Genomic DNA, 72,089 nt, shown 5'->3' on the forward strand with positions numbered 1-72,089 from the left:
CCCTTCTCTGCACTTTCTTTAGTTCTCCGATATCCTTTTTGAGAACTGGTGCCCAAAACTGAACTGCATATTCCAGATGAGGTCTTACTAATGATTTGTACAGGGGCAAAATTATATCTCTGTCTCTGGAGTCCATAGCTCTCTTAATACAAGAAAGGACTTTGCTCACTTTGGAAACCGCAGCTTGGCATTGCATGTTATTATTGAGCTTATGATCTACCAAAACCCCCAGATCCTTCTACACTACGGATCCCTCCAGTTGTACTCCTCCTAGTATGTATGATGCATGCATATTCTTAGCCCCCAAGTGCATAACTTTACATTTATCAACATTAAACCTCATCTGCCACATAGTCGCCCAATTAGACAGAGCATTGAGGTCGGCTTGTAAATTGGAGACATCCTGTAAGAACGTTATTCCACTGCATAGCTTGGTGTCATCTGCAAAGACAGAAATTTTACTTTTGATCTCAGATTCAATATCATTTATAAATATATTAAAAAGTAAGGGTCCCAACACTGAACCTTGGGGTACACCACTGATAACCTTAGACCAATCAGAGTATGAATCATTAACCACGACTCTCTGAATTCTGTCTTTTAGCCAGTTTTCTATCCATTTACAAACTGATCTATCCAATCCTGTAGACCTTACCTTACACATGTCCCATGTGTGCGGAACTGTATCGAACGCTTTTGCAAAATCCAAGTACAGTATACCACGTCCACAGCCACGCCTCTGTCCAAGGTTTTACTTACCTCTTCATAAAAATAAATCAGGTTTGTCTGACAACTTCTGTCTTTCATGAATCCATGCGGTCTGTTGCTTAAATAGTTTTTTTCCAGCAAGAACTCATCCATGTGGTCTTTTATTATACGTTCCAGTATCTTCCCAACTATAGAAGTTAAACTAACAGGTCTATAGTTACTTGGTAAAGACTTTGTTCCCTTTTTAAATATGGGCACCACATTGGCCCTGCGCCAATCCAGTGGTACTATTCCTGTCATTAATGAGTCCCTAAATATTAGATACAGTGGCTTTGAAATTACAGAGCTCAATTCTTTTAGGATCCGTGGGTGGATGCCATCTGGTCCAGGTGCTTTATCCACCTTTATTCTGTCAAAATATTTCTGGACCATATCACTTTTGAGCCATTGTGTATCATTTGGGGCTTTGTCACTCCCACCCCCATTATGGAGTAATGAAGCATAGAGACTGTATTAGGCATCAGGCATATGTAACTCACAGAGTGCAGTAGTCAGGAGTATGTACAGTAATGTAAAGTCTACAATGGTCAGAAACATGTGCCATACAGAGTGCAGAAGTCAGGAGTACATAATCTTGCAAATCAGTTGCAGTTGACAGGTGCAGGAGTTGCAAATAAACAATAAACCGGTTGCAGAGGTTTTGCTAACTCATAGGGTGACATTTATAAATTGTGTTGCTCAGCAAGGCAATTCTAAAAAGGAGCAAATTACAGCATCATTTTCACCCCCGCTGAAACCTGACTTTCAGCTCTTCTTAATTATGTGTCTGAATATCTCATTCCTAGCCATAAAAATGTTATAGACCTTTTTGCAGGCAGTTTAAGTCTAATGGCTGTCAGAAGTAAACACGCACATTGTATATGTAGTAGAGCAATGTAAGAATGCATATAGCAGTACAAATAAAGACAGCTGCCACTTCTAAAACCATAGCTCTCTTGGGCCAAACACTGTCTGTTCTCTACAGATCATTGCACCAATGGAAGGATTTATCAACTAGTAGAGGATTTTGTTTGCTAAGTGTTTATTAGCTAGAGGATTTAGGGCTTGTTATGGCATATGTTATCATGGAATTTTTGTCTTACATATTGCTTTGGGGGAAGAAAAGTTTAGCTCCTCCCTGAAGTAAAAAATCTCTAAATAGTAGCAGACAGTAGTAGTCCCCCTGATTAAAAATGACTAAACATTTTTGACCATTAGGCCTATTGTTACAACAGTCTATGGCGAACTGACACAAACAGATTACAAAGTATCTTGGCAGTGAAAACTTCTAAGGGCCCTTTCACATAGGATGGATCCGTGATGATCCGCCCATTCAGCAGGGATCGAGCCGCTGATCCCAGCTGAGCCGGCAGATGACAGGGGTGTCCCGCACACTGTGCAGAGACCGCCCTGTCAGATCTCCGCTCTCCCCTATGGGGGGATCAGATGAACACGGACCGTCTGTCTGTGTTCACCCGATCCGATCTGCAGACGGATGGAAAAATAGGATTTTCCTCCATCTGCAGAATCGGAGCATTGCGGACCCGGATGAGATCGGGTGTCCGCTGACACCCGCTATCTCATAGGGATCAATGTATGTCCCTTTTTCATCCATAAACGGACGGATGAAAAAGCGGACATACATTCCGCAGGTGTGAAAGGGGCCTAACACAGAAGAACGTTGTATGATAATATGAAAAAATAAATGCTTCACAGGATATCAGAAATGTGTATTAAACAGCAGGTATATTTCCCCAATATTTGAGTTTTGGTCCCTTAAAGGAGGACAGTTTGAAGGATTGATTGAAGGGGGTTCTCACCCATGCAGGGTGAGGGGTTCCGGGGTAATCCAGTTGCAAAGAGAGGACAGATTGTTGGTGCTCTTTTAATTGATAAGCTCTTATTAGGGGCCGGGAATTTTGGAGGTTCAAAGAGTTTTGGGAGGGAAGAACCTCAGAACCCTAACTACAAGAACTCTGCTCCTGAAGGGGTTAAGCTACAGCAAAGGATGTATTGAGAGGTAGCAGGAAGGGATAAGCACATGTGTTAATGAGTCAATGAGTGAACCCCTAGGCTACTGGGACGCAGGTTGCTGAACCCCCAGTGGCGTGATATGAGAAGGAACCATAAACCCAGTGTGGGACAAAGAATTTGGTGGTGAGCCAAAGGGCAATTCCTTTTATACCTGAACTACTAACTGTTCTTGCTTAACTTTTGGCTGAAGAAAGCTCTTTGCGTTTACTTGTTTTGAAGACATCAATAAAGGTACTGTTTGCTTTCTCTTAATCTTTGCTGGCTGTTGCTCCTAGGCTACCTCGTATCGCAGTGCTTATAATTTTTCCAGTTATTTCTTTCCCCCCTGAAGGGTACCCAGCCACTAGCTTTTTTTATTGCTAAAACAAAGTAAAGTGAACACAGTAACTTGATTTTTATGCAGAAACAGTACCAAGACACTTGTTAAATGACCCTATTAAAGCTTATGTCACAAAGATATAATTATTTGTAAACTGTGGGAGGTTTATCGTGAAGGGCACTCATTACCTCCTGTTGATACTTCTCTACATTTTATAAAATTCATTCAATTATTAATTTAAATTAGCTAGAAGGATTTGTCAGTGTTTCATGTAATTGAACTTATTTGTATAGACGGAAATTTGTTAACTTCTAGGCCCTAAGGTTAATGCTGGCATATGCTGGGAATAGATGGAGCCAAGGCCACCTAACAGTTTTCTTTGACCAACTTATTTGGAAGAATATATTTAGCTAAAAATCTTTTGACATTATACTACAGCGGACCATGCACAGATGGTGCATTTTTAATGCAAAGAAACTCATTTCACAGAAAAGAAAGCTTGCATTATATATATTAAACCTGTACTGCAGATATGTACCAGTAGGGGTTACTGAGGTTGCAAACATGGCATGTTTCTTTAGTATCCCATGGCTATCTATAATTCTTTCTAGTTACTGCTCTTAAAGGAAACCAGCGGGAATAGAAATATAAGCGCTGACATTCATGAAAACCGTATTCTTGATCACGGTCTGTTACTGAATAAATAGTATCTGGGTGACAGCAAAGTTCCCTTTAAATATAATGATACTGATATTTACCATCTCTGTGCTTCAATATACTGATAGGATTGCAAGCCAAACAATGACATCATTGCATTAGTACTAAGGGCCAGTTCACATTAGAATGTGGTACAGGAAACCAGTGTTCCCTGTGCGTTTCTTGCACTGTGTCTAAAATGCACTGCCCTTTTGCGATCTGCAGCAGATGACAGTGCAATGCTAACAACACCCCAAAAGTAAGTCACAAATGCAGTGCATTTGCCTGCATGAAATTATATAATAAAAAAGTACCATGCAATCCACGATTTTAGCCGATTTGAAAGAATGGACTTAAAAATTGCATCGCACAGGAACGCAACCCACTGTGCAATTCAAGGTGTGAACAGGCCCTAACTCAAGACACACAAACGACAACTTGTATAGCAGGCTCCGCAAACCATAAACATAAAAGTATTCATATAAATAAAGAAGGTCACAAAGAAGCTACTTCTCACTCCCCACAAAATAGTCTATTGTATGAAGGCACACAAGTTTAAAAACTGCTGGTCATTGGAGAGAGAGGGATAGGGGATTTTTATGAGAATGTTTCATTGTTTCATGTATGTTTGATTGTAAAAAAAAAAAAAAAAAACTGTACGCAGTCTGCTTAAAGCTACAGGAATTCAGCCTCTTTCTAAAATGTGTTGACTTACTATTTATTGGTTGAGTCAATGAGGTGCATCCCACCTCATGGACTTATCGGTCGTATTCAGATACATTGGTGTTTCTTTTGGCGGGCGTAACGTATCTCGGATACGTTACGCCGCCGTAACTTAGGGCGCAAGTTCCGTATTCAGAAAGAACTTGCGCCCTAAGTTACGGTGGCGTAACGTCTGTGGTCTGGCGTAAGCCCGCCTAATTCAAATGGGGATGATGTGGGCGTGTTTTATTTAAATGAATGGTGACCCCGCGTATATTAAGTTTTTTACGAACGGCGCATGCGCCGTTCGTTTAAGAATCCCAGTGCACATGCTCGAAATTACGCCGCAAATCGTCATTGCTTTAGACTTGAACGTAACTTACGTACAGCCCTATTCGCGAACGACTTACGCAAACGACGTAAAATTTTCAAAACTCGACGTGGGAACAACGTCCATACTTAACATAGGATACCCCTCATATAGCAGGGGTAACTTTATGCCGGAAAAAGCCGAGCGTAAACGACGTAAAAAAATGCGCCGGGCGGACGTACGTTTCTGAATCGGCGTATCTACCTAATTAGCATATTCATTGTGTAAATATACGGAAGCGCCACCTAGCGGCCAGCGTAAATATGCAGCCTAAGATACGACGGTGTAAGACACTTAGGGAAATCTATGCGTAACTGATTCTATGAATCAGTCGCATAGATACGACAACACAACTCAGAGTTACGACGGCGTACCTGGAGATACGCCGACGTATGTCCTTTCTGAATCCCGGCCATCTTCTTTATTTACAACTGACAGTTTTACTGAGCCCTGCTAATATAGATATAATTTCACCATAGTTGCCAACATTTCCCAAAAAGTTTTTAGGAACACCTTTTTTTTCTGTGTGTCCACAAAGCCATTGTAGGCAGAGCATTACTTTAAATTGGGCGGGCATTCATTTATATGGGCATGGTTCTACAAAAAGCATATCATTAACATATTATTTATTTGTTGCAAATATACAGTATATATACATATACTGTATATGTCAGCCACTATATAAGCCTTGGAGGCAGTATACTGTATAAACCCATGGCGCTTGAAGCTCATAAACTATAAACCTGGTTGGTGTATCAAGGGTTAAAGTAATTGTAAAGTTTTTTTTGTAAAAATAACAAACATGTTATACTTACCTGCCCTGTGCAGTGGATTTACACAGAGCAGCCCAGATCCTCCTCCTCTAGGCTCCAATTTGGTGCTTCTGGCCCCTCCCTCCTGATGAGTGGCCCCACAGGAAGCAGCTTGCTATGGGGGAAACCCAAGTTGAACCACTACTCCCTGTGTACATTCAGACATGGAGCCATGGCCTGGCCCCGCCCGTTTCTCCCCTCATTGGCTGACTGTCTTTGATTGACAGCAGTGGGAGCCAAGGACCTCGCGCTGCTGTCTCAGCCAATAAGGAGGGGAGTCCCAGGCAGACGAGATACTCTTGCAACATCGCTGGATCTAGATGGGCTCAGGTAAGCATTAGGGGGGCTGATGGAATGTTGATGCACACAGAATTTTTTTATATCTTAAACCCTTCTGCCGTTACAATTACTTTAACTGGATCTATGTGCTGGGAGCAAACAGTTGCTGGCCTTAGATAAGAGTAGCAGAGTGGTGATTATGTGCATACACTAGTGTAAACACTAGGGGCTAGATTCAGGTAGCCCTGCGTAACATTGTGCGGGCGTAACGTATCTCCGATACGTTACGCCGCCGTAAATTAGGGCGCAAGTTCCGTATTCATAAAGAACTTGCGCCCTAAGTTACGGCGGCATAACGTATGTGGGCCGGCGTAAGCCCGCCTAATTCAAATGGGGATGATGTGGGCGTGTTTTATTTAAATTATTGTTGACCCCGTGTATTTTATGTTTTTTACGAACGACGCATGCGCCGTTCGGATTGAGAGGGGGAGTATGGTCTCCCCCTCTCCAAGACTGACCTAGATAATAGCCTTACAGCCATCTACAATAAGTTGGTGGAAAAAATAGAAAAGGAAGTGCATAACTCCACTGCGGCCCTGTCACATGAAATTGCCAGTATAGGCAGCCGTACAGATCTCCTTGAGGCCAAACATGATGAACTCTCCCTGGCTCATGGTGATCTTAGGCGTGACTATGAAAACTTGGCAGACAATTTTGCCTTTATGCAGGCCCAGGTCGAGGACCTGGACAACAGAAATCGCCGCCAAAATATCAGGTTACGTGGTGTCCCGGAATCAGTCACTGACTTAATCCCGGCAGTTACTAAAATCTTTCAAGACCTGTTGCCTGACAAACCACCATTTGCATTTACCTGTGACAGGATTCATAGAGCTCTTCGCCCAACCCCCCCCCCCTGATAACCCCCCAAGGGACATAATTATGTGTATGAAAGATTTCTTAGTAAAAGAAGATATAATGCGTGCTTCCAGAAACACACCAAATATATCTTTGGATGGCAAGAGACTGCAGATCTTTCCAGATATTTCTCCCGCCACCCTAGATAGAAGGCGCAGGATGAAGGAGGTGACAAATATATTGCAGGCTGCTAGAATTAAATATCGATGGGGATTTCCCTTTAAGCTTACTATTCCTTACAACGGTTCCACCTACACAGTTTACAATATAATTGAAGGTAAAGAGCTCCTGGTAAGACTGGGCCTCCTAGCTCAAGACCCACAAGCTTGTCCTCCACCTACGCCCAGACCTTCACAGATTTGGTCCACCCCATCCACTCGACGAAGCCAAAGAGACCAAAGAAGATTGATTCAATCCTTCCAAAATCCTGCTATGTGATTGGTCCTCTGCTCCACCAAATATTGGACAATCTTTTTCTTGTTTTTTCCCTTTTCCTTTTTTTTTTTGTACTTTCTAGGTTTGGTATTGTTCCTCACCGATCTTTCTCCATCTCTAAGATGCCCCTCCTGGTTTTGGACCCACGTAGAAGCCTGCAATCAAGATTGTGACAGAATTTGTCTTGCTGAGTAATATCCATTGCTCATCCTATGTACTCTGGATATGGTATGTCCACACACACTTCGCTGCTTTTCAATCTCAGGGATTGAACACCTTTTGTCTACAATGACTGTTGCTCACAACACCCTGAAACTGCTTCTGATCCCACCCCCCCCCCACTTCCCAATTATGCCCTACATAGGGCACACCATACCTCCCCTGATATCTTTAGCTTCAGAACCTGGCAGGTCTAGAAATGACACTATTGCTTAACAGGCTCATACCTAGACTCATTGCTATGCTTCTCTCCCAATGTATAACTCCTTTTGGGATTTACATTCCCTCCCCATGCACATATTACCCATTTGTTTTCTTTTTTGTCAAACTGCCTGGAGCATCCGCCGCCGCTAGATTGACCCCACTCTTGCGTATGTGTTCGGCTGCCGCATCACTGTCCGGTGGTGCGTCACTTGACCGTATTGCAAGATTAGGACTTTTTGTCCTATTTTTTTTTGTTTTTGACTGTTTGAATGACAGGAGGCTTCCTGTCCCTGATTTTTCTATCCACACAAATATGTTAAACTTAATAGTTCTGTTGGCCCTTTTGGCCTATTTTTTGACATGCTCGTTATTTAAGAGTCACGGTTTATATGATTTTGTAACGTACATATGTTATCGCAGGTCTCTTTGTTTATATGGTTTATGTTTTAAATGCACTGAATATGTGGTTTATGCCCCTTTATGCTGTGAACCCCAGACTATGTTCTCTATCACCAGGATCTTGATCGCGGGTCAAGGATATAGTCTATATCCATATGCTTCCAAAAATGGTAATCATTATTTGATGTCTGATGTTGTTAAGCTGTTCTCCTCCAATTTCCTTCTTTAATGGGTCTTAAAATTATATCCCATAATACCCAAGGTTTTAACTCCCCCCACAAACGTAGGAAGGCATTCCAACTAGAGTTGAGCGAACCCGAACTGTAAAGTTCGGGTTCGGTACGGACTTTGGGGTTTTCCCGAACCCGGACCCGAACCCGAATAATTGGAAAAAGTTTGGGTCCGGGATCGGAGTTCGGGGGAAAAAAAATGAGTGGAGGTCCCCGCAAATTCAATATCCAGACCCTTTAGGTCTGGTATGGATATTAAGGGGAACCCCGCCGTCAATTTAAAAAAAAATGACGTGTGGTTCCCCCTAAATATCCATAACCAGACCCTTCAGGTCTGGTATGGATATTAAGGGGAACCCCGCCGGCAATTTAAAAAAAAATGACGTGCGGTTCCCCCTAAATATTCATGACCAGACCCATTATCCAAACACATTGACCTGGCCGGCCGCAGAAAAGAGGGGGGGACAGAGTGCGGCCCCCCCCTCTCCTGAACCGCACCAGGCCACATGCCCTCAACATGGGGAGGATGTCCCCATGTTGATGGGGACAAGGGTCTCATCCCCACAACCCTTGCCCGGTGGTTGTGGGGGTCTGCGGGCGGGGGGCTTATCAGAATCTGGAAGACCCCTTTAACAAAGGGGACCCCCAGATCCTGCCCCCCCTATGTGAATTGGTAATGGGGTACACTGTACCTCTACCATTTCACGAAGGAAGTGTAAATTCTTGTAAAAAAAAAAACACACACACCGTAGAATAAAGTCCTTTATTAATAAAAAAAAAAAAAAAAAAAAAAACTCCAGCGGTGATAATCCACTCGTTCCCGGCTTCCTGCTCCAACGATGTCCTGATCCAGCGACGAGTGCGGGTGATCTCCAGCGATGAGAAGATCCAGCGACGGGTGATCTCCGCTCCAGCGATGAAAAGATCCATCCATCCGGAGCGCAGCATCGCCGACCTCCTCTCATCGCTGGACACAGCCCAGCGAATGATGCGCTGAAGCTGTGACATTACTTATATAGAGGAGGCAGGGCCACCTGTCACGTGACCCCGCACCCTCTGACGTACCCTCTGCTACGTCACTGGGGAAGCTCAGGAAGAGGGAAGACTCTGGGCTTCCCCAGTGACGTAGCAGAGGGTACGTCAGAGGGTGTGGGGTCACGTGACGGGTGGCCCTGCCTCCTCTATATAAGTAATGTCACAGCTCCAGCGCGTCATTCGCTGGGCTGTGTCCAGCGATGAGAGGAGGTCGGCGATGCTGCGCTCCGGATGGATCTTCTCATCGCTGGAGCGGAGATCACCCGTCGCTGGATCTTCTCATCGCTGGAGATCACCCGCACTCGTCGCTGGATCGGGACAACGTTGGAGCAGGAAGCCGGGAACGAGTGGATTATAACCGCTGGAGTTTTTTTATTTTAATTTTTTTATTAATAAAGGAATTTATTCTACGGTGTGTGTGTGTTTTTTTTTTTTACAAGAATTTACACTTCCTTCGTGAAATGGTAGGGGTACAGTGTACCCCATTACCATTTCACACAGGGGGGGGGTCAGGATCTGGGGGTCCCCTTTGTTAAAGGGGTCTTCCAGATTCTGATAAGCCTATCCCCATGTTGAGGGCATGTGGCCTGGTGCGGTTCAGGAGAGGGGGGGCGCACTCTGTCCCCCCCTCTTTTCTGTGGCCGGCCAGGTCAACGTGCTTGGATAACGGGTCTGGTTATGGATATTTAAGGGGAACCGCACGTAATTTTTTTTTTAATTGATGGCGGGGTTCCCCTTAAAATCCATACCATACCCTGAAGGGTCTGGTTATTGAATTTGGGGGTGACCTACGCACATTTTTTTTCTAAAAGTCCGTGTCCCATTGACTACAATGGGGTTCGGAGTTCGGGTTCGGGTTCCCGAACCCAAACTTTTTTTTTAAAGTTCGTGTTCGGACCCTAACCCGAACATCCAGGTGTCCGCTCAACTCTAATTCCAACACTACAAAAGACTTGGGGCTGACATTATTCACATTTTGCTACCTCCAACCATCCAAACTACTTTAACAGATCATATAACTAATATCACTATACAACCTTCTCAAACAAAACTAGAGGAGTTGCAATTTTTATCCGCAACTCCATAATTTTTGATATCCAAAATGTATACAAAGACCCCGACAGCAGATTCATTATTCTCAAGGGCACAATTAATAACCGCGCAATCACTATCGCTTCTATTTATGCCCCAAATGATTCTCAATCTGCTTTTTTTTCAAATTTTTTTGATTCCTTGGACCGATACCATTCCCCTCACATGGTGCTCGGTGGAGACTTTAATCTGACAGCCCATCCTGCTTTAGAATCTCCACCTCATCCAAGGCCTTCTCTAAATCCATCAATCGATGTATTAATAAACTTTAACTGATCGATTCATGGAGAGCCCATAACACGGGAATCAAGGCTTATACTCACTATTCCCACCCCCATGATTGTTATGCTAGACTTGACTACATATTCTGTACTCCGATACTCTTAGCTAATTCCTCCCATGCACACATACACCCATGTCCCTGGTCTGACCATGACATCACTGCATTCGACACTTCTTACATAGGCCTCTCCCCCTCACCATACAACTGGCGTTTTAATGACTCCCTTCTGAAAGACCCATTGAACAAAAGCACTATCTCCACCCACATTGAAAATTATTTTTTGGAGAATAGCAATGATGAAACCCCCCCCCCCCCCACGTCTCTCTGGGTTGCTCACAAAGCGGTTCTTCATGGTCACATCATTAATCTAGTGGCCACTAAGAATCGAGAGAGACTGGTTGAAATCAAAAGTCTTACCAACGACTTAAATAGACTTTATCACAATCTACAACAGTCCCCCTCACAGGATATCACTAACCAGATACAAACTAAGCGTCAGGCCCTAGACCTCATTTTATCTGCTAACACTGAGAAATCCCTTAGGTTCTCTAAAGCCAAATTTCTTTTGCACAGCAACTCCCCCTCAACTATGTTTTCCAGGAAGCTGAATCAGGATAGCAAACCTACCCATATCTACAAACTTAGAGACAATAATGGAAACCTAATCACACACCCACAGGAAGTCTTGAAGACTTTCACTTCCTTTTACAAAGAACTTTTGTCCCCCCCCCCCAAAACCAACTAAGCGCTTCCTCTAGGTCATGGTTAGACGCTCTACAACTCCCCTCCCTGAACAAGATCAGATTGACTCCCTAAACACGCCCTGCACAGAAGAAGAAATCTCCCTAATCATCACATCCTTGAAAACCTCCACAGCCCCCGGCCCAGATGGCTTTACATCCTCCTATTATAAAAAAATTGCCCCTCTTTTGATCCCCAGCCTTAAGACACTATTTAATCATATTCTAGAGGGCAACTATTTTCCCGATGAAATGCTACTAGCTAACCTTTCCCTACTCCCCAAACCCAACAAAGACCATACACTTCCCCAAAATTATCGCCCTATTTCGGTTCTAAATAACGTCCTGAAAATCTTTGGTAAAGTTCTCGCGGATAGACTAGCGAAAGTTATTTCTCCCCTGATACAGGCGGACCAAACTGGTTTTATACCAGGTAGGCAAATAGGTGATAACATCAGGCTAGTTACCAACATCATCCAAGACACCAACTTTCACTCTAGACAGACATGCCTTCTCAGCCTAGACATACACAAGGTGTTTGACAGCGTCAGTTGGTCATATATGAACCACCTGCTCCCCAGGTTTGGGATCTCAGGCAACTTCCTTCAGGGTTTTAACGCCCTATATCATTCACCTCAAACCCCGGTAGCAACTCAGAATTCTTCCCACTGAGCCGTGGAACGAGGCAGGGTTGCCCTCTATCCCCGCTCTTGTTCGCCTTGGCTATCGAACCCCTAGCTCAAGCCATAAGGTCAAACCCGGACATTAAGAGTTACTCCAAAGACCAATGCGAATTTAAGATTAGCTTGTACGCTGATGACGCCCTTGTCTTCCTCACGGAGCCTCTTCTGTCCATTCCCGTCCTCCTGAATGAACTCAACACTTTCTATGATATCGCGGGCCTTAAAATGAATACCAATAAATGTTCAGCCCTTCCCCTAAATCTCCACCAAAACTTACAACTCCTTTTACAAGCTAATTTCCCTTTTGTGTGGTGTCCTCTCTCTTTTAAATACCTAGGTGTTAACATTACCTCCTCACATAAATTCTTATTCAAGGCTAACTACCCCCCTCTCATAGCACACATCAGCTCTCTCTTGAATACTTGGTCCTCCTACCACATTTCCTTTCTAGGTAGAATATGTGCCATAAAAATGAATATCATTCCTAAGCTGCTTTATTATTTCCGCACCCTTCCCATCAATATATCAAAATCCAAATTAGATTTTCTTCAGAGGATAATCAATAAATTCATTTGGGCAGATAAAAAAAACAGATATAGTTATGCTCTGTTGCATAGACCGCAGTCTAAAGGTGGACTGGGTCTCCCCAACTTATGGCATTACTTTCTTGCTGCGAGGCTCTCACAACTATCCCAATGGTTTTCCTCCTTCCAAGATATACCCTGGAAAAAATTTGAATCCATTTCAGTTCAACCATTCCACCTTCAAAGTATTCTATGGTCTAACTATACTCTTTACCGCCACCTTCTAAAACATAACTCCATTGTGGCCCACCTATTTCAACTATGGCTCAAAATCAAGGATACCTACTGAATACGAATACTACCAACTAATCAAATCTTTCTACGATACAGATTTCTCATTATCCATTTCCTCAACTAACACACTATTCGAAAGAATTTGCCTTACATCATTTAGAGACAGAGGAATGATATCCAAACTTTACCACTATCTCAATGACCTAGCCCTACAGGAGAAATCTAACCCAATGCTACACTGGGAAAAAGAACTGGGATGCACTATCCCAACGGAAACATGGTACTCCATGGCAGAGAACCTCCGTAAATGTAACAGAGCTATTTCGTTCAGAGAAACCCCATTGAAGATCTTTTCCAGATGGTACCTTACTCCTTCCAAGATTAACCTTTTCTATCCCTCGGTATCCCCCAATTGTTTCAGAGGTTGCCAGGCTGAGGGAACATTACTGCATAAATTCTGGAGCTGCCCTATGCTAAATCAGATTTGGAATGCAGCCATATCCAGATTTGAGAGATCTTCGGGGCAGAAGATCACCATCTCCCCCCAGATATGCATCCTTTATGCCAAAATCCCAGGTATCCCTATCCCATGCTCCAGACTATTTCATTCCCTCTGTAGTTCCATTCAATGGATGATAGCCCTTAATTGGAGGACTAACACTTTGCCCTGGTCTCAAGTCCTAGACAGAATGGAGTAGCTCAAACTGTCTGAGAGAGTATACCATACACTAAATGACTCTGTCCATCTATTCGACCTCAAATTGTCTTACTGGAATATCGTCCAACAACCATGACCTCACTACCCTCCCTCTCCCCACCCCCCTCCCCACTATCATATATGTGAATCCGTTCTTGCAGACTATATATTCATGATGTGCTACCTATCTCCCATATGTCATTACCGTCCATCTTCCCATGTTATGATGTTTGACCTGTTACTTCCGTGCTGCATTGACATTTGTACAAATAACAATGTTATATCTGTATGCAATGACTCTATGTTTTTATATGCCTTCAATAAACTTTTGTAAACAATAAAAATGCACTGCATTAAACTCTATGGTTTTACTGAAAAATAGAGGACCTTCCGCTATGAAATGGCTAAATGAACTAGTGCTAAATAGTTGTCATTATATAAAAGCTGCTCCCCTCAAAGTGCAATAGTGCTAACCTTATCTAGTTTGGGGTGTGTAGTAATAGGGGGCGCTATAACATTATGCTACATTTAGGGCAGATTCGGACAAAGTGCATGGTGCTCAATTAAATGATAATTAATAATAAATTAATAATCCAATCTTGAAATCACTTTTCTTTAATTGTTTCATCAAAAACAAATACGTCATCAAAAACCAAAACACAAAAAATAAAAAATATATAAAACGTCCATAGATCTTTTGTGATGTAGCTTCAATCTTTACACCATCACCAATGGCATCAACTTCATGAAAAAACACCCGGTGGTTGTGAGTGAAATTCCTACTCGCCAAACCACCATGACCTCTATAACTAAAAAGAAGGTCAGATGGAGCTTTTGTATTGCGGGTCTGTAGTCTTTGCTGGTATATCAGAGGAGATGTGGCTGGAATCTTGTTAATACTCCACCGCAATATCATTCAGAAAAAATGACAAAGCAGGGCCATAGCGTAATACAGTTTTAATTAAAAAGAATAATTTAAAACATAAACCAAATGTCCGCTTACATTAGAAGGTGCTTTTCGTCGGCACTGGAGGTATGAAACGTCTGTTACCAGTTAGATGGAAGGTATAGCTGTCCCGATCACGCTCTGTTGGAGTTTATGGGCTATTGTGGACAAATAAAATATTAAATTGGTTGTGCTATGATGGTGCCTTTTGCGGTTCTTCTATAGTAACTCAACACCTATCCGAGTAGGTAATTTTATATAGTGGGAGGGCTGCGTTGACCATCACTTGCCAAGCAGTTACTTCAGGTTTGCGGGGGGTAACCATTTCAGTAAAATTTCTTTTTTAGCATAATACAGGAGGTGTGATATCAGCAGCTTCAGATGATGAGGACGCTGTTCATTTTCAGTTATTTCTAAGAGGACCAGGGATGGGGCGGGTGTCACGGTAAGTTGCAACCTAAGGTTAATTTTAGCAAACACCGCCTTCCAATATGACAAAATTACAGGGCACTCCCAGAACATATGTAGATATGAACCCTGTTGTGTTTTACAGCGGGGACATACGGGAAGATCCTATGTATAATCAACTTGTTAGATACGATTATCAAAAAGTATAAAAAGACAAGCAAGTGCAGCGCTGCTGATATACAATGTCAAAGGAAATAACAAAATAAAAACAATGTGAAAAAGTAAACTGATAAACTGAATGTCAATATTGCAATTGAACGTGAATCATGGAACACTAAAAGGTGTCCTAACATAATAAAAGTGAATAACTGTCAGGCCTCGTATCACTTCGACGCATGCGTGGGATTTCGGGCCAGCGGACATGTCCGATGAGTCGTACTGACCATCGGACATGTCCGACGGACAGGCTTCCAGCGGACAAGTTTCTTAGCATGCTAAGAAACTTTTGTCCGCTGAAAACCTGTCCGCTAGGCCGGGAAACTGTCCGGTCGGCCCTACACACGACCGAACATGTCCACGGAAACTGGTCCGACGCACCAGTTTCAGCGGACATGTTCGGTCGTGTGTACAAGGCCTCAGGGTACCAGTTCTGTTGGCCACGGAATTGCGCACATGCGTGATAGAACATCGCTATTGCGCATGCCTGTGCGCGAATTGCGTGCACGCATGCGCGGTCTGTATGTTTTCCTGATCGCTCCTTGCCTTGTTGACCCGGATTGCCTGACTTCTCTACTCCTTGCTCTGGAAACCTGACCTTGGCTACGTCTTTGGATTGCTGCTGTCTCCTGCCCTTGACCTCGGATTGTACCCCTGGACTCGCTGCTCTCTCCAACCCCTGACCCCGGCTTGTTTCTTGGACTTATATTCAGTTACTGTAACTGCTAACAAACTCTGAGTTCCCGAACTATAATTACCTGTCCTCCAGGTGTCATCAGTGGGCTACCTCTGTTCATCTGTACCAGTGCACCAAGCCAACCTCACCGCTTCTGGTACCGGTGCCTCCTGGCGCATTCCCCCCTCTGTCCCATCTCCAGGGGGCGGTCTGCGTTGGGTCACAAAGGTGAGCCGTCCTCAGCATCTCGGCCTCGGTAAGTACGGTTCCTGATAATAACTGTGAAACACCAAATATATAAATAGGATGAGAATTCAAACTCCAGTGAACAACTCACAGGGCAAAGTGCAAAAAAATGAAAAAATGTATAAATGAAATCTCATATACTATATATATAGAACATAATAGTAAGTAATCTTTCCACTGGGGTCTATAGCTGGTAGTGATCCTGACGTATTGCAGATACTGTCACCACTGTACACTTGTGAAGCCACCACCGGAAAGGAGAAGATGGGTACTCTTACCATGAGGTGTGGACTCTCCCACCAGCAGTCGCCTCTTCAATGGGGAACAAACTTATCAATGACCTGAAACTTTGTACCTTGTGGATTTTGGCTGTGATATTGGAGATAATGCCTGGGCACACTATGATTAATGCGTCCCTTCTTTATGCTGGCAATATGCTCGTTGACTCTCACCGAAAAAGTACATATGGTGCGCCCCACGTACTGCTTATGGCAAGGGCATGTAATCAAATATACAATATAACGTGTAGAGCAAGTGGTGGAAAAGGTTTCATTTGGTATTGTTGACCGGTACCAATAGACTCAAATGATTCAGATTTTTTTCTACCACAGATATTATGTAGACATACGTTACATTTTCTGCAGGGGTAATATCCTTTCAAGTGATCAAAAAAGACTGGTTTTACTGGAGCATCAATTACATTTGGGGCAATAAAACCCCCCAGGGATTGTGCCCCCCTGAAAATAACTCCAGCAAAGTCTGGGAGAACTGGACCCAGAACTCGATCATTTTTGAGAACTTTCCAGTGTCTCTTGAGGATGTCCTTAATTTGTTTATACTGGACTGAATGACGTGATGAGGGACCACTTGAATTTAGTGTCAGGTGTCCGCTGGGTGAGTTCCGACAGTAATGATTTCCTATCAATGAGGTACACTTTCCTAATTTCTTCATCTATGTTTTGGGAGCCATAACCTTTTTCTACAAAGCGAGTTTTGAGAATACTGGCTTGGTGTTTAAAATCCGTCGAGTCAGTACAATTACGTCTGATACGCAACAGTTGGCCACGTGGAACAGACTTCAACCAAGTGGAATGGTGGCAGCTATTCACTGGAATGTATCCATTCCGATCCGTGGGTTTAAAGAATGTTTTGGTGACCAACTGTTGGTTGACGACAGATATTTCTAAATCTAAAAAATGTATAGATGTTGAACTGAATTCATAACAAAGTTTGATTCCTCTGTTGTTATGATTAAGGGTAGTCATGAAATTGTTGAGAGAGGCATGATACGATTATCAACCTCCAAATTATGAAGTAAATGTCAACTTTTTAGGTTCGAGGCGCACAGATAATTTTTGCTGTTTGCCATGCATTCAATGTACTGACATGATTAAAGGTAAGGTATTTAACCACCCACATAAAGGCTATTCAGTTCGTATCAAACAACATTTGACTTTCCAGAGTATATATGTGGTTTATTTAAGTGCTCCTGCAGTCTCTGTTTTGTGGAGGAGACCACTCAGAAGAGTAATGATAAAACTGCCCATCATAAATATTAGACTAGTGATAAATATGTAATGCTACCCCAATAAGGGCCTTGGTTCGGTTCGCACCAGAACAGCCAAACATCACAAAAAGTTCAGACCCAAACACTGAACCCTATTGAGGTCTATAGGACCCGAACTTGAAAAATTTAAAGTCCCCATTTTGAAGGCTTATATGCAAGTTATTGGCCATAAAAAGGGTATGGGGGCCGGTTACTGCCCTGGGGGACATGTATCAGTGCAACATTCTTTTTAAAAAATTATCATTTTTAAAGGAGCAGTGATTTATTGATGCTGGGATTGTTTTTTTCAGGGGACCCCTAGCTAAATTAGAAAAAAATGCATGGAGCGCCATCAAAATCCATACCAGACCCTCATCCGAGCATGCAGTCTGGCAGGCCAGCAAAAGGGGAGCGGCTTTGTGGCTCACACATGTGTTTGCAAATGCGTGCGGACAAAACACCTGTTTTTAATGCATACTGTTAGACAGGTTAATTTGGTTGTTCTGCAGGCTGGTCGGTAAGGAGGCCTGGTTTATTCCTGGGCATTCCCCAGGTTTTGTTGTTATCTGTTTTAGCCTTCCAATGCCACTTACTGCGATTGCCAGCAATAGATGGGGGCGGTGGACACGTTTTTGTTTCACCTGTGGTGTTTATATTGGTCCAGCAGTACACCAGCACCTATGCAGCCATTGTGTTTGGTGTGCTCCTGTACCTTTTAACCACTTGCTTACTGGGCACATAAACCCCCTTCGTGCCCAGGCTAAATTTCAGCTTCCGGCACTGCGTCACTTTAACTGACATTTGCGCGGTCGTGCGAAGTGCCTCCCAAACAAAATTGACGTCCTTTTTTCCCCACAAATAGAGCTTTATTTTGGTGGTATTTGATCACCTGTGCGGTTTTTATTTTTTGCGCTATAAACAAAAAAAGAGCGACAATTTAAAAAAAAAAATGTTTTACTTGTTGCTATAATAAATATCACAATTTTTTTTTAAAAAAAACTATTTGTTTTCTCAGTTAAGGCCGATACGTATTTTTCGACGTATTTTTGTAAAAAAAAAAAATCGCAATAAGCGACTGGTTTGCGCAAAAGTTATCGCCCCTACGAAATGGGGAACAGAATTATGATTTTTTTTTATTTTTTTTTTACTAGTAATGGCGATGATCTGCGATTTTAATTGGGACTGCGATATTGCGGCGGACATATCGGACACTTTTGACACAAATTTATACAGCTATAAAAATGCACTAATTACTGTATAAATGTGACTGGCAGGGAAGGGGTTAACACTAGGGGGTGAGGAAGGGGTTAAATGTTTATCCTGGGTGTGTTTTAACTGTGTGGGGGGAGGGGGGTGACTGGGGGAGGTGACCGATGCTGTGTCCTCCCACCACCCCATATTAGCCAGTGATTAGAGTATGAAAACATTTTAAATATATTCAACATTTAGAACCACTTTTGTGAAATACAGAAGGGAAGCCTTGGCATTGAACAGGTTAAGGAACCTTTGAGAGGAGGAGATAGGCATCATAATCTACTTCAACATGAGGTTTGGTGGATCCACACCCTTAACACAAGGGCATCTCAGGGCTTAAAGTGATGCTAAAGTCTAGTTTTTTGGGGGGGTTAAAAAAACAAACATGTAATACTTACCTGTGTCTTTTTTTTTGGACTTTCTTTTTCTTTTTTTTCTGTGTTTGACTGTCATGCTGCATGAAGTATCGATACTTTTCCAGCACTTTGAGCCCCTGCAGTGTACTAGGTTGATTTGAGTGATATCATTAACAATTACATTGTCTGTACAGTAAGTTTCTTTTCAGAATAGCGCTATGATATTCTGTATGTCTGTGTCAGTGCATCATCTCAGTAGCTTGCTTTATAGCTTGCTTTATACACCATGGTCATGGATTTAGTTTTGTTCAACATATTATTTGATATTTTTTGTAGACACCCAATATGGGGACATGGTCTTCCTGTGATACACTAATATCCGTATGATGGTAATTATGTTGCTTCTGTGCTGACATATACATATCTGGTGACATCGCTGGGGTAAGAGCGGTCTCTTGTGACGATCCATGGCAATTTTGATGCATATGAATGAACTATGTATAAATAACAGGGATGTATGACCTATGTTATATTGTTTCTAAATGTATTATTTCTGTTTACAGTGAAAATCTTGTACAGTAATTAAAAAAGTCTACTGAAGAAAACATCTTTTGGCGAAACGTGTTGAGCAATAATCGCTGTACCATATACCCGGATCTTTACTCTATATTTTTATTTAGTATTTTAAAAATGTTTCAAATAAAATTTGCTAAGGATTTTAAATCATTTAAATCACGCAGAAAAATTATGCTTGTGATACCAGTGTTGTGGTGTGAACAGGGCACATACAAAACAATAGTTTTTTTGTGCCCTTGCAGGACACATGCAGAAAAACTGACGTGTGCACATGGTGTGAACCAGGCCTAAAAGGAGGACCCTTTCCCACTGTACAATATTTGTATTTGTTTGTTTAATATATAAGTATAAATACTCTAGACAGTGCCTTGCCCTACCTGCCCATTATTTGGGAATTCCCAGCCTTTTGGCCTTGTGTAGCCCTGGCCAGAAAATTTCTCCTGCTTACCAGTGTCAGGAATTATCTTCAGTGTAGGAGAAGCAGCTGCCATTTTGCTAAAGAACAGAGTGGAGCATGGCTGGGACTGACTGCCTTCTTAAGGCCAGACTTTAACCCCAGGCCTTGGTGCAAGCAGGAAGAAGAGATACCATGCTGAGGAGAGGGGACCAAGATGCTGCTGGAGGGGGATCAGAGCAACATGATTCAACGAGGAGAAGCTGTGTTGCTTAAAATGGTTGTAAACCTCCAAAAAAAAAAAACCTGCAGAAAAAAGGCATAACGAGCTAGTGGGCATTGCAAACTTGCTCATTATGAAATACTTACCTTAGAATGATGCGCTGCAGCGGTGCCGGCACACTGCTGGCACAGCCAACATCTTTCCTTGAGTTCTTCAGGGTTTGCGGGCTTTGGCGCTGTGATTGGCTGGAGCTGCTGTGATGTCACGCCGCTAGTTGGCACAGGCCCTGAAGAAACGTCACAAGCTGGCCATTCCTTAAATGCGCATGCACTTATGACATCAGCAGCAGCATATATATAGTAAATCTCCTAAGTGCTGCAAGTTTTGGAGATATTTTCAGTAGCCAAAGGGAAACCTTACTAGGCTTACCTGTAGGTACAATAAAAGAGGAAGACTTTACTTCGTCTTTAAGAGCCCAGAGGCAAAATGACTCAGGCTGCAGTAGACACAATGAGGTGTTTCCTGACCAGACTATGCTATGGGCTGAGCTGCAGGGACAGAGAGCCAGGGAATGTGTAGAAAGACAAATTGCTGCAGAGAGCAAGCTCAAAGAACAAGGTTGAGAGGCCTTTGTACCTACCTGTATTTGTTTTAATCTTGCTTGTTGACTGACTTGACACTTTGCTGCCATCTGGCCCAGATGCTTTGGAGAATTCCTTGTGGATTAAAAATACTATTAATTCTCCTATAAGAGTGAGGAGTCACATCGTCAGCAGATTGTATATCTATTCTCTCACAGGCCAGTAGTGGGTGACTAAGCACTGTAACATAGGCCACCTTGCTATTGTCGTTCTTCGTTAATGTGATATTTTCTGCTGGAAACACTGCCGTTAAAGTTGATAAAGGGGTTCCTTTTATTCAGCCTATTGTTTTCCAACAGGACTATCAACAGACAATTTAAGGGAACAAATATTATTTGTGATACTGTGCTGCTTATTACGTTCATTCTATAATATGTCAGCCTCACTGTGATAAGATCTGTTACCATTGTTCTTTCTGCATGATTGTCCTGGCCCTAATAAAACTCTTTGCACTCTTATACCGCGTACAGACGATCATTTTTCGGGTTGTAAAAAACGTTTTTTTTTTATGTCATTAAAAACGACCGTGTGTGGGCTTCAGAGCATTTTTCGGGTTCTGAAAAACGGGCACATTTTTTTTCGATCATGCTCAATTTTTTCACAACGTTTTTAACGTTGTCGTTTTTCGGGTTGTAAAAAATGGTCGTGTGTGGGCTTTAACGACGTGAAAAATCCGGCAATGCTCAGAAGCAAGTTATGAGACGGGAGCGATTGTTCTGGTAAAACTACCGTTCGTAATGGAGTAAGCACATTCATCACGCTGTAACAGACAGAAAAGCGCAAATCGTCTTTTACTAACACAAACTCAGCTAAAGCAGCCCAAAGGGTGGCGTCCTCTGACTGAAACTTCCCCTTTATAGTGGCGTTGTACGTGTTGTACGTCACTGCGCTTTGCTAGAGCATTTTTTTCACGATCGTGTGTAGGCAAGGCCGTTTTAATGATCAAGTTGAAAAAGGCTTTGTTTTTTCTAGAGCCTGAAAAACGTTGTTTTTTACAACCCGAAAAATGATCGTGTGTACGCGGCATTACTGGTGTATCAGCGAGTTGTGGGATCCAGTTAAGAGTGGATCACTAATGGGAATGGGGAATGGCTGGAGAGAACCCAAGCATTTCAGCAGCTCCTAAGGAAGTCATTACTACATAAAAATAGTCATAGTTGTTTTTTAATGTTTTAATGTGTTTTTTTTTTTTTTTCATCTAAAATTCCATAGACCCCTTCAAACTGAACCCAGCAATTTAGCTGGAAACTGTTTAGTTTTAGGTAAAGATTTCTTGATATAAAAACCTGTTATATGCTTCCTATTTTGAAACTGTACATATTTATTTTGAATATGTTAGATACATTAGTTAGTATATTGTTCATTTGGATGAAATGTATTGATATTGTTATTAGAAAGTTTGTATGTTTGAATTAAATATCTCGTTTGCCTATTTATTTAAGAAGGTTACCCATGCACATTGTATGGTAACTTGTTGGCTTGACAAAGGGCTCTGCATATGCTGCAAAACCTTTGACCAAATGATCTTATAATATAACAAATGTGCAATGAGTGCTGTAACACTTATACTTATTATCCTATAAAATGTCTGAAGGCACTATGATTAAATATTTTTATTTATTTGGAATTAAAATATACAGTATATACTGTATATGTATTTGTTAATTCTAAATACACTGTTTTTTCTCTCTGTCCTTCTGTAGATATGCCCTGCGGTCACAGTACACAGCTGAGATTTGTAATGCAACTGATAAAATATCCCTTGAAAACCAGCCTGCAAAGAGGGAAGATTTATATCACTATGAAATAATGGCAGATTTATGTTAGGCAGACCAACTTGCTTTGCAATTTTGAAATAATTTTTTTTTAGGAGGACCTTTGCAGACCAGAATTCTATGTAGGTTCAGGTTAAAATAAAATTCAATCTAATCTGTGGTCACTAGCCTCATTAAAAGTAAAGAATTATGGTCAATTACTGGGTACCTCTGGCATTTGCACAATAACTCATGAGCCCTCTTTCTGCTCTTCCCTGCTCTGTAAAATATGAGATATCAGTTATATTTTTTAAATTCACAGCTATGTTTAATTTTCTCTGTCTATTGCATCCTGTCAAAAGCAGGACACCATCACATACCAAACACTATATTGTAGTCAGCATTATTAAAACTATTGAATGATAATTCTCCTTTAGGATATACTCAATAAAAAGTAGAAAAAATGACCTCTGTATTTAGTATTAACCCATGTATTAATAACCCATATTGTAGTCAGCACTACCATGAAAAGTAAAGTGCTTCTTTACAAACTAGTAGCAACATTATACTTGACAGTTCTGCAATGGTGATCGTTTAGAGCCCTCAGTAATTTGATAAACATGTTATTCTGCTTGTGACGTCAGGACAATCGCTGTAATCAGGAAGCAGGCGGATCTGATCTCAGGACTGGCATTTAACTGTCAAGCGCTTGTTTTTATCATTGTGAGTGGCTAGTCATTTATTTATCCAATAAATTGCGTATGCAGTTATATATTATGTGGGCCTTTACAGTTCTTCTTTTTTATATTCCATGGCACATCTTATGTTAAAGGATGGGAGATCCTGGTGACTGCAGGTGGAGATTTGGCAGTGACACAAGTTTGCCTACAGATGGTATATTAATTCATAAGCTTTCACTACTCTTTTTTCATAAAGGGTCCATATGTTTTGGTAAGAGTCAAGGTATTCAAGGTGGTCCCACATGATTCCAAAACTTTGGAATAGAAAGATTTTAGGTGGAGTTACACCCAAAAGTGGAAGCTATACTTATCTGCCTCCTCCCCCCCTCCGGTGCCACAAGGCTTCAATGTCGGCTACCCTTACCAGCTATGGCGGCGGCAGCGCCCAAGAGCCGCTGGATTCCAGGACAGGTAAGTGTCCTAATATTAAAAGTCAGCAGCTACAGTATGTAGACTTTACATTTTTCATGCGTGCCTTACAGATCTGCCCAAGCCAGGCCGAAATGACCCGAGCTGAGCAGACGCGCCCCCGCTGTAGCCAAGTGGATCCGCCCCCCGCCCGAGCTAGGCCGAACTAGTCCGAGCAGAGCAGACCCGCCTCCCGCCCAAGCCGAGCGGCCCGTCGAGCCAGCCAAGCAGACACGCCCCCCATCCGAGCCAGGCCAAACCAGCCCGAGAAAAGTAGATCGCCTCCTGCCCAAGCCGAGCGGCCCGTCTGAGCCAGCCAAGCAGACACGCCCCCGGCCCGAGCCGTACAGATGGCCCCCCCGGCCCGAGGCATGCTAAACCAGCCCGAACACAGCGGACCCGCCTCCCGCTCAAGCCGAGCGGCCGTCCGAGCCAAAACACTCGCCCTTAACTAAATTTCACTCGCCAAATGCGAGCAGACGAGTGGAATTTTTGAAGGCTGTTATGCTGTATCTATCTTCACACAATGTGAGTTTGACCATTGTAGTGTTTCTAAAGTGGATGTAAACCCTCACATATACCCAGTGAAGTGAACAGCCTCTGATGATACACAGAGATGAAACAAATCTCTCCAACATAAGTTTTACATGCATATCTGCTATCTTCAGCTTTATATACTGTTTAGAAAGTGCAGATCGTGTTAGGAGATTTTCTCTTCCTGGTTAGCAGTGCAGAGAAGTCTGGGCATACAGCCAAACAGCTGATTAGAGGAAAGGCACACACCCCCTCTCCTCATAGGTAGAGAATTTCAGCTGTTTGTTGAACATTTTGGGGCTCTGCTAATCTATTTCTAGCACCCTCCCCAACACAAAACTATCGCTGCTTTTATCATGTGTGACGAGAACTTGTCAGAAGTCAGGCTGATAATAGAAGAACGGAGTAGGAGACAGCTACAGGACATAGTGCATTGAAGAGAGATAATTAAAGCCAAGTTACACTAGGGAGGCTTTGCACTCTCTTCTTTTGTGTTTTGCCTAGATGTGTTCCTGCCACCCAAAGGATCCATGAAGAGCAGCAGCACCCTTTGACTTGTATCACATACCTGGTACTGGAGGTCAATGGAGAGAGAGGGCTTCCCTTGCAGCTAAGTTCCAGACCCTCCTGAGGGTGGAATCAGGAAAGGTCAGGCCAAAAGTAGCATGGGTTGCCTGCTGGACTGTATTTAGGAGGTTCTAGAGTACAGCTGGTGTGCTGGCGTAGAATCAGCATACAGGTGGCACCTGTGAGGTGTTGTAGGATTCAGATAATGCTGTGACTGAAGCATGGTCAGAAGGAAGCCTAGGTCATGAGCCGGGTTGGTATCAGAGAAGACATGGTCAGGTGGATAGCTGGATTCGAACACACAAAGCAAACAGGAGACAGGTCAAGGACAAGCCGGATCGGTAACAGGAGACACAGGAACTGGAATATCACGAAGATAACACACTGGAGGAGCCGAAGATGAACCAGAAAATACAGACACTAGCATACTTCCTTATATAGGCCCATGTGACCTGCTGGTAGAGCTACCGGGTCCTAAAGTCCTTCTCCTGCCAGAGATGCTGGGTCCTAAAGTCCTTCTCCTGCCATAAGTGCTGGTAGAGAAGCTGGTTCCTAGAGCCCTTCTCTTGCTATTGGTTCCCTGACACTGACACTCTAATTATCACCAATAGCCAGCTGGAGGGCTATACTAAACTGTTGATCAGCGCAACTGCTAGTTCTTTATTTTTGTGTGTAATTGGCGACATTAGATTTACTTATGCCTGCACTGACCATATTCCATAAAGCACTAAAGCCCTTTGTTAACATATTAATCATTAAAGTGTTCCACCTGGCTGATCGCCGCTGAGCAGGCGGATGACAGGTCCATCTCTGCTCACTGCTCACTGTGCTGAGACAGACCCGTTAGAGCCCCACTCTCCTCTATGGGAAGATCAGATAAAAACGTCTGTTCCTGTTTATCTGATCCCATACGCCAGACGAATGGAAAATAGGGTTTCCATCTGTCTGGATTTCACAGACAGGATTGGATCTAATAGCAGCAGGTGTCAGCGGACATCCGTTTCCCTATAGGAATAAATAGAGGCTCTGATCAGAGGCGGACCTGATCGGAAAGTCAGATTGAAAGGGCCCTTAATGTTAAATGTTGGTGTAAGGGTCAGATGTTGGAAACAGGGACATGTGTGCAAGTGGTGATGGGGATTCAGAGACACTATTTTTCATCAAGTCTGTTCCTCTTGTGATTGACTGCAGGCAGTGCACTGATCCTTAGCAGCCTGCTGTCAATCACTAAGACAGAGCAGTTTGGATGGGGGACTAGTGCCTCAGCTTCCCCATCAGGCTCCACCCACTGTTAGAGTCACTGGCTGTCAGAGGCCTGGCAGCCTCAGATGACTAATTGACAACCAGTGAAAGGTGGGGAGGGGTAGCAGTTGAAAAACATGCCATCTGCTCAGTAGTGTATTTAGGTTTTGTGCTGCCCTAGGCCTGACTTAACTCGTGCCACCCCTAATTTAAATATGACCCCCCCCTTCCTGTCAAGGTCACACCAGTTTCTGTTTAAGACCCACCCTGAAATTTTCAAGTGGGGACCGTAGTTCTGAGGGCCTGAGGGGGGCAATGGATCCCCTTAATTTGCATAGATTTCCTCTCACTTCCTGTTTGGCTGTGGGGCATGAAGTGAAGGGAAGCCTCTGCAATGGGACAGGGATGGTAAAAAATAAACTGACAGGGGCAATAACCCCCCCTTACTCTATGCAAATTGAAAAAGTTTTACTTCAAGCACACATTTTGGATAATTTTATGGAGAGGACTAAGAAGGTATAACCATGCCAATTGTGCAGCAGAAAATATATAGCACAGTGAGGAAAGTTTGTGGTCCAGGATGATAGGACAGTCAAAATTAGAAGCAGCCCCCCCCTACAGTTGCAGCCGCTTTATGGGGGTGCTAGACTCATTTGCCTCTCAGCCCAGTCCACCCCCATTAGACTGGCGCTACACTAACAGTGTAGTGCAAACCGGAGGGGACTCTTTCCATGCTGCCCCCCTGCAACATGCTGCTCTAGGCCTGGGCCTTGTTGGCCTGGGCCAGGATACAGCATTCCATCTGCTACACAGTGTACAGACACAGGTACTATACTTGTCTCTTTACCAAGATAGAATTGGGCTTAATTACCTGCAGTTTTGTTATCTACAAAACCCTTTTTGAACTTAGAGCAGACATACCCTCACGTTGTTGAAGTGGCACTATTAAAGGGGTGTTCCAGACTTTTTTTAAGTTTATTAAAAGTCAGCAGCTACAAAAAGTATAGCTGCTGGCTTTTAATAAACAGACACTTACCTGCTCCACGGTTCCAGCGACGCGCCGGCCGGGGCTCCGCTCCTCGCCACCGCTCGCCGGCTGGCGTCTTCATTCCTAGTGTGGGCACCCGGCAGTGACAGCTTTCAGCTTCAAGGCCGGGCACCCACTGCGCATTTGCGAGCGGCACAGCGCGAGCGGCGCGACGCCATCCGATTGGACAGGCGCTCGCCTACATGGTGGGACTGCAATAAGGCGATTAAGCTATTCGCCTTACCAGCCCCTCGGTGGAAGGAGGAAGTGGGACAGGAAGTCCCACTCCTCCTGACCCCCCCACTCCCCCCCAAAAAAATTACATACCAAATGGGGCATGTAAGGGGGGAAGGAGTGGATTAAGCGGAAGTTCCATTTTTAGGTGGAACTCCGCTTTAAGAACTACCTGACTCTGCCCCACATAAAGCTACCAAAACATTTTTTTTAACCTGGTGCAGTCCATTTTAAAAGTACTAGAAGAGTGTAGTAAGTGCCAGAAGTGCCAAACTACCAGAGTAGTGGTGTAATTGTATTAAATTCCCTTGACAATATTTTATCCTTGATCTGATTTACATATACAATGCATTTTACAGTATAAGTATTTAACAGCAAAATTATGTAAAGCAACATATCCAGAAATAATTAAATACAAAACGTTATGCCACAGAACTGACAAAATGCATGGCTATCCGGGGTCTGACCTGTATTATACCTTCACAATATGCAAGCCACAATAAAGTTTTCAACAAGTAAGTGCAAGATCTATTACTATCTAGATGTGATATGGTGAAGCTAGTACAAAGCCAGCAGGCAGGACATTGAGGACACAGGCACAATCTCAATATTCACTACACTACAGAAATCAATTCATTCACACCCTGTGATTTCATATTAGTGTTTCCATGCATTATCATGGATAGTCATTATAAAGAAAAATTTTGGCACTTGCTCTCTCTACCTTGCTGCAAGAGCTTTTTTGCAGAGCATCATTAATAGTTTTTCATCTATGCATATATTTCTTTCTCTATGTTTAATTGGAATTCAGCTAATGTGAGGAAATGTCTAGACTGCGGTGAAAATTCATCTACAAAAGCCACAGACTGAATATGTGAACAAACAGCAAGGACACATTCATCTCAGTTTTGTAATGATCATTTGGGTCTATAATGAACATACCAAGATATCTGAACGCAAATATGCTTTCTAAGTGTTTATCATTCTTTGTACAATACTAAAACGTCCATATAAAGGAAAAAGGAAACATGCAGCATACTACAAGAGAAAAGAGGCTGATTTTACTCAAAGTCATTTTTACAGTGTTCACATCAAATCCCTATCTGTTCAGGGCAATTTTAAAAACACCAATTTAGTTATTTTTCAAAACTTCATTGGGCTTTCTAATATGGACAGTACGTAAACTCTAACAATTAACTTATCTTCTGCTCCCTTTTCGTCTGTTAAATATACAAATGAAAGAGTGGTGTTATATATGTGCAATACGTGAAAAAAAACTTGACCTTGTCAGAAATTCAGAGCTATCCTGTGTCTTCTTCATACTTCCTGTGTTGTATGATGAAGGGAGCCTGATTAGCCTTCCCAGTTCTTATTTTGTGCTACAGATCAATTAGGACTTATGTTGTGGATATGATAACAAGAGGCATCATTCAGCAGTTTAGCAAACGGATATTGGGCAGGGCTGACACCTCACGGTCCACAAAAATGCTGTGTATGGTCAGCACACAACATAAATTGAGTACATTTCTTGCACACCCACACCTACTTTCTGTACTTGCGGGGCTTCTAAAATAATAAAATGTGGGGAAATATGCATGTATTGGAATAACCTTTAAGTTGGAGCCTCTCCTTAAGGTTTCACGGCAACCTATCCCTGCCACTCATGGCAGTGTTATGAAGATACAATATATAAGTAAAGGGAGGTAGAACCTCGAGGGAGTTGGCAGGTAGCAAAGCAGCAGAGGGTGTCTTATCATGGAGAGCCTGCAGCTAGGATAACATGCAAGTGAACATAGAGCTGGGTTATATGCCTCTCCCTTTCCTGTGGGTATATAGACTACTGCCTATTGGAGAGAGGAAGGAAACCATGACACTACCTAGTTAAGGGAACTTGAGTACTTGGTGGAATGATTTGATTACATGATCACTGGCTCGCTGTAAAAGCAGAGAAAATTAAATATAGAATCCTATGGCTATAGGTTGCCAATATTTCCCCAGATGAGGACACCCTGCCCCCCAAGAAAATATAGACAGACAAGAAACTTAAAAGGATTTGTAGCAGTGCTTCTACATGGAGGTAGCTGAGCATAACTAATGTGACCTCTTCCTCCTCCTTCTCCTCTTCCACATCTACTTCGTCCAACTCCTTCCTCTGCATCTAATATTCTTCCTTCGCCTCTTCCTCTTCCGCCTTCTTCTGATCTTTAACCCCCCCCCTCTTTTCTTTACATATTCCTCCTGCATCTACAACCCACAATTTAAAAAAAAAAGTGGGGATGCTGTGTAAAATCTACATGAAAACATAAGGCAATGATCTGCAAATCTCATAAACCTATATTTTATTCACAATAGAAAACATATCAAATGTTTGAACTAAGAAAGTGTACAATTTTAAGTAATTTTTTAATTGATGGCAGCAACACGTCTCAAAAAAATTGGGACAGGGCCATGTTTCCATCATATTTAAAAAGGGGTACCCCTGGAGGTAGTTGCAAGTACCTGCCCCTAATTGTCTGTGTTGGATGGCTTTTGCTGGGGCCCTTTGGTGGGGGCCCCAGTGTTGGTGGTACATGTATAGCTGTCCCTTTAAGACTGCTTTATTGAATAGTTGTTGGGCCGCTAAGTAAAGAGCAGTCTCTGTTGTGTTAACTGTGTGCAAAGTAACGGGTAAAGTGTTGTATTTCTGCTCGCCACTCCTAGCAGGTGACAGGTCTGGTCCCAAAGCCCTGGCAGTAAGCTGTTCCAGTCCTCACAATTGGTCTCTTCATGGCTCGGTCTCTCATCTCTGGTGTAGGCACTCACACGACAGCAGATCTTACGGCACAGTGACACTTGTGGCTTCCTCTATGGGTGCTCACAAGGGCTCACATTCTCATAGGCTCAGTCTCTAAGCTCTGCAGTGTACAGACCCCAGCAACAGGTCTGCACTGTACTGTTCCCTGTGCTGGTTTGCCCTGATATCTGAAAATTGGATCAGGAGAATCTTGTCCTCTCCACCTCTGTGTTCATGGAATTGTGGGTGCTGTAGTTCTGCATCCATTTAATTATATTGTGCAAGTCCACTGTTAGGAGAGAGGGGGTGAAGGAGTGGGGAATTTTACAGAGCCCACTCTGCAGCCCAAAAGCCTCATTATACACAGCAGCCTGGCGTGAAAGAGAAAAAGAAACAGCACACAGGGGCACACAAATGCAGAGTGCCAGCTCCTCCTCTTGGTCTCTATAGCCAGATAGGTACACACAGCCCAGATCTGCACAGTCACTCTCTCACTGCTTGCAGCTGCAGGGGGGAGGGAGAGGTGAGCGAGCTTGTGGAACACATATAGCTGGTGAAGAATGGGGAGGAAAAGTTGCGCTGACCATCAACAATAATAACCTGCAGCCGCCAGCACCAACAAAAGACAATGTTGTGTACAAAGAAATGGAAAAGAAAAAGTGCAGCGCTGAATATTAAGTGAAGTGAATCAAAAAATACGGTAAGTAATCCAATTCAGTGAAAAATCAATGAAATTGAAAAATAGGAAACACACCACCAAGTGGTATAGCAAATAAAAAACAAAAAGGTGATAACAATGCAGTAACCTGGAGAACCACTGGGAGGTTCTCCAGGTTACTGCCCCAGTTGAAGAGCTCTGCCGCTCGAAACATGTCGGGTACATAGCTCATACGCTACTTGCTCTTTACGCCATTTTTATACATGTGATCACTTGTACTCGTCTTTCATCGGGCTTGTACTTTTTTTATTTATTTTATATATATATATTTTTTATCCAGTTTTCTGTTTATTTGGCTCATTTTTCTTATGCCTAATAAAGGCTTGTTTTGGGATTAACTGCACTATGTGAGTTACGTTTTCCCTACATGGTTCCACGATTGGCCTGTACATCATACACCTGCATCCGAGAACCTTTCCTGCACGATTTGTCTCCTGTCATTGGATCAAACCTACTCTGGTGGATCAAAGGTCGGCACACCAAAAGGCTTTCTACTGACATCACCGCTGCCTAGGAGTTTGTGCATGCTTATGTGACATACCATCGCTGACGTGTATGTCCACGGATTCTGGTAAGAGTACCCATCTTTATATTCATTTATTTATCTGGATACCATTGTGGATTGCTGACGAGGTTCCCACTATTTACCAAGAGTTACACGTTTTCCACACCTGAGAAGATCACTACCATCTTCCACTCTTGTGTTGTCTGGTTTTTCTCCATAAGAACTCCTGACCAACTTCACCTTAACGGACCGCACATGCCAGTCTGACATTGGACTGTCACATATATATTTTGGATTAACACGCATATTTATATGGACTTCATTTGGGGTTCAATTTATTATTTATTTTTTGCCCACACATATGTGTTACATCACTTATCACGGTGCTATTTAGTTATATATTAACTTAGAGAGATTCCACCTCCCAGTGGTTCTCCAGGTTACTGCATTGTTATTACTTTTTTGTTTTTCATTTGCTATACCACTTGGTGGTGTGTTTCCTTTTTTTGAATTTCATTGATTTTTCACTGAATTGGATTACTTACCGTATTTTTTGATTCACTTCACATATAGCTGGTGGGCACATGGCTACACCTACTATGTATATGTATTCATATACGCATACTGTACATAGAAATGGTTTGCGGGAAGACCACATCTGCCCTGCCTATGGCAAGCAGAGAAATCAGTTCACGTACCTCTATGGTTAATAGAGAGAAGTTTGTGGATGGTAATGTAGAGCTATGTGTGAGCCAAAAAGCAATTGCTGTATAAACCTAATGGGGGTGTGACCATATATTGTGACACAAAGGATGTAATGGCAAAAAATGCACCACAACAAAATGTAAAATTAAAATCAATAAAGTGAACAATATAAACAACAATGTAATGTAGTGTCCATAAACAATAAAACGATGAAGATGTCAGGAGATGGTGAGGAACTTCCCAACAGAAATCTTCAAATATGAGGTGGAATACATATGCCCTTACCGCAACTGTTGGACCCAAATGTCGTACGACAGTGGATCGATCAAGCTTGGAATGTCCCACAGAGATGTCACCGGAAGTCCAGAAGGATCTGGTTCAGGTAAGTGAGAACCCTGGCATGGGTACTGGAAACCAACTAGAGAAGGCTCAAAAAAACCTTATCTTCCACAAATTCATGTAAAGAGAAGAAAAAAATGGGGGCTCCAATGGTGTAGGTCATAAAGAGGTTTTAATGAAAAAAACAATATACATAATAAAATATAATATATTATAAAAAATAGTGATCACAATTCATAAGTATTAAAAGCAATATGGGGAGCAAAATGCATGGCCCGACGCGTTTCGATCCAATAGAACATCTACAGGGGCAATAGAGAGAAGTTGTCCAGGCTTAAAGAAAAGTGTCAACACTTATGCCGCGTACAGACGGTCGTCTTTTGTGATGAAAAAAAAATGACGTTTTAAATCATGAAATAAAACGACGTTTTTGAAACTTCATTTTCAAAAACGACGTTGCCTACACACCATCGTTTTTTCACAATGCTCTAGCAAAGCGAGGTTATGTTCACCACTTTTTTCCATTGAAGCTCGCTTCATAACTAGCTTCTGGGCATGTGCGGGTTTAAAAATGACGTTTTAAACGTCGTTTCTTGCTACACACGGTCAATTTCTGTGAAACAAAAAACGACGTTTTGAAAAACGACACAAAAAATTCAAGCATGTTCGAATTCTTTTTTTTGTTGTTTTTTTGAAGACATAAAACTACGTTTTGCCCACACACGATCATTTTAAATGACGTTTTTTAAAACGTCGTTTTTTTTCATCACAAAAAAATTACCATCTGTACGCGGCATAACTCTCCTGAAGCCTGAGCCACTAAATACCACTCTGCTTGTTAGCATATGGTTTGTGCCCCTTTCTGACCAGAGGTCCTTCGAACTTACCTGGGGTCCCATCAACAGAAGAAAACATCCAACTTATGTATCCTGCCAGTGATTGCTGTTTTGCCACCAACTCAGAAATCATTAGGGACTGACAATGCAAAGCACCATTTCTCCAAACAGCTCTTAACGATACTCACTCCTATGGTAGATTCCGCCTGGAGGCTAGGAAGGGAGCCTCATGACGAAACTTTCAAGGCCCTGAAGTACTGTGGTTCCAGACCAGGTCCCTATGATCAGCCCAGTATCTCAGCTGAGGAGTGAGGACCATATAATAGTATTCCAGCCACCCAGGGGGTGCATCCTTCCAATCAGACAAACTCACTATCTTCTGGCCACCACCACTCCTATCTTGAACTGGCTGCTCCCCCCCCTTTCCATAACTATGCATTCTTGGTTACCCCAAAGTATTAGTCAGTAGTACTACACTCTTTTTCTTAGTAAAGACAGAGCATGCCACACATTGCATTTGAACAGCTTTACTTTGAAATCCAGTAACAGAACATCAATACAGATAATGGCATAACGGTGCATAACATTCTCTTCACGCCCTTCCATATACTCACTGTGATTTGCACACCTTCCCTGAGTTCAGCTGCTTTCTACAGATAAAGTAGAGAATAGTCCAAGACCATGTTCATCATGCCTTTAAAAGGTCCCAATCAGGGGAAATATAGATCAGAAACCCCTGACTGACTGCATCCTACATTGTGTAGTTTCCAATCTATTTCCTTCTGTATTTTAACCCCCAGCCACACCAGACAGGAAGTTACACAGACAAGAGGAAGTACACCCAAGCAACATTATTTAACTAGGTATTTAACCACCTCTCTACATATTCTTGAGAAATTAGTGTTGATGTCCCTTGTTTCCCTAGCTCCTACTGATTCTTCCTGCAAACCTCCCTAATACCACTGTCTTATGTAAGACCTAATTTTGTAGTGGGGAAGCTTAGTGGTAGAGTGTGTAGTAAAAGAAAAATATGCATTTTGCAGTAGTAAACTAATACACACTTACAAAAAACAATTTCTTGCAGATGTATATTTTAAACACTTCGGTTTTGTCTGATGCTGAGTTTCTTGGTGTACTGTAACTGCAAACCTGAGTATTTATTACAAGTTAAATCCAGCTTTTATTTTAGGATATAAATTTAGAGCTTCCTGTCAGATGGTCCAGATTTACTCTTTTGTACATTCAAGGTCTACATTTTAAAATCATTCCCAGCACACCTTTTTTGACAAGAGTATGTATATTAGTATGCTACGTGCAGTAGTCTTTATGGCACTTATTCATTTAGATAAAGAGCAGCATGCATTAAGCCACTTTAACATTCATCCATCACTGATCTTCCTAAAGTAAACTTCAAAACTGATTAGTTGCAAGAGAATTCTGTTTTATTGTAACTGCCTTTTTCAATGCATACTGTGCAACTCCAGTTTACATTATTTAACTTAGCTGTGCTAGTAGATGGTGAGTAGGGATGAGCGCATGATACTAATCTGAACCCACCTGAGCTATCCCACCAGGAAGTTGTAACTGTAGACTGCCAATCTTAAGTGGTAGAGGCATTCCCCGACTTGTGTATACATGTGCCTTGTATGTCTGGGGCAGTTGGTGGGGAATGCCTCTACCACTTAAGATTGGTGGTTTGCAATGACAGCTTCCTGGCAGGATAGCTCAGGCAGGTCCAAACCCATCTGAGCTCATCCCTAATAGTGAGAGGACTTCTGTATCAATCTTCTTGTCACTTAAGTTTAGTACTTTTCAGCCATTGATGTTACTAGATCCCATCCCCTCCAATACCTGTAATTGTATTTCTGGTAGCATTTCCTTACTCTTCTCCATGGCATATGCAATCCTCCTGTAGTTCTTCAGGCCCCAACAGTTTTTTACTCGGGCTGCACAGCTTGACAGGTGGCACTGCCTGTCAAGCTTGCTCATTAAAATATCAATGGGGCCACATCTCACCTGCAAGCCAAACGTTTGGCTCAGTTGTAGTGAAGTTCTGCAATGTAAAATTGATGTTAGGCAATTAAAAAAAAACAAAGAAGGCAAAAAAGAAACAAGGGAGGAGGAGGCCGTAGCACCTTCTGAATGGCTGCCAGCTGCTAATAAATAGCCCTTTAAAAAGCAATAAAGCAAGTTTCCTTTCACTGGATGTCCACACACACCCCATCGGGGTGGAGCCGAGCCGCACTGTGTGTGTCTATAGAGTGCAAACAAGTGCACCTCTAGCAAGCTGCTTACTTAGGGACACTCGGAAGGCAGGAGGAGCCAGGAGCATCAGCGAGGAATCAGAGAAGAGGAGGATCCAGGCTGCTCTGTGTAAAACGTCTAGAGGAAAAGAGATTTCACCTCCAAATACGGAAAGGTTTTTTCACAGTAAGAGCTGTGAAAATGTGGAACAGACTCCCTCCAGAGGTGGTTCTGGCCAGCTCAGTAGATTGCTTTAAGAAAGGCCTGGATTCTTTCCTAAATGTACAGAATATAACTGAGTACTAAGATTTGTAGGTAAAGTTGATCCAGGGTAATTCCGATTGCCTCTCGGGGGATCAGGAAGGAATTTTTTCCCCTGCTGTAGCAAATTGGATCATGCTCTGCTGGGGTTTTTTGCCTTCCTCTGGATCAACTGTGGGTATGGAGTTGGGTGTATAGGATTTTACTGTGTTTTGTATTTTGTTTTTTTATTTTTTGTGGTTGAACTGGATGGACTTGTGTCTTTTTTCAACCTGACTAACTATGTAACTATGTAACAGCAGGTAAGTATACCATATATATTGCAAAAATCCTGCGAGCTACTAAATGAAAATAATAACCAAAGGGTAGGCTGACTATGCTGCTGGTACTGTTCACAGGTATATTTCAAATTTAAATAGTACCGCGCTACAGTAAATTAAGTAATGGAACGATTATAATAATAACAATAATTATAAAAATGTAGGATCACAGTGCTCGATACAGAGCCGGTCAAAATCTCTTGATGTGGGGACACCGCATCCAATTCGCAATGGTGTGAACCCAACCTAAGAGCTGCATTATCCCCCAGAGTGCTTATTACTTCCAACTTGTGCTCAGACAGCTCAGACAAGTGCTCCATGATCACTCAACAGATCACCTTCAAGTGCTCCCCTGTCCAGGAATAATCTCACATGAAGGAGTGTGATCTCTACAATTACCGTAAGTAAGATCAATACAAGCCTTTTAGCCTCCCCAGGCTTTGAAATTCCTTGCTATTGTCCTCTAGGATATGGATCATGGTGATTTGTAGTATCCAGAGTGCATATATAAAGAAAAACAACTAATAGTGCTTGTACCATACAAAAAAACATCACTGTATTAAGTACGTCAAGATTACTCAAATTGGTCAGGTGCTTCCAGCACACCAGGCTCTGACAAGCATTAATATCCATGTTTTGAACACACAAGCCTCACAGACAATGATCCGACTTACAGCTCCACCATGGATGCAGATGTCTTCAACGTCGTATCGAGCACTGTGATCCTAAATTTTTTTATAATTATTTTTATAATCATTCCATTACTTTGGTTAAAGTACAATGGTACTATTTAAACTTTAACGGTAAGTATACCATGTTTGGTATTTAAAAAAATCCTTTACAACAAGTTCAACATATTTCCTACTGGGGTATCACATATACATCTGCATTAAATATTTTCCACCCATGCAGGTGTTTTATAATGCGTGGTGCTAGTTTCAAAGTCATGGTCACAGAAACAGCAGCCCCTTCAGGGGGAAATGCTACATATAATAACCTAGTTGCCTGGTTCAGTCACTGGCCCAGAGCAAACATGCAATACAGTGAGTGAAGTCAGGACTCCTGATATGTCAGAAATGTATGGGGAAATCCTCTGCACGAACCAATAAAGCTGAAAATGACAAAAAAGATTGCTGATTCCCACACCACCAATAATAGCAAAAATAAGTGTTGCCCAAAAAAATAGCCCTCCACACATAACACTATGCATATAAAATAACATCCATGTAAAAATGACCAGTTCTGACATAAATCAAATTTTTGGATAAATAATATATAACATATATTGTCTATTGATAAACCACAAAAATGCATGTTAAAATGCATGAATGATAAATCAATGTGATAAATTCATGTGAAATTTAGTGAAATTGTGATCATGTGCATGATAGGAATGTTGAAGCGTATGAGAAAGTCATACAAGATAAAAATTCCAATGTGAATGACTCTTTAATCACTTCAATACCGGGCATTTTCACACCCTTCGCCGAGTTTCACACTGACTGCAGAAATGAAATTTCATTCATGTCAGTCCCGACTTCGGGGGCGATTTCAGAGACATCTGTGTGGGTTTCTGCACAGATGTCAATGGAAATCGCACCCCGAAAATTTCCAAAAGTAGTACATAAACTACTTTTGCAAATCGGTGCAGCGTCACAAATGCACCAATCCGGACGTTGCAATTGCCGCCAATTTGGCATGTGATTTGACATCAATGTGAACCAGGGCTTACTGCCCAGACCAATTTTCAGCTTTCAGCGCTGATGTGCTATGAATGACAATTGCCTGGTCATGCAACACTGTACCCATAAACAATTTTTATCTTTTTTTTTAATACTACTAGTTTTTTAATAATTGCTAAACAAACGAAAAAGGACCAAAAATTTGGGGGAAAAAAGTTTTTCTTAGGTTCTGTTATAAAATGTTGCATATAAGTAATTTCTCCCCCCCCCTCCCCTCTCCTATTGTCTCTTTTCTTCTTTCCCTCCTTGGTTTTGCTTTTCTTCTTTGTTCTACCTCCCTCTCTTCTTATTCCTTGAAATTTTTAATGATAGGTTTACATTTTTGTCTTTTACTCGCTAATGGGTCATGTATGCTATGAGAGGAGGTTTCCTCAAGTATATCAGTTTATTGACATGTTACCCAGATGATATAGTTTACTTCATAATGAAAAGACAAAATCTTTGTGAGTTAAACTGTAAAACTTTAATAAAAAAGTATTGAACCATAAGTCATTTTTCTCCTTCACTGATGTGTGCTGATGAGGCTGCACTGATTGGCACTGATGAGGCAGCACTGATATGCAGCACTGATGGGACTGATAGGTGGCACTGATAGGCGGCACTGAGAGGCACTGATAGGCAGCACTGATATGCGGCACTGATGGGACTGATAGGCGGCAATGACAGGCAGCACTGATGGGTACTGATTGGCATCATGATTGGCATCATTGAGGCTGCATCAGAACACTGATGATTAGTGTCCTGATTATATGTAAATGTCCCGTACCACTTGTGGGTTATCAACTCTTCTCTCCTCCCACTGTCACAGCATGTGAGGAAAGGAACAGCACAGTGGTGTAGTGGTTAGCACTTTCACCTAGCAGCAAAATGGTCACTAGTTCGAATCCCGACCATGACACTTTGCATCCTCTCCCTGTGTCTGCGGGGGTTTCCTCCCACACTCCAAAGACATGCTGGTAGGTTAATTGGATTCGTCCAAATTGGCCCAATGACTGCACCAGCCAGCAAGACACTGGCTGCAATAAAGCACCTTGGGGCGATTCAGTTCGCATCTGTAGCGCTATGGCATTCACTGCATCCTGGCCAGTAAAAGGAGCTAGATTAAAGGGGTAGTAAAGGTAAAAAAAAATTCACCTTAATGCATTCTATGCATTAAGGTGAAAAAACTTCCGACTATACCGCCGACCCCCCCCCGTTATATTTACCTGACCCCTCGAAAGTCCCGCGCTCGGCCCCAACATCCTCTTCACCGCTCAGCCTGGCCATTGATTGGCTAGAGCGGATGGATTGAAAGCAGCGCAGCCATTGGCTGGCGCTGATGTCAATCACATCCAATGATAAGGCGGGGCCGAGTGACACAGTGTGCACCTATGGCCACACGCCCGCAAGGACTCCACACAATGCGAGGGAGCTCGCATGAATGTGTGGAATTCTTACGGGGAGGACCAGAGACAGCTGCCGAGGGACCCCAGATGACATAGATCGGGGCCACTCTGTGCAAAACGAGCTGCACAGTGGAGGTAAGTATGACATGTTTGTTATTTAAAAAAAAAGTGTTTTTCTTTACAACCTTTAAGAACATCAGAATCTCCCTGCTCAGTATGGTCATATGCATCGAGGCCAATGGGTAATAAAAAAAACTAAGGAAGGCTGTAAACCAGCAAGTTTGTTTACATGTGATTAGCTGTGATTGGACATGGCTGCTGTGATTGGTTCTTTACCCCGATTTGTGATATGCTGTGTCCAAAGGACAGTGGTAACAGAGCGCCCCACTGGGAGGGGCATAGTTCTGGGAGGACGTTGTCTATGGACGCCCTCCCAGAACTGGACTCTTGCTATAATCAGAATATGTTTGATCTGTATACTTGTTTCAGGTCAGAAAATACTGAAAGTAATTACATGTTTTAAAAGGCCACTAATGGCAATCCACGCTTTGCCTATGTTATAATGAATATATAGCTGTTGTATATGTACCGCTTTATTAATAGATCTGGTATTGTTTAATGCACTGCTGTGTTTTACAAACCCTTCTCCTCTAACCTATACTGAAAGAAATGCGCAAGCGTTAATTGCCGAGCTCCTACTGAAAATGCCAGTTGCCTGTCTCTCTCTAGCTTCAATACTGTCTGAGCCACGAACCCAAAACACGGAAGCAACAAGTTACGTCAGAGTTAAGACAGAACTTAGCCACATACATGTTTCATGTCAGTAACCTAATATACTAGCGAAGCCAATGTATCAGCATGACTGCCAGCAACAAAGATTTTCAGAACAAGCAGTCAATGTTGGCAGCATTTGTATTTCACTGCAGCTTGCGTTTAATAAAATTCACATAATCGTCTATTTTATAGCTGGTGTTTGAGCCTGCGAAGCACTGTGCAAAATCTATAGCCATTTAAACAGTATCACCAGAAGCTTTACCACTCGTGCTCATATTGCAATAGACTGCTGTAGCTGGCACTGGGATTGTAGTAAATTAGTCCTCCCCCCCACGACATAGTGTCACCATTTGTTTAGTCAGTTCATAGCGAACGATCGAATGCATGTTTGGAAAGAAATTCTGTTCACGATTTACCAGTTCTGGCACTGTGACTGCTTCCACAGATTTATTTCTGTTTGTGCTCATCCCTGTGCTTTTGTTACGGGATTTACTTTGGACTAAATCCACTTGTGCGAAAGTTAATTCAATACCCAGTGCTGCTTCAACACTATATATAAAGAGACAAGTGTAGGTGGGTTTAACCAATTTGCTCTGCAAACGCTGGCAACTGGAAATCAGTAGTAGAAAGAAACATTTAAAGACATACTATCTAGAAAATCGTATTGCATTAATGTAAAATTGTTCACGGAAAATGATTGCAGTATTACAACACATTAACTGGTTTAATAAAGCTGTGAATCAAACACTGATTATTAACAAATTGCAGCACCCTGTAGAAATCAATCAATCAATTAACCACTTCAGCCCCAGACCATATTGCTGGTCAATGACCGGGCCACTTTTTGCGATTCGGCACTGCGTCGCTTTAACTGACAATTGCGCGGTCGTGCAACGTGGCTCCCAAACAAAATCGGCGTCCTTTTTTCCCCACAAAGAAATTGATCACCTCTGTGGTTTTTATTTTTTGCGCTATAAACAAATAAATCGACAATTTTGAAAAAAAATGAATATTTTTTACTTTTTGCTGTAATAAATATCCCCAAAAATATATAAGAAAACATTTTTTTTTCCTCAGTTTAGGCCGATACGTATTCTTCTACATATTTTTCATAAAAAAAATTGCAATAAGCATTCATTGATTGTTTTGCGCAAAAGTTATAGCGTCTAAAAAATAGGGCATAGTTTTATGGCATTTTTATTAATATTTTTTTTTTACTAGTAATGGCGGTGATCAGCAATTTTTATCGGTACTGTGACCTTATGGCGGACACTTAGGACACTTTTGACACATTTTTGGGACCATTGGCATTTTTATAGCGATCAGTGCTATAAAAATGCCACTGGCAGGGAAGGGGTTAACACTAGGGGCCAAGGAAGGGGTTAATTATGTTCCCTAGGTGTGTTCTAACTGAAGGGGGGTGGGACTGACTTGGGGAAATGACTGATCGCTGTTCATACATTGTATGAACAGACGATCAGGCATTTCTCCCCCTAACAGAGCGATAACGAGCGATCGCGGGTGCCCGGCGGTGTTCGCGCCCGCCGGGCACACGCGTCGGGACCAGGGGCGAGTGGGGGGCACGCGCGCCCTTATTGGCTGATTCGCGAGATGATATATAGCTACGTGATCTCACACAGCCGGGCCGACCTGCCGCCGTATAACTGCGACGGCTGGTCGGCAAGCAGTTAATCAATCAAATTTAAGGCAATTTTTTTAATTTTTTTAGTTGATTGATATGTGTCACTTTTAACAATGAGGTTGTTTTACTAAGGGCTCTTTCACACGGAGCGGATCCGTATTGATCCGCCCTGTGTGTGTCCGTCGGCTCAGCGGGGATCATCCGTAAATCCCCGCTGAGCTGTCGGCGGACAGGGCGGTCCCCGCACACTGTGCAGAGACCGCCCTGTCTTTCCTCCGCTCTCCCCTATGGGGAATCGGATGAATACGGACCGTGTGTCCATATTCATCCGATCCGTTCCGCCAGACGGAAGAAAAATAGGGTTTTCTTCCGTCTGAAAAAGCGGATCTTTGCGGAAACGGATGTTTGCGGACGTTAGCGGATGCTCAATCCGCTAATGTCTGCAATCCCATAGGGAAGCATTACAAGCATTGCACCAGCAATCATCAGATCAGGTCCATGTCCACTATGCATATGCAAAGCGGACAAAAACACAGCCTGCTCTACTCTATGGGCCCTCTGATCCGCCCAGACAGAAGGGGATGGATCTCCTTCTGATTTTTTTTTTGTGGGGGAAATGGATTGGAAGTAGGAGGGTGTAAACAGGCACAGGTCTGTTTACATTCATAGAAATTAATGGAGGGTCTGATTAGGTCTGCCTGAAAAAAATGGATAGATGGACCCGATCAGACCAATTGTCTGAAAGGGGCCTGAAAGGGTCTCTGCTTCCAGACTGATGCACCTGTGGCTTTCCTACGGATTACTATAGCTGCACTAGAATAGAATGGACCTCTATTATATCCTACAGGTGTGGTGCACTTTCTAAAAAAAACTCTCCAATACTCCTGCATGCAGGAGTTTTGGTAAAACCCGTAGGTAATAACAGAACGTTATATGGTTCATTCACACTACACCACTCTGCACTGTAATGCATTATGTTTGCAATGAACTATGTGACAGAGCCCTTTTGTGCTCCTATCTTGACCAAAGCCCCAAGCTGCCAGCACTAAACTCAGATATAAACTACAAATAAGGAAAAACATGCATCTTGGTGTAGCACTACCACCGAAGGAGCTGCTGGTTTGTTTTGTGTGGCATGTTACCTCATGGCTCTTTCGCCGTGTAAGGGTGTATGGTGGATGTAGCATTAATTGAATGTCTTTTTCTGTGCTCTTTATTACCCAGCTGGGTACAAACAATAAAACTTTGTGGTGATAGAAGAGTTGAAGTAGAAGGAGAAATAGCAGATTCAGGGGTATCAAAGGGAAACAGTCCTGCTTCCAACAACACTTTCTTCTTCGCAACTCCAGCCTGAGTGGGTATGGCGTACCTGGACAGGCCTCTCTCACTGACCTGGCAGCAGGAGTATCACTTGGAACTTAGAGGGAAAGTCTCTGTCACAGACCCTCCTTAGAATTGAGGTAGCGGAGGTAATCCTCTTTAAATGACTTTGGCCTGGAGCTCCTTCAGGTAGTTTACAGGTGACCGACTGACAGGTGACCAACGTCCATTCTTTCAGTATTCGGTTCCCTTGATCCCTGGTGGATTGTCCAGACCCTATTGGATTGCCAGCCTCTCTTGGCTCTCTTCAGATGGACTCCCCACCGAACAGCTATCTCGCTTGTGATCTTCTCAGGATTGGGGACCCAGTTGATTACTGGGGCCCCGCCACAGCTTTAAATGTTCCGGGCCAACATGGTCCCAGAATCAGGAACACCGCACGGCACGCACACCCCGGCCTGGTAGGCCATTTCGCCGGGGCGCTGTGATGCAGTCATCCTAAAGGTGGGTGTCGCACTCGAAGAAGAACCCAGACCAATGTCGTCTGTCTCATAAATACCCTCCCCCAGCATGCACAGTGAGGAGAAACCCTCCTGATAGGCTGCTGAGGAAAAGCACCCAAACCTCGACTCCACTGCTGCCACCTATCATCCTGGGGTGGGAACAGCACCCCAGGAACAACAGAGTAAGCCCACAGCACAGCCAAGCTGAGACAGAGAACCAATTTGAATAGATTAACTGGATCAGAGCTACTTAACTCTCTGATCCCCCTCTAAATTTAACAAAGCACCGGTACTTGGAAGTAACCAGGCGCTACATTGGCATAAAACCTCACTTTATAACAACACTATATAAAAAAAAATACTTTCATATGCATAACCATGTCTAGTAATCACCACTCTGTACTTTCCCTTAGTGTAAGTCCATTTCTAGGGCACCACCTGGACAAATACTTCACAGTTCCCACAATATGTGTCATTAAGCTCTACTCTATGCATTGCGCCACTTCATCAGGGGCAAAGGAAAGTACTATGAGGGGAGCCTAAGAATGCATTTGTGAAAAGTGGTTGTCTGATCACCATTAGTGACGGTAAACAATGCCCTAGGAATATGGACATACACTAAGGGAAAGTACAGAGTGATGATTGCTGGAGGTAGTTATGCATATGTTTGAGTACAGAACAAAAAATGTTTTTTATATAAAAAAAAAAAAGAAACGTTCTTTTGAAGTGTGTTACATATTACACCCATATTTAGGGTTTAACGTGTAATATGCTCTAGCTCCTGCCCCCTATCACCCCCCATGACAGCAGATGGGGAAATCCTCTCCCTGCACCCGCTGTCACATTATGCCCGTGCAGCTGTGTCACTAATTCACGGAAATCTGTGAATAAAGTGTCTTGCACCCCTGCAGACAGCTTGTAGTTCTCAATGGACTGCAAGGGTGCTGATCCCTCCCTCATAGTTCATTTACACTTCCTCCAGCTTTGGAACTGAAAGCTCCTACAAAAGGTACAGTACAGACAGTTACAAAGCTGAAGGATATGTCTGCAGGAGCCTGACATTGCACCCGCATTCTATTGATCGTGGGTGCAATGCTCTGCAGTCTCTTCTGTAAAAAATAATACATTTACATTTTGTTCTCAAAAATATGTGCATGATAGCCACACAACTTGTAATGTCAAGAGAAGTAGTCAAGGATGGCTGATAACATCCTCCTTTCTACATGATTCCTGTATAAAGGACAAGTAGTACTGATAACAAAAACAACCTCCAAAGTGTTTTCAGGGGCCGATTTTATATGCAGTCCTAATTATTTCCACTGCCTTGAAATGAAAATTACATAATTTCCAAATCTAAATGGTGAACATTAAAACTCTATGACATTTACAGCAAAATGAAACATATTACTTGTAGATTAAAATAATGTCTTCACAAAAAAAACTTGCCACGGCCAGAAAATATCCTTCATGAGCAATTGTTTTTACACATTTATTACAATGCCATTTCATCGAGTTCTATTCTGTTAACATAAATGATTCTGGACTTCACAAATTATTCTGCACTTTGTTCTGTCTACATCTTATTCCTTGTGTTGCAGTATTTTGGAATAATCATACTTATAAAAGCATAGCCATTAGCAGTAGTAATAATTTAACTCATAGTTCTTTTTTTTTTCTTTCTGATGCACAAACAGCGACGTGGGAGTTGGCTATAGAGGCAGATATTCTCCCATAGAGTTCCTACATTGTTTTTTTTTAGTTTTCAAAAGAAGAAAGGAACAATGTAATTATTGTGATTATTTCCAGGCTGCAGCTGGCTAGACCATTGCTGAGGCAGTCACAAAGCGATAATGAAAAGGGATGCTTACACTACTGTGTACTGCATTGTAAACCTGCAAAAAAATAAAAAATGATACATGCTGAAAACATAGCCCTATTTTTCATCCATATGCCAATCAAACTATGCTAATGTTAACCCTTTAGGCTGGGAAAGATGTATGCTCCCCCTGCCCCCAAATAATTATTGGATGCTGATGTTAACCCTTTAGGCAGGGAAAGATGTATGCTCCTCCAGCCCCAAATAATTATTGGAAATCTTTCTGTCTGCAATGGCATAATGCCATAGATAAGACTGCCACCATCTATCTGTTAGTAAATAAGAATGGGCTCCGGCGTGTTCAGATTGAACCTGCCAGGAAGCCGGCACTGCACACCACCAATCATAGGCAGCGTGTGTATGTGCAGCTGCATGTTGGGAAAGGCCTCACGGTCTATGATTGACAATGTGCGGTGACGGCTTCCTGGTGGGTTCGATCGGAACTCGCCCTGAGCCCATCGCTATTAGGAAAGGATTCTGCTCCTGAGCAATGTGTATTTAAACAATTTAGCCCTGGCAATGAGCATGTAAACCCCAAATCAATTTTCCATTATATATCGCATCATGCCTGACAATATATAGTTTTCCATATAAATACTATATATATACAGTAAAAACATTTTTTAATCTATTGCAAAGTTTCTTACCTGGAGATCTTGCCAGTAACAGCACTTCTCCTTGCAGGCTAACCAACGAAGCTGCTGCTTTACAATAAGTAGGAGTGTTGTCAGCCTGCTGCGTGGGCTAGCTTTTTTGGCCGTTGAGCTGCCTTTTAAGTCCATCAGGCACTTAGCAATATAAAATTCTTCCAGCCCAGTCTTGTATCCCTTTAACCTGGTCTTTATGTAAAGGGGGACCTGCTCAATTATGTGACTACTGTCTTAATAGGGAGCCCATCCGCCCAGTTCATTTGCTATGCTAGGAGCTTGTGATGATTACACTCTCAGCACATAAACCATGCCCATCCATTGACAAATGTGTGGTCTATGAGCAGGGCTTTTTTTCAGGGGGAACTTGGTGGAACTGAGTTCCACCACCTCTGTCTCAGACCCTTTGGTGCCTGCTCACCACAATCACATGTAAACCCAGAAGTCTGGTTTCTGTGTTTACAAGTGACAGTTCTGCACTCTGCATGTAATCTGGTATTTAATGCCCCTTTAAGACCCTTGTACTGTTCGTGAAATTTGACTGACCACACCCACTACTTGATGTGATTTGGAGGCTGTGTGTAGTAGGGGGTGGGGTTTTGTGGGGTCATGGTTAAGTTTCAGCACCTATTATTTGAGAAAAAGGCCCTGCATATGAGCATTAAAGCCCATCCCCCTGCCACCGCACATAAGATGTACTTGGTCGGCAAAAGGATAAGAAAACTTGCCAACTTGGGGTGGGGTTTTGTGGGGTCATGGTTAAGTTTCAGCACCTATTATTTGAGAAAAAAGCCCTGCATATGAGCATTAAAGCCCATCCCCTTGCCACCGCACATAAGATGTACTTGGGCGGCAAAAGGATAAGAAAACTTGCTGCCCAAGAGCTTGATGCCTGTAAAAGCTCCTACAAGCTTGTAAAAGCTCCTAAAAGCTTGTAAAAGCTTTAGACACTTTTACAAGCGTCAGTCATTTTATCTGCAAAAAAAGCTTCTGGCTTCTAGGAGAGTTAAAAAAACATCCTGTGTGCGTGATACCTTAAGCTCCAGACATGTAGCTAGTGTAATTAGAAATGTGTTTAAGGTATAACAAAAGTCAAAAATATTTCTTCATTAAAATGAAGTTCAGGTTAATATAACGCAGGTCTTTTGGCACCTGTGTCCAATTGGAGCGAATCCCCTTCAACAGCCACCACAGAAAGTGAGGAGAAATCTTAGGTAGCCACCAGAATTACCTATCCACTGACAATTGCAAATTTTGGGGAAATTGGTCACTTTCTGCTACTTTTACAATAGGCAAAAAAAAAGGGTGAACTTCCCATTGTGACATTAAGCTATGCTTGGAAACCTGCTGAAAGTCAGGGATACTGTATCCATGATTCACAGGTGAAGGGGTGCAGGCTATATATGCCCATCCAAAGCGATATGTGCAGTAAACTAAAAAAGTCCTGCTCTACCAACCATCCACCATGTCCTATGAGTAAAGATCGGCCTCAGCCTCCGCCTCCATGTATCTGACAAGAAAGCACACACGATAACATGTTTCGCCATTGTGGATGGTTTCTTGATGAAGACATATAGCCTGAAGCTGATTCTTATTCACATGTCATGGGGGCTGGCTGGGAGATATGCACGTGTTTTGTTTACTGCTCTCATGGAGACAGCTTCACTTCTAAAATCTAAAGCAAAATAAAGCAAAGTTAGCCTTTGTAGTCAAAATATACATAGAAAAACACTTAGGCCAAGACAGGCTGTATAAAAGAAAAAAATACAAGTGCGTTACTATCATAGCATTAAAGCCATAGTTGACCAATGTGTATAGTGAATGGAATGCATCAAAAAAGGATTGGTGGAAATAAATAAAAATATGAATACAAATAAAAAAGTCTCTGTGTGACAGATAACCACAAGTGTTGTAAAAACAGTAGGTGCAATAAGTCCTATCGCAAAGCAGCTGATTTTCAAAAATCTTATACTCTTCATAAACACTTGTTCCTATGGCGATATCAGCAGGCAGGTAATTTAAATCCAAAAAGATATAGGATGGCCGCTTACCAGAACGTTGTACCCTCAAGGGGTTATTGGGCACTCAGAGGGCTGTAATTCCGTCGATCCCGGGAAGAACTCCAATGCTGTGTCTCAGCTCCCTTCTTGGACCTTCAGGATTGGAAGATATGTCGTTCTGTGTGCTCAAACAAATTCTTTGTGCTCAAACAATGAGTGGGATTAGAAGGAGAGGATAAAGGACTTCATGGTGCAGTAGGTTTAATAAAGGATTTTATTTTCTTCAGTATGACACGGACAGATGGTAAAACATATTCACCCTGCACACACGGATCCTCATGAATCAAAAGATAGGATGTCAGCGTGTGTAACAGCTGACGGCTGCGATGCAGTCCGAACAGCTGATGAGCGTAGTGACGTCAAATGCTAGGCTCCGCCCAACGTGGCGTTTCGTCCAAACGGGCTTCAGCAGGGAAAGGAGGCGCGGATTGATCTGTGCCTTTATTATTTGCAAGACAGGCTGTAGCCCTAATGTTTTCATGACTCAAACTGTAATTTTCTGTGCTTAAAACTTTTTCAAATGCTATCACAGTAAAAAAAAAAAAAAAAAACTTTTTTACAAAACTGTTTGATTCCTTCCTCATGTGACTGTCACTGCACATGTACATGCTTCTGCATTCAGTGGTATTCCTACAGCACCACTAGGGATGAGCCAACCACCACCCGGTTTGGTTCGCAGCAGAACATGCGAACAGGCAAAAAATTAGTTCGAACACGCAAACACCGTTAAAGACTATGGGACACGAACGTGAAAAATCAAAAGTGCTAATTTTAAAGGTTAATATGCAAGTTATTGTCATAAAAAGTTTTTGGGGACCTGGGTCCTGCCCCAGGGGACATGTATCAATGCAAAAAACAGTTTTAAAAATTTACTTTTTTCGGGAGCAGTGATTTTACCAATTTCCTACCTGGGGGGTGTCTATAGTATGCCTGTAAAGTGGTGCATTTTTCCCTTGTTTGGAACAGTCCATGCACAAAATTACATTTCTAATGGAAACAAGTCATTTAAAACTACTACTACTGATTTATGATAATTTATCAAGTTTAGCCTGATAAAATAGCCCATATGACTTTTAAGCAGTTGGCAGTAGTGTTGCTCACGAATATTCGCATTGCGAATATTCGACTCGAATATAGCATATTCGAGAAATCGCGCTATATTTCGAATTTCGCGGTGAATATTCGCAATTCCGAATATTCGCATTTTTTCAATTTGATTTTTAAAACAGATCACATCCTATCGACGTCTAAAAGCATTGCTGGTATGATTAGAGACCCTGGGCCGAGTAGCTAAGCTGAGGCGATCCTTTTATGTTGCCAAATTGAAAAAAAAAAAATTGCGATTTTTCGCTATTGCGAATGCGAAAATGATTGCGAATTTTCGATAACTGTGGTAGGAGAACTCTGATTGTCTCTGATGCAAAAGGGGGGGCTTTGTGTATGTGTATGTTATGAATATTTGTATGTTTGATATTATTATTTTTTGTAAGAAGGAAAAAATTGCGCATACCTTAAAAAAAGGGGAGAATACAGCAGCAACTCAAAAATGTTATACAACATAAATTAATACAAGACAGAAAATGGAGTCGCTCTACAAGAATAAAAAATATGTCTAGTGACAAGACATGTGGGCAAATTATAAAATAAGCAAGCGCAAATAACTTGTGAAATACACAGTGAAACAAATATATAAAGAAATATAGTCCCAATAATAGAAAAATAATCTTTCATAAAAATGTCTGATATGTGAAGTGAAAAAAAGTCCAAAGCATGCAGCATGAACGTGTTCAATCTTCAAGGTGTTTGATTGACAAAGGCTGTGACAGATGGAGAGTAAAGAATCACCACCAATGCAAAACACTTTTTATTTTCTATTGTAAAATATCACGAATATTCTGAGCCAATCAGAGTGCTCCTTCCGCATTTGCCGAATATTCGCAATTATTTTGTATTGTAAAATATCAAGAATATTCTGAGCCAATCAGAGTGCTCCTTCTGCATTTGCCGAATATTCGCAATTATTTTGTATTGTAAAATATCAAGAATATTCTGAGCCAATCAGAGTGCTCCTTCCGCATTTGCCGAATATTCGCAATTATTTTGTATTGTAAAATATCACGAATATTCTGAGCCAATCAGAGTGCTCCTACAGCATTTGTCGAAATTGCGCAATAAATATCGCATTCGCATGTTGCGATATTTCGATAAAATATCACGAATATTCTGAGCCAATCAGAGCGCTCCTCCAGCATTTCTCGAAATTGCGCAATAAATATCGCATTCGCATGTTGCGATATTTCGATAAAATATCACGAATATTCTGAGCCAATCAGAGTGCTCCTACCGCAGTTATCAAAAAATCGCAATTATTTTCGCATTCGCAATAGCGAAAAATCGCAATTATTTACTTTCGATAAAATATCACGAATATTCGAGTTTAGCGAATATATCTCGAATATTCGAATATATATTCGAGATATATCGCGAAATCGAATATGGCATATTCTGCTCAACACTAGTTGGCAGTACTTGATGTACAAGTCAGGTAACATAGGAGAATTGCTCTGGAAAATTTGATTGAATTGGTTGAAATTTGGTAGAACTGCTTGAAGAAACAGAAAGTAGTACTTAGGCTGGGTTCACCGATAGATCTGTCGCACAGCAGGGGTCCGGTGGGTCCTGTGCGTCCTGGTTCACTGTTTCAGGTCTGATTTCAGCCTGAACTTTGGGCTGAATTCGGACCAGAAATGGACCAAAAAAGGCACACGTTTTTCCTGCAAAACGCATCGGACCTGCTGCAGATGTGAACCGGCTCCATTGAGAGGTAGTCACATTCTCCTAATATGTAAATTGGATGCAGAGAAACCTGCATTCGATTTGCATAGGTGTGAACCCAGCCTTAGTGATAGGATACTGTAGAAAGGTCAGCATCATCACTTGACTAAAAATAACTGCACAGGGCATCATATGGATTGAGAATGCGGTTGACACAGTCAGGCATAGAAAGCCATATTATAGAATAAAGCTATACAATCTTTAGACAATTTGCCTCAAGAAATTCCTGACATTCATGATACAACTGTAAAGGTTTGCAATTATATACATCTTTGTAAATTTGCTCAACAGTTCACGTGATCCAAGAAGGGTAGCAGGCAACAGGAAAGGTGCTGGCAGCAGTGGTGGAACAGGCTGGTCAATAGCAGTGGCCTGATTGTGGGTCCAGGAGAACCAACCTAAAAGCATAAAGAGGAAGAAGAAAAAAAAACATTATAGTATAGCTGTCACTGTCAGTGCTCCATAGCAGTTATTGCCCTTGGATACTGCTCTATTCTATTGCATTCATTCATATTGCCCCCAGAGTAGACTGCTCCATTGCATTAATTCATTATTGCCCCAGTTGTTACATGTATTCATAATTGCCTCAGAAAGTAGACTGCTTCATCCGTTGACCATTGCATTCATTTGTTATTTCCCCCAGTAGACTGCTCCATTGCATGTATTTATAATTGCATCAGAGAGTAGACTGTTAAATCCACTGACCATTGCATTCATTCATTATTGCTCCCAGTAGTACTGCTTCATTGCATGCAATCATTTGCCCCCCAGATAATAGACTGCTTCATCCATTGACTATTGCATTCATTTATTGCCCCCAGTAGACTGCTCCCTTACATGTATTCATAATTACCCCTGTAGACCACTCCATCCATTGACCATTGCATTAATTGAAATTTAAATATACTTACTGAATTTAGAGATTCTTCTGGGCAACTTTTTGTGGGCACTCTGGCAGACAGCAGGCAAACTGAGGCACAGGCAGGCACCACCAGGCATGTAAGCAGAGAGAGCCTGAGGGCAAAGAAGAAGCGGGTAGCATGTGCGTGACCAAGCTGCCAGAGGAGGTGAATCTTTCCCTCCAGCTTATGTAATGGAATGGTGGCTGGTGGGAAAATGATGTGGTGGGCATGCTTTTTATATGTGCTTGACACGCTGTGCACCGTGACATCACACACAGCCCACAGTGAAAGAGCGAACCCACCCTGCTGTCGCTTAGTGCAGGCATGCTGATGATTGTCAAATTTAGCCAGCTTGGGAACTGCGCATGTGCTGTTTCAAAGCCGGCCCCTGACCATATTTTTTACGATCAGCCGCTGCCCATAAAGGACTCATGTAATTAGATCACAATTTTCCAAGATGTCTACTCCAGTGTGATTACCTTAAATTTTTTGCAGTGAGTTTTTTTTTTTCTATAAAGACCTTAAATGTACAGGGGTGCTGGGAATACAATGCTTCACCTATTAAAACTGGGGTAGAATGTAATTGTAATTATTGTTGACAGATCTTCCTACCTAGCAATCACATTGAGGAAATTACTGTGTTTTGGAATTTACAGAACAGGAGCAGATAAGAAAAAGCAATAAAATCACAATTGTTACACATCACCAGACCAGAATCTGCTTGACTTCAGTAATGACCAAGTCTCCAGTCCTTCAGGATATCTTCTATTTTAGTAGTTGAGAGAACAGCAGTCTCTAACTCCAGAAGGCTGTTAAGTACATGGAAAACACAGGTAATTACAACAAAGCATGAGTCCTTCTCATCAGCATTAAATATCATCTGAATTCAAATTAAATTATTTTTGAGGACATGATTCATTTTGTAACACGTTAATTATAATATTGAGCTCTAGCGGGAATGATCTCTCATTTTCCTATTCTACAGTGGTTTGGCAAAATGACAACTTTTTAAATGGAGCTTTTAAATTATTATAGTTCTCTAAATGACCAATAGTAGTCCTGCAGAATTTAGAACTATAAAGGCAGTATCACACTGTGAAGGTGTGGTATGGTGGCAGTGCAGGTGCAGCGCAGTCTACCCGTGGCTTTTGTGCAGGATAACCACAGTTTTTCATAGACTTTTATTAGATCACACGTTTTTGGTGCATTTTCTAAAAGCACCACAAAAAAACATGCAATCTAATAGAAGTCAATGAGAAACCGCAGTTAACCTGTGTAAAAACTGCAGGTACATTGCGCTGCACCTGCATTGCTGTCAAACTGCAGAGCAGCAGTGTAAAACCCCTCTAAAGCCTTGTACAGACGCACAGTTTTGTCGGCAAGAAACAGCAAGAAAACTGCTGGCAGAGCTTTCTTGCCGAGTATACCGTGCGTGTGTACGAGGCTTTGAGGTTTCGCGTCAAGAAAACTGCCCAGAATCTAGACGAGAAAAATAGAGAACCTGCTCTCTATTTTCTCGTTGTGAGATTCTCGGCAGTGTTTTGCCGAGAAACCCGAGCGTGTGTATACTTACCTCTCCATGGAAACTGCTTGAAATGACTTTGACACATTTACGGTAGCTTCCAAGGCATAGGTAGGGTGAAGCAAGATGACGGCGATGGAATCAAATGTGACGAGCGCATGCTCGTCGTAGTCGATGACGTCACCGTGTTTGTGCCATTCAAAAGAACTGCAGTTCTTTTGAATGGTGTGTGTGTGTGTACACTTGGCCAGCAAGAGAATCTTGCCAGGAATCTCGTCAGGAAAAACAACGTTTTTTTCCTGACGAGAATCCGGGCTGTGTGTACAGGGCTTTTGATGTGTATATTGCCTTGTTATGCACACAAATCAGTATTGTCTTAAAGGCTAAACTTCAGGCAAACAGCTAAACAGACAGATGAAATACAGTACATATAGTATTTAGTGACTATTTTAGCTTGCAAGCAGGGGAATTAGAGTGGCTTTATTATAGAGGGAAACACACTGCATGGTATTGTAAATGAAGTAACTTTATTGCCTGGAAAAGCAGCAGTGGATATTTACACAAGTAAAATAGGATTTTTTAATACAGCTTACCTGTAAAATCCTTTTTTCGTGAATACATTACGGGACACAGGCCCTTAATTACTTAATGGGTTATGTTGTCACCACAAGTGATTTGACACTGGCAAACCCAATTAGAACTGAGTTCCTCCCCTATATAACCCCTCCCAAATGGAGAGTACCTCAGTTTTGTAGCAAAGCAATAAGTGTCCCACGTTTACCTCCGAAGAGGGGCGGGAGCTCTGTGTCCCGTGATGTATTCCCAAGAAAATGATTTTATAGGTAAGCTGTATTAAAAAAAACTATTTTCTTGCTCATACATCATGGGACACAGAGCCTTAATTACTTAATGGGAAGTCCCATAGCAATGCCTAAATTGAGGGGAGGAAGACAGATCAGAAACAAGACCGGCATTCTCGTACCCTCTCTCATCTACCTGGTAGAAATTAGTAAATGTATGGAATGAAGACCAAGTAGCAGCCTTACAGATCTGAGCCATGGAGGCCTGGTGATGCACTGCCCATGAAGCACCAACTGCTCTAGTTGAGTGCATTTTCACATGAAAAGGAGAAATTTTTTTTTCTAAACCATAGGCCTTAATAATGACTTGTCGAATCCAACATGCAATAGTAGATTTTTATGCTGCCTGGCCCTTCCTTGGGCCCTGTGGCAGAATAAACAGACAATCAGTCTTCTTTATCTAAGCCGTAGCTTGCAGATAAACTTTTACCGCTCTTACAACATCTAGAGAGTGTAGACTCTCTTCCTCCGCTGACTGCGGATCTGGAAAAAAAGACGGTAGGACTATATCTTGATTTAGATGAAATCCTGAAACCACCTTAGGTAAAAAAGTCAGATGAGGACTCAGCACCACCCTGTCATCATGAATAATCATATACGGTTCTTTACAGGAAAGAGCCACCAATTCCGATACCCTCCTTGCTGAGGATATGGCTACAAGAAAAAAACTGTTTCTTTGTCAAAAGACTTAAAGAAGCATGGTGTAATGGTTCAAAAGGTAGCTTCTGTAAAACAGACAATACCAAATTCAAATCCCATGGGCACACGGGAGACTTAACCGGCGGATTCAAGCGCAGTGCTCCCTGAACAAAGGCCCAGACTAGGGAATGAGAGGCAAGTGGTTTTCGAAAGAATACAAACAAGGCCGAGATTTGGCCCTTGATAGTGCTTAAGGCCAACTTCATATTTAAGCCCAACTGTAGAAAGGCAAGAATCCTATTAATGACATACTTCCTTGGATGCCATCTTCTGGGTTCACACCAGTAAACATATGCCTTCAAGATTCTTAGCATTAACCAGAGTGGATAGGACTGGGCCTGGAGCCCACGTTTTTTTCAGAATGTGAGTCTCAACAGCCAGACCGTCAAATTTAGACTTTGTAAGGCAGGATGGAATATTGGACCCTGCGATAGTAGGTCCGAGCATAGTGGGAGAACCCAAGGTCTTCCTTCTGCCATCCTTACGATTTCTGCATACCAGGGTGTCCTGGGCCAAGCCGGGACGACCAAAATCACTGACTTTCCTTCCCTTTTGACTCTGAAGGAATTGCGGGAGAAGCGGAACTGGAGGAAACGCATAAATCAGAGAATATCAAGCCCATGAAAGCAAAAGAATCTCTTGTCCATGACACAAAGTTGTCCAGCTTTGTGTTGAACCTGGAAGCCAACAGGTCCACATCTGGGGTACCCCATTTCTGACATATGATCTAAAATATGTCAGGGTGTAGAGACCATTCTCCGGGACTCAGTTGCTGGCGGCTTAAAATCCGCCTGCCAATTTTCTACCCCTGGAATGAAGACCGCAGACAGGCAAGGAATATGCCTTTATGCCCAGGAAAAGATGTGATTCATCTCTCTTTGAGCATCCAGACTTCTGGTGCCCACCTGGTGATTAATATAGGCCACAGCTGTAGCATTGTCGGACTGTATCCGAACAGGACAACCCTGCAATCTGTAAGACCAGACTCTGAGGACCAAAAGAATTAACCGAATCTCCAGAATGTTGATGGGTAGGAGCTTTTTGTCTCTGTACCACTTCCCCTGGGCAGATGCCTCTTTGTAACGGCACTCGTGAACGGGAGTGAACCACAACTGCAGATAGCAAGGATTTCAATGCATGTACCTATGTTATGTGAGATTTCAGGCCCCAGACATGCCCCAGGCGTCACTCCAATCAGAGAACACAGGAGTTTGGGGGTTCTCTATATCATCCCTCTCTCTTACATAAAGAAATGCGTTGAGCTTCTAGGGGTGGATGTATTACAACATGCGTCCAACGCCTAGCATTTTAAAAGGTAACGATGCACGTGAAGATTCCAATGCTCTTCTGTATGCAAGTTATTATCAGTACAGGACCCCAGGCGTCACTCCAATCAGAACACATGAGTTTGGGGGTTCTTTACATCATATCACTTTCAACATACATAAATGCATTAGGCCACTAAGGGTGCTGGTATGAAATACCCTCAACCCCTAGCATAGAAAAGTTAAGGCGAACATGTACAGTCACTTAGGGCATGGGCCCATAAACAAGTACCGACTTGTGTCAAGCACGTAGTAAATAGGATTTGTGATAGCAACTAATAGTTGCGTAAGAGAGGCATAAATATAGCTAAGTTGAGTATGTATGTCCCTTTAAGATACTCTACAGCGGACAGCTAAAGACACACTAAGTAATCCCAGGCAGCAAAATAGTATTCAATAATCCAGATTTAAATACAGTATTTCATAAGGGCAACATATGAAGCAGGTAACGCTAAGCAGAAATAGTACTTATCTGTTTTGCAGGGGTGAGTGTTTTGCAGAGTATTGCAGCAGCAATGGGATTCTTCTCTGGAGGGTCTCCTGGTGGGGGGTAGCTTGGGGTGTCCGCAGAAACTCTTAACGAGGTTAGCAGGGGAGCTCCAGAATTCCGTAGTGCAGGATGGTCTCCAGCTCAGGGTTGGATGGTAGCTGTAGTTTGGTAGCAGCCAAGCAGGCTACATCCGACATGTTTCCGATGTTGCAATAGTTCAACTGAGCAATTAATTATGTCTTCTAGACACACCACTACGCACATGTCCAGAAAGTCTCTTAAGACATCATTCAGAAGGTTTTGCAGGGTTGTTGCCACTTTCCACGGTCCCAATGTCCATTTTTTCCTCAAAAGGGGACAGTCTCAAGTTTTGAGGTCTAGGGACAGGTGCTGTGGAACTTGATGATCATTCAGCTCGTCTCTCTCTTAGGCCTTGTACTCACGGCAGGACATGTCCGATGAAAACGGTCTGCAGACCGTTTCCATCGGACATGTCTGGCCGGGGACTGCCCGGGGACTTCTGTTCGATGGCTATACACACCATCGAACAGAAGTCCGCGCGTAAACAATACGCGGGGCGTGTCCGCGGTGTCGCCGCGTCGATGACGCGGTGTCGCCGCGACAATGACGCGGCGACGTGGGCGGCCTGCCTTTAAAATGCTTCCACGCATGCGTCGAAGTCATTCGACGCATGCGAGGGATGGCGGGCGGCAGGACATGTATGGTAGGTCTGTACAGACGACCGTACATGTCCGGCTGGACAGGTTTCCAGCGGACTGTTTTAAAGCAAGTCCAGGAAACAGTTGTCCGCTGGAAACCTGTCCGATCCGCCCGAAAATGGTCCGCAGGGCCAACACACAGCCAAACATGTCTGCTGAAACTGGTCTGCGGACCAGTTTCAGCAGACATGTTTGGTCGTGAGTACGGGGCCTCAGCCTACGATCTATAGTGATAGAACCTTGTATCATATCATTCAGGCCTCGTACAGACGAGGGGACAGTCCGCTGAAAACGGTCCGCCGGACCGTTTTCAGCGGACATGTCCCCTCGGAGATTTCTGTCTGATGGTTGTACACACCATCAGACAGAAATCCACGCGGACAGACAGCGCGGTGACGTGTCCGCGCTGTTGCCGCGACAATGACGCGATGATGTGTGCGACGCTGGAAGGTCAATGCTTCCACACATGCGTCAAAGTGATTCGACGCATGCGAGGGATGGCGGCCGCTCGGACATGTACGGTGAGTCCACCTCTGAAATTCCGCTATGAAGTCCTCAACTGGTCGTCTACCTAGTTTGAGATTCCTAATTGCATTTTCAGCAGTGAGTTGCTTATTGAAGTCATCATAAAGCAAGGACATAGTTGCCAACAATTGTGGACATGAATTTAGGATTGGATCCTCATTTTCTAGGTAGGTATTTGTCCAAGCACGTGGTTCTCCACGTAAATAGGATATAAGGGTAAGCACCTTAATCGTGTCATTGGGGAAGGTGCAAGAGCGTAATTCAAACATTAATTTACATGCATTAATGAATTTTCTTTAGGTCTTTCGATCACCAGTGAAGGGTACAGGTGGATTGACCTTAGGTTCAGGGGAAAAAGGAGGCACATTTGTATTTTGCGCAACTAAATCTTGCAGTGTTTTGTTCTTCAACTGCAGGGTTTGTACAGTTTTAGCAAGTGCGTCTAACCTTTGAGTAAGGGTGACAACATGGTTGGCAAGTTCTGCTGGGTTCATTTTAAGGTTCTATTATTCTGTAACTGCTCTGGTGAACGGGAGTGAAGCACAACTGTGGTTAGCAAGGATTTCAATGCACTTCTCTATGCTTAAGTGATATGATGTAGAGAACCCCCAAACTCCTGTTCTGTTTGGAGTGACGCCTGGGGTCCAATACTGAATTCTCACATAGAGAAGTGCATTAAAATCCTTGCTAACCACAGTTGTGGTTCACTCCCGTTCACCAGAACTGCCCCCCAGTCAAGAAGGCTGGCATCTGTGGTTACCATTTTCCAGGTAACTGGAGTAAAGGATCTTCCTTTTAAAAAAATTTGGGGGAGCAACCACCAATTAAGGCTCTGGCGAACCTTTGGAGATAAGATCATTGAAAGGTCCAGGGCCTAAACATCTTTGTTCCAAGCAGACAGAATTTTTCCCTGCAACGGTCTTGAGTGAAACTGGGCGTCCCTCTTTCCCAATAATTTCATGCATAGACAGATGGAAGGACTTCTTTTTGCCTTCATTACTCGGACCAAGTCTCCTATGGCTTTTGCCTTTGGCTTGGGAAGTAATACCCTGCTTTGGGATGTGTCTATAATCATGCCCATATATTCCAGCCTTTTTTGGGGCTGTGAGGAGCATTTTTCCAGATTGAGGATCCAGCCTAGGTACTCTAAATACTCCACTGTGCTGTGCACATTGTGGCCCAAGCGTGCCGTAGACTGATCTAGGAACAACAGATCGTCCAGATAGGCTGTTACTGCTATGCCCCGTACCCTCAGTCTTGCCAAGGCCGAGGCCAGTATTTTCGTGAACACTCGAGGTGCTGTAGCCAGACTGAAAGGAAGGGCCACAAACTGAAAGTGGCGCTGATTCACCGCAAACCTTAGAAATCTTTGGTGAGTGGGAAATATTGGCACATGTAGATATGCATCTCTGATGTCTGTTGATGCCAGGAATTCTCCTCCCTGGAGGGTGGAGACCACTGAATGGACAGACTACATGCGAAAGGAGCGGATGTTCAGAAACTGATTCAGGTTTTTCAGATGTAGAATAGGTCTGACATCCCCGTTTGGTTTTGGAACCGTGAAAATATTTGAGTAGAACCCTGATCCCTGATCCGCTGGGGCTAACTCTATTATTACCCCTTGGGACAACAGGCGTTCCAAGGCTAAAAATAAAGGCCTTCTTTTTTCTGGATCTTTGGCAATTCTTGATCTCAGAAAACGAGGTGGCGGAAGTTCTCTGAATTCCAGCTTGTAGCCTGAGGATACCGTGGCGATGACCCACTTGTCCTGAACTTCTTCCCACCAGGCGTTTGCAAATTGTAGCAGCCTTCCCCCCACTCGGCTGAGCTGGGGCGTCCCTTCATAGGGAAGTTTTGGGGTTCTGCTTGGAAGATTTTGAACCCCAAGCCCTTTTCTGCCTTTGGGCTTGGCTCGGAGCCTTTCCCCTAGTGTTATACTGGGGAGGCCATCGCCACTGCCTGGAGAATGAGGTTCCAGGGGCTGGGGAAAGAGAACACTTAAATGAGGGACGTTTACTCTTCTTTTTAACCGACAACTGAGTAGATTTGCCTCTGGTAATCTTTTGGATTTATCCAAATCACCCCCAAACAGGCGTCCTCCACCAAAGGGGAATGCCACCAAGTATCTTTTGCAAGAAACCTTGGCTTCCCAATGTTTCAACCAAAGGGACCTGCGCATGTGAACCAGCAGGAGATTCAAGCGGGATGCCACCTTAGGCTTTTGATATCGGCCCGAGGTATGGATCCGGTTATAGCTCCTAGGCCTCCCCAGAAGACCATCAAAAGAGCCTTTTCTTCTTAGCACATGTTCAACGTGACCAACCACCTTAGACACTAGCAAACAAACTGAGGTACTCTCCATTTGGGAAGGGTTATATAGGGGAAGAACTCAATTCTAATTGGGTTTGCCAGTGTCCAATCACCATTGGTGACTACATAACCCATTAAGTAATTAAGGCTCTCTGTCCCGTGATGTATGAGCAAGAAAGTAAATAGTTCTCATCATAGTCCATTTACCAAAGATACAGAATGCAGCTTCGTAAACTGGCATTATAGTTATTATTTTTCTCTTCAGGCACATCAGTGGTATATAAGGCACATTTTGATTACTTTCCATAGGCTGGTGTCCATAAGCATTCCACAGATTAAGCAGAGTGAAGAGGCTACCTACTGTATAAGGGTTTGTATTTCCATTCATCAAGGTTTAAGATTTAAGCTGGGACTAGCCATCTTTCAGTCCGTGTACTGCTTTCTGTTCTAACGATCGGCTTCTGTCGAACAGTCATGCTTGCATTGATCAATGCTTGCCGCCTATGGCTGTATTCTGGCAGGGTGGGAAGTCTCCCTGTCAGAATACAATGTCTCACCGGGAGAGATCCCTGCATCGACATCCCTTGTGTTGATCAAGAGATCTTTTTCTGTTCAACTCACAGGTTGGAAAAAAAAATTGAAGAAGAAGCAGCACACTGACAAGGTCATCTCTCTGTCACCCTGCTCTCATCAGCATGCTCCTTGTATGTGAACACTACAGCCTAACAGATTGGGCTCCTTGTTCTCCTTCTTCTCCTTCTCATGCCTCAGTCTCAGCTCTGCTGTACAGTGGATTGCAAGAGGTGTATACCAAGTCAAATTTAGCACAGCTTGTATTTAAAATAATACATTTCATGATGTGTCAATGAATGCCTAGCTGTATTATTGTGTGCTTTTTATATGCCTGAAGTTCATCTTTAACAGCCAGATTCTGCCTCCATTTCATAATCTGCACTAGATCATGAAAGAAATAAGATGATTCATTGCTGTGGCCAATACACACAGTAGATTACATTTACAAAATAGTAACACATTCCTGGGGCACTCTGTTTTCAACCACTTTACTGTAATTTCAACTGAAAATAACTTTGATTAACCAGTTCAGCCCTGAAAAGATTTGCCCCTATAATGACCAGGTCATTTTTTTTTGCATTACAGCACTGCGTCAATTTAACTGACAACTGCGCGATCATGCAACATTGTACCAAAACAAAATGTATGTCATTTTTTTTCCTGCAAATAGAGCTTTCTTTTGGTGGTATTTGATCACCTCTGTGGTTTTTATTTTTTGCGCTATAAACAAAAAAGTGCGACACTTTTGAAAAAAAATCTATATTTTTTACGTTTTGCTATAATAAATTTCCCCCCCAAAAATATAAAAAAAACTAATTTCTTCATTAGTTTAGGCCGATATGTATTCCGCTACATATTTTTGGTAAAAAAAAAATCGGAAAAAGCGTATATTGATTGGTTTGCACAAAAGTTATAGCGTCTACAAAATAGGGGATATATTTATGCCATTTTTATTATTCATTTTTTTTAGATTTGACAAGCATGAAGGATATTCATAAGGTTTTAAAAGTAGCAATCACTAATGACTGATTGGTCATAAGGATGTTCCAATGTGTTAGGAAAGATTTTTGTAGATGATCATTGTTGAAAATAGTTACGTAAATTAACTAATGTTAAAGTAGCTGAAGTGCAAATGATCAAAGAGCTCTCATCAGGGCCGTCTTTACCACAGGGCAAATGGGGCAGCTGCCCAGGGCCCTGTCACTGTTGGGGGCCCAAAGCAACCCCCTTTTTTTTTAGGGGTCCGGAGGTCCCCAGGGGCCCGGAGGCCCCCAGGGCCCCAGATGGCAACCCCCCTTTTTTTACTTTATTTTTAAATAAAAAACATTTTTTTTTATATATATTTTTATTTTTTATTAAAGGGACAATTTTTTTTAGGGGTCCCCAGGGCCCCAGATGGCAACCCCCCTTTTTTTTATTTATTTTTAAATAAAAAAATATATATTTTTTTAATATATTTGTATTTTATTTTTTATTAAAGGGCCAATTTTTTTTTAGAGGTCTGGGGGTCCCCAGGGGCCCGTAGTTCCCCAGGGCCCCGGATGACAACACCCCTTTTTTTATAAAAAAAACATTTTTTCATATTATTTTATTTCTTTTTTTTCTTTTTATTTCTTTTTTATATATATATATATATATATATATATATATATATATATATTTTTTTTTTAAATATATTTGTATTTTATTTTTTATTAAAGGGCCAATTTTTTTTTTTGGAGGTCTGGGGGTCCCCAGGGGCCCGTAGTTCCCCAGGGCCCCGGATGACAACCCCCCTTTTTTTATAAAAAAAATCTTTTATATATTTCTTTATTTCTTTCATTTTTATATATATATATATATATATATATATATATATATATATATATATATATATATATATAAAATATATTATTATTATTATTATTATTATTATTATTAAAGGACCCAGAGGTCCCCAGGGCCCCGGATGGCAACCCCCCTTTTTTTATAAAAAAAAAGAAATTTTCATATTATTTTATTTCTTTTTTTTCTTTTTTATTTCTTTTTTTTATATATATATATATATATATATATATATATATATATATATATATATATATATAATATATATGTATGTATATATATATATATTTTTATTAAAGGGCTCAGAGGTCCCCAGGGCCCCATGTGGCAAACACCCTTTTTAATTTTTTTTATAAATGTTTATTTTTTTATTTTTGTTTATATATTTTTTTTATTTATTTTTTTATTAAAGGGCCCAGAGGGCAACCCCCCCCTTTTTTTATAAATGTTTCTTTTTTATATATATATTTTTTATTTTTTATTAAAGGGCCCAGAGGTCGCGGATGGCAACCCCCTTTTTTTTGTAATTTATTTTTATAAAAAAATTATTAAAGGGCCCAGAGGTCCCCAGGGCCCCAGATGGCAACCCCCTTTTTAAAAAAAATATATATTTTTTATATAAATTTTTTATTTCTTTTTTTCTTTTTATTAAAGGGTCCAGAGGGCCACTGGGTGCTGCTTGTATGTAAAAGTGAATTAGAATGTGATTTTATAACATCCCCAGTTTGCTCTTCCCGAGGCTGACTTCTTCATGTCCTGCTCCTCAAGGTATGTCACTGTTTGCTAATCTATATTGTAAATAGAAGTTTTCTGTAGAGTGTGCCCAAAGTCTTTATAATATTTGATGATTCACTGCAGGTCTGGTCAGTGTTTTAAAAAGTTCCTCTATTTTACACATGGCATGGCATTGGTTCACAGCACCGTCTGTCCATTCTGCTTTAGCACCATGGGACCCCATGCCATGCCATGTGTAAAATAGAGGAACTCTTTAAATCACAGACCAGACCTGCAGTCCAGGCTGAGTAAGGCCTCAGAGCACATGGCATTACTGTCTGTATTTAACTGCTTTATGAGCTTATTTTGGGCCTGGCTGGTTCACATGTATGTGTTTTGGCGGCCCACATTTGCGCAGGCACAGCAGCCCATTTATTTGAATGGGCCGCCATGCCTGCATTTCCTGCAAAGAAAAGCGCATGCCTCATGTAATAGGCTGCGCACACGGCACGCCTATGCTCATCAAGCACTGAAATACAGCACTGTCTGTCCATTCTGCTGTCTGCTGTGACTTATCTGCAGTTCCCGCACTGTCAAACTTGCTGCATTTTTAGACGTTTAGGTCACGCTTTTAAAAACACAGTGCGTTTGTGTGTGCAAGAACTGCAGGTAAGTAGCATGGTGCAAAAGCAGAATGGATTTCAAGGCAACTGTATTTTTAAAATGCTGAATGCACCTTTTTTCTGCAGGAAACAAAGGCATGGCAGCCCATTCAAATCAATGGGCTGCTGTACCTGCACAAATAAGGACCGCCAAAACATACATGTGAACCAGCCAGGCCCAAAATAAGCTGGAGGGGGGCCCAAAAAAATGTTTGCCCAGGGCCCAAACCATATTAAAGACGGCCCTGGCTCTCATGGGTCTCTATGGACAAGGGGAACATTTAAATAACTATAAAAGATAGGAAAGTTACTTAACTGATATTTATGAAAATTACATTAAAAGGTGTCAAAATAGTTACATAGGGAATCTGTGAAATGTAAGTATCACTTTGAAAATTGTTGCTATTTGATCTGATGTATGCAGTTCTCCTAGTCTTATATGCAGTCCAGTTCTGGTGTGGGAGCTTATGGCCAGGATGTCTTGGACATCATGAAAATGTTTCCAGTCACCTTGGTGACCTTAAGACAAGACTTTCCCAATACTGTAAGGCCCCGTACACACGACCAAACATGTATGCTGAAACTGGTCCGCGGACCAGTTTCAGCATACATGTTCGGTCGTGTGTAGGCGCGAGCGGGCCGAATTCCAGCAAACATTTGCCCGCTGGGCCTTTACCCAGCAGACAAATATTCCTGGACGTGTTTTAAAACCGTCCGCTGGAATCCTGCCCGCTCGGACATGTACGGTCGTCAGTACAGACCTACCGTACATGTCCGAGCGCCCGCCGTCCCTCGCATGCGTCGAATGACTTTGACGCATGCGTGGAAGCCTTTAAATGGCAGGCCCGCCCACGTCGCCGCGTCATCGTCGCTTCATCGTCGCGGCGACGACGCGGACACGCCCCGCGTATTGTTTACGCGCGGACTTCTGTACGATGGTTAGTACAGCCATCGTACAGAAGCCCTCTGGCAGGCATGTACGGTGAAAACGGTCCGACGGACCGGTTTCATCGTACATGTTTGCTCGTGTGTACCGGGCCTTATAGTTACTTTCTGGGTATCAAATGATGCTAGTAGAACATAATCCACTTTCCTTATATCTGGACAATGCTTACATTTTATTGTATTTTACATTTGTATAATTTCAAGGACATCGATTAGAAGCAGAATAGTTGTAGGACACAGGTCTTGAGGATTTGACATGTTTGAAATGTCATAGTCTATGTTTGTATGCTTGAAATAAACTAGGCTTACAAGGCAAGATTTTCTCATCTCTCTTTCTCTTTTTCAGCATTCAGATAAGTGGAAGCCAATTTTTACTGGATCACAAGCCCTGAAGGTAAGATTACTTTCAGTATATTCTAAGCCTTTATGCTCTTACAGTCCTTAATATATAGGATTAACAAACATGTTTTGAAAAATGAAATTGGTTCACCTTTTTATAGTAGGACTGCCAACGCTATGAAACTGTAAACATGGAATCTGTTTTTATAGCGCCTAAGCATATCTGCGCATATACCCTTTGGCAAGGTGTGTGAAAATGTACACCAAAGGAAAGATTTGGTCTTTATTTATGATCTAGGTAACGTTAGTAATTTAAACTTTGCTCTGTGTTGGACCAAAATTGCTGAACCATACAAAGCATTAGCCTGTAAAAGTGGAGGCTTGATTTATGGCGACACTTAGTCTCTGTCTATTTGCTATTGGTCAGGTTAAGCCCTGCCATGATACCATCTTCTTTCTTTCCTGCAACCCATGGTTGCAGGAATGAAAAACGCCCGATTCCCCCATCAACACAGTTCTCCCCAAGGGGGAGCTGTCAGTTTATGCCTTCCTAATATCTATGTCAGCATTGATCCCACTTATCAATGCTAATAAAAGTCTTCTACTGTCTATGTAACCAATCAGACTGTTCATCAATTAAAAAAAAAAAAAGTCCCAATTCTCAAAATTAACGTACAAGGCTAAGGATACTTTATTTTAAAAAGTGACAGGTATTTTCAGTTAAGTAGAATGAGATTAAAAAAATGACAGTCATAAGGCTAAAAACAAAATGCTTTGGGCTAGTGCAAAGCTTTGTGAGTTGAGTTTTGAGGCTGTTAGTGCCAGACAGTCAACCTTGCCAGAATTTCTCTTAATGCCAATCAATTACCTACTTTACCTTTGCCAAACATTTATCTGGTTTGTCTGTTCATCTTTCAGTCTGTGTCACTGCCAAATTATCCATTAATGCAAATCAGCCTATCCTGCAGTGACAATTGCTTTGTTTCTCAGTACTGTATGTGACCATCTTTTGTCAGTATGTGTCTAGTTATATGTTTGCAATACTAATCAGTCTGTAAGCGTTTTCCTTATACACTCTGACAATATGTTCATAAGTGCCAGTCTGCTCATCTGTAGCCATCAAACTGTCCATCAATCTCTCAATCTTTGTATGTCTATTGTTGGTTTTGAGATAAAAATGTAGATAAGGGTGAGCCCTGTATTCTTAGAGATGCCGGCTCACCATACCAGCTATATCAGCAGGTTTCCTTTATATTAGGGTGATTGACAATATTCATTTTAGTTAGATCAATGTTTCTAGAGGAAAAGCCCCCCATGTAAAAATGTGGGAAATGTATTATACATTGAGCTCTTTCTCATAGTTGGCAAATGTAATGTAATTCCATTCAAATCAATCTGTACTTCAATATTGTATTCTATTGACACCGTCAAATATACTGTACTTGTTGTTATTCACTATTTTAAAAATAAAAACTTTTAAACTGAAAAAAAAAAAAAGAAATGTGGGAAATGTGAGTCTTGTGCAATGTATCACAACTACAGTATACTGTCTCCTTCCTCAATGAACTGGTAAATGGAGCTTTTTTCATAAACTGCCCCAATTGAGTCTTTATATGCACAGGTTAGTGTTCTCATTTCTAGGTCATTTTGAATGTCAGCCAATTCGTGTCATCAATCAATCTGTCAATGTTTTAATTTATAGATATCTCAAGTCATGTCCAATAACACAATTTCTCCTTTATAAAATATACAAAATTCATAATAGCAGCTACCTGCTTTCAGGTAATGTTTTGACACTACTAAGTTGTGAACAAAATGGTAAAGAATGCAGAGGGAGATGGTAAATGGTACCTGCAGAGGTAGAAAATATGGAAACTCACACACATTTAAAGTACAACTTAAAGGGTTTGTAAAGGTACAATTTTTTTTCCTAAATAGCTTCCTTTACCTTAGTGCAGTCCTCCTTCACTTACCTCATCCTTCCATTTTGCTTTTAAATGTCCTTATTACTTCTGAGAAGTCCTCACTTCCTGTTCTTCTGTCTGTAACTCCACACAGTAATGCAAGGCTTTCTCCCTGGTGTGGAGTGTCGTGCTCGCCCCCTCCCTTGGACTACGGGGGGGTGAGGATGCTCTCTACATTGCAGAGAAAGGAGCTGTGTGTTAGTGGGTGTCCTGACTCTCCTGTAGTCCAAGATAGTGGGCGAGCACAACACTCCACACCAGGGAGAAAGCCTCGCATTACTGTGTTAATAAGTTCTGTTCGGGTCTCTGGAGTCTGCAGGCTTAAAATAATTTTGTATGGGATAAAGCTTCCTTTCATAAGTCCACCCAATTAGATTATTAGTCTTAGGCCCCGTACACACGAGAGGATATCCGCTGGAAACGGTCCGCTGGACCGTTTCCAGCGGATAAATCCTCTGGCGGATTTGGATCTGATGACTGTACACACCATGAGATCGAAATCCGCGCGGAATACATCCGCGGTGACGTGTCGCCCTGACGATGACGCGGCGACGTGCGCGACGCTGGAAGGTAAATACTTCCACGCATGCGTCGAATCATTACGACGCATGCGAGGGAGGGGATCAATCCCAGCGGATAGATCCGGTCGTCTGTACGAGGCCTTAGCTGTCCACGGGCCTTTATTTTTGTGTGTTGACTGATGATCAAGTCTCCCTGCTGTGGGAACCTGTTGTTGGGTGAAAAGGTTAAATTTTGATAGAACACTAAAAAGGTACAAGTGCTACCTGTCTATTTCTGGGTTCCCATTAGGGGGCACCCTGTTAGTGAAGAGCTCTGCATTGAAACTGGGTTTGCTGCCTTGCATAGTTTTCCACTACTGAGTCCAGTTTTGTCTACCACTTTACAACTGTGTCCCATGTGACAGTGCTTTAGAAAGACATAAACCTAAATGGAAGAGATGGTAAAACAGTCCATTCTGTCAATTCGTACCAGCAAGAATTGGAATGCTTACCACCCAGCATATGCAACAGATGGTCGTCAGACCGCTAGGCCTTCTTAGAGGGACAGCAGCAAGTGAACCTGTCTCTACACCAGCAGATACAGGCCCTGTTAGAGAGGCTAGGGACCAGGAAGGAAATGCTGATGGACAGTCAGGCATCAACTATATGATGGCAAAATGTTCACTGGTAGAGAGGACTGTAAACCTTATGTATGTGTGACCTAGGTTTCTTACATACATGGTGAACGGCTCTGTGGTTTATGAATGATGTGGGGAATACAAACTTTTTGTTTTCTTAGAATCAACAAGTTCTATTCTGGAGCCTGGAGACTTTGTAGAGCTTTGGTTGAGATAACGCCTCCATTCCTAAGTCCACATGAAACTAATGCCTACAGTAGGTGTTACAGTGCAAACATTTAAAGCAGAACTATAGTTTTTTTTTTTTGTATGTGAACAAGAGCTTAGGAACTTGTCTCTTGGAATCCCTGCTCATTGCTTCATTCCTGCTATATCACTTCTACCAGGTTCCATTCATTTTCAGATGGAGAGTGAAAGGAGGTGCAGACACAACACAGTATTTAAACCCTACTGTTAATTGTTTCCCTACCACTCCTGATCAAGCAATGCATGCTGCGATATGCACACGATCGATCATTCCGACAACAAAACCGTGCATTTTTTCCGACGGAATGTTGGCTTTAACTTGTCTTGCATACACACGGTCACACAAATGTTGTCGGAAATTCCGAACGTCCCTAGAAAAGTTCAATAGCCAGTGCGGCTCTTCTGCTTTTTTCCGAGCATGCGTGGAATTTTGTGCGTCGGAATTGTGTAAACACGATTAGAATTTTGTTGTCGGAAAATTTGAGAACCAGCTCTCAAATTTTTGTTGTCGGAAATTCCGACAGCAAATGTTCGATGGAGCCTACACGCGGTCGGAATTTCCGACAGCAAGCTCCCATCGAACATTTGTCGTAAATTCCGATCGTGTGTACGCGGCATTACACATCCGGTTATGCAATGCTTTATCACCTTTCCTGTTGGGCACCACTTCAGTTTCTGAAAAATCACTGATCTACTTAGGGAACACTGCTGTATACCTGCTATCTAATTTGCATGATATTACTGCAGTTTTCTTCTTATGGACATGTTTATGCTTATCTGTATGTAACTGGAAATTTATTGTATATTGCACTGACCCGGGTCAGCATAGCCCAGTACTAAATTAGTCTAGGCTACATTCACATGGGTGGTTTGCCCCAGAATGAATGGCAGTAGCAGCAGGAATCTACTGATTCCTGTTGCTGTGTTGAGCAGGTAGTTGTGGCTGCCAACCCAGTACAGTTTTATTACAGGTTGTCAGCGGGCACACCTATTCATGGTGCATAGCATAAAATTTGTTTAGAAGAAAATAGTCGCTTGCTGTGTGAACAGCTTTGAATAGCTGTGGTCACTCACAAACTGTCATTGAAGTGTACAGGCCTGGTGGCCCCAACTAGCCTCTCAACACAGCAAGGGGAATCAGTAGACTTCTGCTGCTGGCATTCGCACAGGGGCAAACCACTCTTGCAAATGTAGCTCTAGTGGCTGAACTTTTGATTTAATAATAACTGGTGAATGAAGATGTATAATAAATTTGTGTCTATGTGTCTTTTTGCATTTTATGCTCCAGAATATTATTAGAGTTAAGTTGTTAATCTATTATGTATGCTGTGTATGCTCTTTATAGTGCTACAGTATTGATTTTCTTTAGAGGGAATGTTACTTTTGAAGTGCCTTACTTTATTATGTATGATTCCCCAGGTTCTGTTGTTGCTGAGCATCAAACTGAAGGTTCTGATTTTACTGGGCATCACAATGTATGTGATGCTGGAAGAAGGTCCCATCAAGCCATGGATATTGGTGAAATAATGAGTGAGTAGGTTCCACTTGTAATCCTTGAGGCTGTCTTATAAATAACTGTGGTTTGTTATTTTGTGCAGCTCAAAAACTATTTATAATATACTTCTGTTCATCTATTTTGCAAAATTAATTACATTTGTGGTTGTGTGCACAGAAAGCCTTTGTGGTTTTGTCTGTAAATTGCTTTGTACTTTGTTCAATGTGACAATACGAAATAGAGAACAGAACAAGGTCACAGATAGTATTCAAACTGAAAGAAATGTATTCTGCATTTCTGTCTCTCAGTTCTACATACCAAATGGGGATTCTGGTTTATAACTCATTTTATAACAATACAAAACTGGTAATTATAGCATTTTAAAATAAATGAACAATAAAAGAGTTTAATATGTTTAAGGATGTAGTATTTTTTCTAACTGATTTTTTGCATGTTTTTGTGGATTCTGTAGCCAGCACCTGGCTGTAGTCAGCCTTATGCCGCATACACACGATCATTTTTCGGGGTGTAAAAAACAAAGTTTTTCAGGCTCTAGAAAAAACAATGTTTTTTTCAACTTGATCATTAAAACGGCCTTGCCTACACACGATCGTGAAAAAATGCTCTAGCAAAGCGTGGTGACATACAACACGTACAACGGCACTGCCCTGACGGGTCAGTATTTGGCGCATTATAACTTTATTAAATCAATCAATCAATAAAGGGGAAGTTCAATTCGGATGACGCCACTCTTTGGGCTGCTTTAGCTGATTTTGTGTTAGTAAAAGACGTTTTGCGCTTTTCTGTCTGTTACAGCGTGATGAATGCTCACGTCTCATAACTTGCTTCTAAGCATGCGTGGATTTTTCACGTCGTTAAAGCCCACACATGACCATTTTTTACAACCCGAAAAACGTTGTTAAAAAATAGAGCATGTTTGAATTTTTTTTTGCCCTTTTTTCAGAACCCGAAAAATGCTCTGAAGCCCACACACGATCGTTTTAAATGACATTAAAAAAAACGTAATTTTTTACAACCCGAAAAATTATCGTGTGTACGCAGCATAACTGTTCCTGCACATGATTATTTCTCTAAGCACTACGTAGATTTTCTTTGCCACATGTTGTTTCAACTTGCTCCAGAAGGGTGTGCTAAAGATATATGATTCTGTGTTATGGATATGTGATAGCCTGGCCAATCAGTGGGCTTAGGGAAACCTGCTGAGACATGCTGGGAAAACTATTAAATATCCAAGTCACTTACTGTTTTGTTTCGTTCATCTAATGCTGCGTGCACATGGTCGGACTTTTGACCATGCAAAACTCTGTCGAAATTTCAGACGGAAAAATAGAGAACCTGCTCTCTATCTAAAGTCCGTCAGAAATTCCGATCGTGTGTACGCACATTAGACTTTTGCTCTGTGAAGATGGCTAGACCTTGAGCCCAGACACATGGAAGGATTCAGAGATCAACCTTTTTGGGAGAAACGCTTGAAGACTTCTGCAAAGACAGAGTGAAGACAAGCTGCAACTGCCCTCCACATATGAACATGTGGTGAGGTATGGTTGAGCAGATTTTACACACAGGAACTACATATCAGTTTTGGGTTTGGATCAAACCTGAATTCAGTCAGAATTTTGCCTGTTTGGCATTTG

Source organism: Rana temporaria, chromosome 4, assembly GCF_905171775.1.
Source record: "Rana temporaria chromosome 4, aRanTem1.1, whole genome shotgun sequence".
Taxonomy (NCBI): Eukaryota; Metazoa; Chordata; class Amphibia; order Anura; family Ranidae; genus Rana; species Rana temporaria.